At 40.0% G+C, this 72,089-nt stretch overlaps 4 protein-coding genes and 2 pseudogenes across 4 annotated transcripts; all 6 read left to right on the forward strand.

Annotated features, from left to right (window-relative positions):
* Positions 1–10,385: 10,385 nt before the first annotated feature.
* Positions 10,386–11,412, forward strand: LOC134644528 (olfactory receptor 2T2-like; annotated as a pseudogene).
* A 3,918-nt stretch (positions 11,413–15,330) lies between these two features.
* LOC134644529 (olfactory receptor 13C2-like) lies at positions 15,331–16,314 on the forward strand. Its single transcript, XM_063497618.1, has one exon. It carries the CDS (start codon positions 15,331–15,333, stop codon positions 16,312–16,314), a length of 984 nt encoding a protein of 327 aa, XP_063353688.1.
* Positions 16,315–25,739: 9,425 nt separating this feature from the next.
* Positions 25,740–26,663, forward strand: LOC134644530 (olfactory receptor 6N2-like). Its single transcript, XM_063497619.1, has one exon. The coding sequence runs from the start codon at positions 25,743–25,745 to the stop codon at positions 26,661–26,663; it is 921 nt and encodes a 306-aa protein (XP_063353689.1). The 5' UTR covers positions 25,740–25,742.
* Positions 26,664–34,232: 7,569 nt separating this feature from the next.
* Positions 34,233–35,159, forward strand: LOC134645708 (olfactory receptor 11A1-like). The gene has a single exon (XM_063499249.1). It carries the CDS (start codon positions 34,233–34,235, stop codon positions 35,157–35,159), a length of 927 nt encoding a protein of 308 aa, XP_063355319.1.
* A 10,682-nt stretch (positions 35,160–45,841) lies between these two features.
* On the forward strand, positions 45,842–46,768 carry LOC134644532 (olfactory receptor 6N2-like). The gene has a single exon (XM_063497620.1). It carries the CDS (start codon positions 45,842–45,844, stop codon positions 46,766–46,768), a length of 927 nt encoding a protein of 308 aa, XP_063353690.1.
* Positions 46,769–62,602: 15,834 nt separating this feature from the next.
* On the forward strand, positions 62,603–68,920 carry LOC134644533 (olfactory receptor 6N2-like; annotated as a pseudogene).
* Positions 68,921–72,089: the final 3,169 nt, after the last annotated feature.

A 72,089-nucleotide genomic window follows, 5' to 3' on the forward strand; every position in this document is an offset into this window, starting at 1 on the left:
CCTCCATATGATCTAACTCAAAACAGTGTCAAAACTTACTAATACACATTAAATGTATAGGAACTTACGGATGAAGTCGATATTGTGGACTTTAACACCAGGATTGCAGAGATTGCCATCAGATTACAAATGTTGTCACTGCAGCAGCTAAAGAGAACACTACTTCCTGTAGACCACTTCCTCTACAAAACAGACATTCTGCTTAGTTACCACTAGGTGGTAGTAACACTTCTTAAACAACTATAATATGTCCGTTCCATGACAACAGGCCTTTACATTTACACAAGAAAGATATGTACAAGTTATACATACACTACATACACATGCGTACATACACACACACCCATACATACACCACGTTCCAAATTATTATGCAAATTATATTTTTCTCTGATTTTCCTAAATAGTCGATTCAAATGACTAATAATAATTTTCGAGTTATCAACCATTAGAGTATAATTCAAATGTTACTCAACAAAACTGCCAATAAAAACAGTATGTTTTTCAGAAATAAAAAACTTTAAATGCACTGTTCCAAATTATTATGCACACAGAGTTTAAAACATTTTATAGGTTGTAGAGAATTGAAAATGGTCATTTTTTGAATTTGCAGCATTAGCAGATCAATTTTACTGATATCAAAAGCTATTTCAATCAAAAACATCTTAACAGGTCAAGTTAACACAGGATCCCTTATTTGATAGCAGTTTTACAATTCTTGCATCCATGGAAATTGTGAGTTTTTGGAAAGTTTCTACTTGAATGTCTTTGCAGGATGTCAGAATAGCCTCCCAGAGCTGCTGTTTGGATGTGAACTGCCTCCCACTCTCATATTTTTTTTGTTTGAGGATGCTCCAAAGGTTCTCAATAGGATTGAGGTCAGGGAAGAATGGGGGCCACACCATGAGTTTCTCTCCTTTTATGCCAATAGCAGCCAATGATGCAGAGGTATTCCTTGTAGCATGAGATGGTACATTGTCTTGCATGAAGATGGTTTTCTTGCAGAAGGCACAGTTCTTCTCTCTCTACCATGGAAGAGAGTGGTCAGTCAGAAACTCCACATACTTTGCAGAGGTCATTTTCACACCTTCAGGGACCCTAAAGAGGCCAGCTAGCTCTCTCCCCGTGATTCCAGTTCAAAACATGACTCCACCACGTCCTTGCTGACATTGCAGCCTTGTTGAGACATGGTGGCTGTCCACCAACCATCCACCACTGCATCAATCTGGACCATCCAGGGTTGCAATGCACTCATCAGTGAACAGGACTGTTTGAAAATTAGTCTTTGTGTAGTTCTGGGCAGCCGTTTCTGCTTGTGGACATTGGTTAGGGGTGGCCAAATATAAGATTTATGCACAACTGCAAGTCTCTGGAGGGTCCTACACCTTGATGTTCGCAGGGCTCCAGAGGCACCAGCAGCTTCAAATATCTGTTTGCTGCTTTGCAATGGCCTTTTAGCAGCTGCTCTCTTAATCTGATATATTTGTCTGGCAGAAACCTTCCTCATTGTGCCTTTATCTGCACAAACCCATGTGTGCTCTGACTCAGCCACAAATCTCTTACATTATGGTGATCATGCTTAAGTTTTGAGGAGCAGGTGCAATGTAAGTAGCAGTGAGTGATCAGTGGTACTGCACATTCAGTAAGGGGCGGGGGGGGGGGGGGGGGGGTGCAGGTGCAGTTGCTACTATAATAAATACATTTTATAGCTAGAGGTAGGAATGTTGGTTCCATTATAGTTTAACCTTCAATCAGGGCAGAGGTACGGCATGTTTGACAGCCTGTGGGTAGAAGCTTCTGTGAAGAGCTGTTATTATAGCATCTTCTGTCAACCTGTTCGCCCTGTATGCAAACTGGTATGGATCGAGGTCTGCAGGGATTACAGCTTTAGTGTGCAACATGAGTTTCTCAAAGCATTTGACAATTATAGGTGTTAAAGCAACTGGACGGTAGTCATTCAAGCAGCTCATTGTGTTCTTCTTGGGCACCGAAACGATGGTGGTTGATATAAAGCAGGATGGTACTACAGACTGTAGAAGTGAGAGGTTGAAGATGGTGGTGAAAACCTCTGCTAGTTGGTCTGCACATGTTTTGAGCACTCTTCCAGCTACACCGTCAGGACCAGCTGCTTTCCTCACTTTGACTCTACACAATGTGGCTCTCACCTGATGCTGCTTAAGCTGGATGGGAGGGGGGTGTCGTCCCCCTCTGAAACAGCAGGATGGGTGATGGTGTCCCTGTTTTATTGGTCAAAGCGGGCCAAGAACTGGTTTAGGGTGTCAGATAAGGTGATGTCCAGGGAGTTTGTTTGTGTGTGATTGTCTTTGTAGCCAGTAAGTGTCATCCCCTGCCACATGTTTCTGGAGTTGTGTTAAAGTGTTCCTCTATGCACTTTTCGTATTTGCGCTTGGCTTCTTTTATGCCTTTAAGCAGAGATTGGCGTGCCTCTTTGAAGACTTGTAGGTCTCCTAATTTGAAGGTATTGTCACGTGGTCTTAGTAGAGCTTTGCATCTGGAGTGTTGGTGTAGACCTGGTCCAATGTGTTGTTTTTTTTCTCATCGGTGTGGGTTAGCTCTTAGTTTAGCCCTCAGCCCCACTGTCTTCCCCCTGTTCTGTTTCCTGTGCCTCCGTCGCCTACGCCACTTCAGCGGTGGTATGGTGAAGTTAGAGTCCGTGTTCCCCTGGATTTTAGGGGGGATAGAGTCCCAGTCATTGTCAGCAAAAGTAAACAGGTTTTTGTTGTTTAGAACCGCAAGCAGTTCAGCTTTACTGTACTGCGTATGTGCTCCTGCATGTCAGAGGAAAAGTGAAATAAAAATACACAAAATGTACAAAGAGCCGCTAAGTTGTGGAGAGTGCCGGGCCGCTGCGACTGGTCACGCCACTGTGATGTTTACGGATATTTTAGTTTGAAAAGGTCGAATGTAAGGCGGAAGGAGGTTAGTAAGAAAAATAACGAAAAACGTTAGAGGAACAAGTTAGCGCTGCAGACTGTGTTGCCGCTGCGAGCCTGAGAATTAAAGAATGGAACTGAGAAATACTGAAGGTGTTATCATTAATGTTTGAGGCATGCAAACATTACATTGGAGACTAGAGTAAAGGCTACAACCAAAGCAAGACGAAGGAAGTTGCCCTACTGGAGCTTAGGAGACACAAGCATGGCTGCGCACGCTTCTCCACTTACACCCTTCGACACAGAGACCAACCTCGGTTCCGTCGGACCTCGCTGGACGAAATGGCTTCAGAGGTTTGAAAACTGCACCACAGCAATGAATATTACTGGAGATGCGAGATTAAGAGCATTATTGCTGCATGTGGCTGGTGAAAAAGTGCATGACGTTTAGGACAATTTGGCAACAGATGGCGACAAGTACGCAGATACAAAACAGAAACTATAAGCATACTTTGCACCTAAGAAAAAGATGCAGTATCAGATTTATCTGTTCAGGAAAGCGGTGCAAGAATCAGGTGAAACGCTTTAGCAAAAAACTGTGAGTTTCCAGGCATGACTGCTGAGATTAAAACACAAATTATCCAAAGCTGTACATCATCACAGCTGCGTAGAAAAGCACTCAGAGAACCTGATTTAACGCGGGTTGATCTATTAAATCATAGCCGTGCATGTGAGTTGTCTGAATTGCAAGCAACAGGGATGGAAGCTGACAAGACGGCTGCAGTTAATAAAGTGCAGCACAAAACAGGACGTGACACCACAGCTAGAAACAAATGGACACCCTCATGGCAGCCGAATAACCGCTGTCGAAACTGTGGAGGCAGGTATCCTCATGAGCAAGGCTGCCCAGCTAAAGACAAAATCTGTAATGCTTGTGGCAAATTCAATCATTTGCAAAGCAATGTCACTCAAAGAGAAAAGAGACACACTGTGGAAAGAAGTATAAGAAAAACCTGCCACAGCAAACTGTTCATTAAGTAACAGATAGCGCTGCACATGTGGAGACAGGGCACACATCCAGCAGTCATGACGCTTATGTATATGTAGTGAACACAGCTCAACATCCTATACCGGTGCTAATCAACTCTGGGGTCACTGCTAACTGCTTAACTGAAGCCACCTACAACCAACTGACACCACGTCCTACGTTAACTTCTACAGACATCAAGATTTACCCATACCACACATCTACGTCTCTTCCTGTGTGGGGTGCGTTCAGGTGCAGTGTGGAAAAACAAGACAAAACAGTTAGGTGTTCCTTCTTTGTCATTTAAAGGAGACGGTTTCAGTATTTTGAGTTTTGAAACCTCAAAAGACTTGGGACTCCTTCATATTGTCACTGTGGTCTCTTCTCAGTCTCAACGTTCTGTTGCAGACAAGCTAGTAGAACAACACCCAGAACTTTACCAGGGAATTGGGAAACTCAAAGATTTTCAAGTGAAACTGCACATAAACACAGACGTAAAGTCAACCTGTCAACCACACAGACGTGTTCCCTTTCATTTACGTCAGAAAGTGAAGGACGAACTTCAGAAATTGGAAGCTGATGACATTATTGAAAAGGTTACGGGACCAACACCATGGGTTTCACCCACTGTAACACTGCCAAAACCAAAGAATCCAGACGAAGTATGGATATGTGTGGACATGAGACAAGCAAACACTGCAATCCAACGAGAACGACATGTCACGCCCACGATTGATGATGTAATCCACGAGCTGAATGGATCTACAGTGTTTTCGAAACTTGATCTCAGGGCGGGATACCACCAACTTGAACTACACCCTGACAGCCGCTACATTACAACGTTCACAACTCATCTCGGACTTCGGAGATATAAAAGACTGAGCTACGGAGTCTCTTCTGCAGCTGAAGTGTTCCAAAATGCTATTCATCAGACGCTGATGAATAGCATTTTTAGCATTTTCAGGAGAGAAAATCTAAAGTAAGAAAAGACAGACTGAGTCAGCTGGTGTTTTACTGCAGTACTCCTGTAGTATCTGAAGTGCTCTCAGATGATTCATTCATTCCTTCTCAGATGACATTATAGTCTTTGGCAGGGACCAGGCTGACCATGACGACAATCTTACAGCTCTCTTTAAGCGACTATCAGAGTCGGGTCTTACTGTGAATCGAGAGAAGTGTGAATTTAATAAAACAAAACTTGAGTTTTTTTGGTTTCATCTTCTCCGCAGGTGGCGTTTCAGCAGATCCTAAAAAGGTTGCAGCAGTTCAACACGCTCCCAACCCAAAAACACCTGCTGACATTAAAAGTCTCCTTGGCATGGCCAATTACTGCTCAAGGTTCATCAAAGACTTCTCATCGATCTCTGAGCCACTGCGCAGGCTCACACATAAAGATACCCCTTGGACATGGGGTCAGGACCAAGAAGCTGCGTTGCAGGCACTCAAGGTCAGTCTCACAAGCGACATGACGATGTCCTACTTCTATCCCAGCAGACAGACTGAACTGATTGTTGATGCTAGTCCAGTAGGACTGGGTGCAATTCTCTGTCAAAAAGATGAAAAGGGTATGAAGCACATTATTGCATATGCAAGCAGAGCACTGAGTGATGTGGAAAGGAGATACTCGCAAACTGAGAAAGAAGCACTCGCCATTGTGTGGAGTTGCGAACATTTCCATTTGTACGTTTATGGACATCCATTCACACTGGTGACTGATCACAAGGCACTCGAAATCATCTGGAATAACCCACGATCAAAACGACCTGCCAGAATGGAAAGATGGAGACTGAGACTTCAGCCATATAACTTTAGAGTGGAATACAGAAAAGGTGCTGATAATCCAACTGACTTTATGTCACGTCATCCAGTGCCAACAAAGGAGAATGAAAGTGCTTGTGCATGTAAGGTTGCAGAAGAGTATGTCAATTTCTTCTCTTATCACTCCACCCCAAAAGCCATGACACTTCAGGAGATAAAAACAGAGACTCTGAAAGACCAGGTTCTGCAGAAGTCATCAGTCACATCAGGAACAACACGTGGCATCTAACAGATAAATCCCAGCATGCTGACATTTTGAAATCATTCAAACATGTTCAAAGTGAACTAACAGTAGCTGACTCATCTGACTCAACTGTCCTACAAGAAAGAGCAGTACAACTGGCACACAAAGAGCACCAGGGTGTCGTCAAGACCAAAGCGCTGCTACGTACCAAAGTATGGTTCCCAGAGATCGATTGGAAAGCAGAATCTGCATTTCAAAACTGGCATGCCAACCTAGCACACCTGTCACACACACCGACATCTGCGGATGTCACCATTACCCGAAACAACCTGGCACAGTGTCAGTGCAGACTTTTATGGACCGCTTTCTACAGGGGAATATCTGCTCGTCATCACAGACGAGTATTCTCGCTATCGAGTCGTTGAAAGCGTACGCTCAACATCAGCATCTTCTGTTATCCCAGTCATTGACAAAGTGTTCTCCATGTTTGGAATCCCAAGGACAGTAAAAACTGATAATGGTCTTCCTTTTAACAGTGAGGCTTTCTCACAGTTTGCAGACTACCTAGGATTTCATCATCGCAAAATCACACCTTGTTGGTCTCAGGCAAATGCCATTGCTGAGATCTCTCATCCAGTCAGTGGCCGTATTGCGCCCACAGAGGCCATTACATTGTTGTCTGCCCAGCTTGCTGGCTAAAATCACTAATCAGGCTATGACTCGCTCACTCTCAGCTCTCATTGATTCCGGCACAGAGCAGAGCTTTTAGAGCAGAGCTTCTCTTGCCTGTGGACTACACATTTCCATTAACACCCTGCCTCACATGCTCTGTGTCTCCCTGATATAACTCATATTACAGAACCAGTCTCCCTCACCCTGTCTGTGAACCATACTGAAGTTATTAGTTTATTTGTTTTCAAAGCGCACCTCACTCCTCTCGTTTTGGATTACAACAGCATAATATCTGTACTGTGAGAATATTATATTATCTTATGCCACGTTATACCCCTAATTAAAGATTGTGGAACTATTATGTAGTTTCATTCACACCAGTGTGTGAATGTAAGAGTGAATGAATAGTGGTATTGTAAAGCGCTTTGAGGGGTCCCGGAAAGCGCTATATAAATACAATCCATTATTATTATTATTATGTAGTTTTAGTTTGCATTATTCTCCTGAAGAGGTGATAACTATTAGATTTATTAAACTGATTTGTATTACATTAGACTGTTGATTTATTGTGAATGAATGATATTGTTTTATGATGCATTATACTGCTGAGTTATAAGAAATACTGTTTTCAGAGAGTCATGGCCTTATTTGTCTGATTAGAAGAGAACAGGGCATACCGTAGAGGTTTTCTGCCCCATCTCATCAGGAGGAGATAAAACAGGGAGCCAAGGCCGTCACTTAGGCGCCGTAAGAGAGAAAGAATGTGAATGTTTAGGTTTTTACGACTAGGTGGGGGCCACCAGAGGCTATAAAAGTTTGAGTAATCCTCCACCATTTTGAGATTTGCTGTGACCCTCTTCATGCATGTCTCCCCATCCGGATGGTTTGTGCGCAAAAGTGTTGTTTGGATAATAAGGATTGTATGGAATAAAGAGATTGATTGAGCATTTATACACCGAGTGTTGTCCTTCCTTCAGCCCAAAGATCAAAAGAATTGGGAGAATACAGCACTACTCACCACATGCAGTTTTCATCCATAGAGCAATGGACAAACTGAGCACGCCAACCAAGAACTAGAGGCCACTCTCCACCTCCAATCAGGTAATCTGGAGTGAGCAACTACCTTGGATAGAATACCCTCATAACATTCTTACCTCCTCTCACGCAGGTGTCGTCAAATATAGAGGTCAACACGAGCAGCGCTCCTGCATACTTAGGAACAGAATAAATGCCTAGCTGATCAACACAGAATCCCTACTCCGGGCTACTTGGAGGGATAAAAGATATGCCTGTCCACACAATTTGTTTCCCTTCGGGCTGAATGCAAAAAACTCACTGAGAGCTTCATCAGGGTTACATGGTGAGTGAAGAAGGCGCAGGGTTGCAGCTTATCTTGAGGACCAGAGCATTGCGGGAGGACTGCCCCCAGCCCCGGATAACATGCAACCACCTCCAAAATGAACTGCAACTTGGTATTTGGATAGACAAGGATTGTCGCTGAAGTAAACACTTCTTTAAGCTTGGAAAATGTGGCTTCAGGTTCTGAAGATCAGAGCAAGGGAGTTTTTGTGGAGATGACTCGTTTAAGGGGTGCTGTTACCTGGCTGCAGTTTCAGATGAACCCGAGAAGGTGGTGGAAGGTGGGGGTTGGCCAGTACACCACTATCTTAATCTTCACCTCGTCAGTCTCCACTTGCCCCTCTGTGAGAATGTAACCTAGGAAGGTAACAGATGATGAGCGAAATTCACATTTTTCTGCTTTGACATAAAGGCAGTGTATCCAGTGTTCCTTGGAAAAGATAAAAATGTCATCTAGATAAACAAAAACAAAAAGATTTTTAAAAATCTTAGAACGTCATTTACTAAAGCCTGAAATACAGCAGGTGCATTTTTGAGTCCAAAATGCATGACCAAGTATTGGAAATGACCTGACAGAGTATTGGAGGCTGTTTCCCACCTATCTCCCTCCATAATGTGGACCGAATGATAAGCATTGTGGAAGTCAAGTTTGGTGAAGATAGTGGCCCGCTGGCATGGTTCAAAGGCCAAATTAATGAGTGGCAAAGGATATTTATTTTTTATTGTAATTTCATTCAGCCATAAAGAAAAAACCTTGCATGTACCGACAAAGATGATGGGCAAATGATGCCTACCAACAGCGACAAACAGATGTCTTTTTCCATAGCCTGCTTCTCGGGCAGCGAATGCTTGTACAGCAGCTGGACCCCGGGAAGGCACAGTCATATGGTCTATGCAGCAGTAATGACATGGCCTTATCCTTGCTAAAGACTTCATGGAGATCATGGTATTTTAGGGGTACAGTGGTGAGATCTGTAGGTGGAGTGGCCTCTGGGTGTGAGTTGGTTAAACCTATGGGTAATGCAGACTGAAGGCAGATAGCCCAACCCCCCCCCAAAAAAAAAAACCGCAGGTCTTGACTTTATTGTGGGTACAGTCAATATGGGAGTTATGGATTCCAGTTAAGTGATGAGATGTCCAGATAGAGGAGGATCCAAGGGAGGAATTCCTTTGACAAGTGTTTCAAGAAGAAGCGGGGCAGCCAGGTGAGTGATCCAGGAAATCCCGAGCTCTGAGAGGGAGCAAGCAGGTGAGTTGTTTAGCTGCTGCAGACGTTGCAGGGATGGTTGGTTGGATAATGATCCAAGAAGTTGACCTGGCCTAAAGTGCAGGGCCACTGATTGCTGCTGATGCCTGCAGGTGTGACTGGGCAGGCCCTGGCAACAGATGCTGAACAACGAGGCCAAGGTGCAGGAGCTGAAAAAAAAAAACACCAAACAAAGAGACACTACCCCAGACCATGACACCAAATCTGGAAGCCACATATTCCCAGAAAACCGCCTCACCTCCTTTTTCATCTAGTGGCACACACAGGATATGATAGCATTTTTTTTCTCCATTGGAGAGAGCACCCACCAGCCCCCCATTCACCATGACTAACTACACATAAAATTTACAGTTCTAGCAATATATATGGAATGCTGGCAAGACGGTTAATGTTAGAATAAATACGTTTAGTTCGATTCAAAAGAACGGGAAAGTTGTAATTCTGTAGCTGTAATGTATGGGCATAATGCATAATCATGGTGTTATATTGCAAAGGTGGAATTTTTAAGTAACACTTGTATAGCTTATTCACAAAGCATCTTTCCGAAGAGAGAAGCTTAGTGAATAATGAGAGGAGAGGACTTGCAATATAAAATGATTAAATATTATGACTAAAGTAATTAACCACATTCAATATTACTGCCTTGCTCATGACTGAAATTTTTTAAAAGGATAAGTACTTATATGCATTATATAAATTGCACCATATCAAAACTTTAATGCGAGGAAACAAAATGTTGAGAGAACATTTGCTCAAGCACTAACAAGGCATACAAGTCATGAACTCTAGAGCTGGATGGCAGTGGTCACATGTCTCAGTTGCTATAATGAGATCCACAGGGGAAAAAAAAGATACATAAGCTCCTTTCACTGCTGAGATAATATCAGTCTGGTATCTTGCATTTCTATGAAATCCTGATCTCATCTCTGTTTTTCTCCCCGTTGTACATTCTGTTGTAGTCAATGGTGCTGGATTTGTATTTCTATTGTTGAATGATGAGTTAAAATGTGAAGCTTGATGGTTATGTAGAAGATCAGAAAAATTTGCAGAGGGTAACCAAGTGTCATAAAAGTCCCTGGCCAGATTTTGGTATAAAGTAAAGTTTGGTGCAAAGCTCACATTTAGACATCTTTAATTAGTGTCATTAATTTACTTTTTAGTTTCATGGAGCGAATGAATGAGGAATTTAATGAGACATATATAACTTTTGGTGGGCACATTGAATTGGAAAAATACAAATTTCTGTATTTTGCTATCATGTTTACTGCTTATATTCTAATACTCTGCAGTAATTCAACCATAGTTTGCCTCATCTGGATTAAGAAAAGCCTCCATGAGCCTATGTATATTTTCATTGCAGCTTTGTTGCTCAACTCTGTTGTTTTCAGTACAAATAATTACCCCAAACTTTTGATGGACTTTTTATCTGAGAAGCAGATTACAACTCATTTACTTTGTAGCTTTCAGGGAATTATTTATTACTCTTTAACTGGTTCAGAGTTCTTTCTCTTGGCATCCATGGCTTATGACAGGTATGTGTCCATATCTAAACCTTTGCAATATCATACCATTATGAGAAAAGCAACTGTCAAAATTTTGTTGGTTTTAGCTTGGCTTCTGCCTGCTTTTCAGCTTGTGCCATCAGCTGTAATTAGCAACACTTCACAAATCTGCAATTTCACTTTGAATGGAATTTTTTTGTAATAATGCGATTTCCAAGCTTTACTGCGTAACTCTGCGAAAACCATATTTAATATATGGTGTATTAATTCTACTTAACACCATATTTCTTCCTTTATTTTTCATACTTTTTACTTACACAAAGATATTTATAATATGCTATCGAAGCTGCAGAGAGGTCAGGAAAAAAGCTGCACAGACCTGTTTACCTCACCTGCTCGTTTTGATCAGCTTCACATGTTTGTGTTCATATGATATAATTATAGCTCGAGTGGAAATTAATTTATCCCAAACTGCACGTTTCATAATGACTTTACAAGTGGTTTTGTATCATCCTCTCTTTAATCCAATTGTATATGGATTGAAAATGAAAGAAATCTCTCAACACCTCAGGAGGTTGTTTTGTCATTGCATCTTATGTGTTAAAACTGATGTTGGAAGTGCGGTCATTTCCTTTGCGATTCATGTTCAAAGGCCTGACTTCTTTGTACAGCAGATACTGTACATATAAAAGATTACCATTAGCACATTTTTCAGTTAATTAATCTATTAAATAATGACACGTGTGTGTGTGTGTATGTGTAGAACTAAGGTACTTTTCAGGTACTTTTGTGTAATTATGTTAAATTCATATAAATTTCTGTTATTTCTGTATATTGTGCACTGCAGAAATAGAGTATCTTATATGTAGCACTTATAGCGCTTGTAGCGCTTATGTTGTTCATATTCCTTTAATCATTTTCAAATGTAATTACCCACCTATATATATATTTGTTTTGTTTTGTTTTTTTGTTTTGTTTTGTTCTTTTTTTACTTGCAAAAATATATGAGCATTCATAACATCTTTTCACGTCTATCACTATACCAGGTCAATAAAGATTAAAAAGGATAATAAAGAGGTGTTTATAATTTTCAATACTGTTAAAACAAAAGCACATATCATGCCCTATTATTAACTATTAATTGATAAATCTGTGACCTCAGAAATATAGAATTACAATGTACACACAGATATCATCCCTTCATTGTAAATAGGATCAAGACTATGGGAAAAAAGTTTCCTCAGTAGAGTGGATTAAGTCAGACTTCTTGAATTAAGCAAAGCTTTTGTACCATATTGCTTTTGTTTTCTTGCATTTGTTTGGGTTTGAATGTGGAATTTGATCAAGAGGATCCCAAAAGATTGATTCTGTTCATCTGGATGTAGCATTTTCAATGGGAGAAACATTTTGTTACTCATCCAAGTGACTTCTTCAGTCAAAAATAGGTCACTAAACCCATCAACAGATCTTTTTTTCTGGGACCTTGTCAAAGCTATCACACCCCCACTGCTGTACAGATACAATATTATCTGAATGGCTGTCTTACAGGCCTCATCAGTGAATATTGAGGCTTGTTTGTAACATATAGAATCTTTTCTGTACCATGTTTGAACAGGACACTTTTTACCCCAAAAGTCCAGTGTGATTACTGCATTCCATGCTCACATTTAAACTACTTTATTTACCTCACCTGCATGACTACCTTAGAATCACCATGCATGACTTTAGGACTGTGGACGAAAGAGTACCCCAAGAAGACACATACAGGCACAGAAAGAACATTCGTGCACTCTACACAAAACAAAGAACTATCTCGCTGTGAGGCAAAAGTGCTAACCACTGCACCACCAAGCAGCCCATTAAGAATACAGTGCCCTGCATATTTGAAAAGCTGAGCTTTACAGCAATTCCACTGAACTCAGAACAGTATACTTCTGATGTGACTATGCCGACTATCAAAATCAGAATCAGAATACTTTGTTGATCCCTAGGGGAAATTATGTTGGTTACAGTGCTCCCAGTACAAACAGTAACAAAAACAGGCAATACAAGAAGTAAGAAACAGCACAATATATACAATATATACATACATATAAGTCACTTACTAATAAATATCTAAATAAGAAAGAAGAGCATGTGCAAAAAGGGTGTAGAGTACAGCGTGTTAGGATGAATTGTACAGGGAGATGGCAACAGGTAGGAATGATTTCCTGTGTCGTTCAGAGGTGCTTTATGGTAATCTCAGACTATGATCAAGCTTAACTTTAATAGCATCCTCAATGACAGCTTCCTTTCTGCAGCACAACTGAAAGTCACTGCCTTAAGTAATCAACCTATAAAATAGACAGTTAACTTATTCATTACTAAAGCCACTCCTACAAAACTGCTCAAAGAAGTCCTGCCATTAATTAATGCTTCAATCTTAAATATGATCACCCTATCTCTAATAATCGGCTATGTACCACAGGCCTTCAAGCTGGCTGTAGTTAAACCTTTACTTAAAAAGCCATTCCTAGACCCAACTGTCTTAGCTAATTATAGGCCAATCTCCAACCTTCCTTTCATATCAAAAATCCTTGAAAGAGTAGTTGTCAAACAGCTAACAGATCATCTGCAGAGGGATGGCTTATTTGAAGAGTTTCAGTCAGGTTTCAGAGCTCATCACAGCACAGAAACAGCTTTAGTGAAGGTTACAAATGATCTTCTTATGGCCTCTGACAGTGGACTCATCTCTGTGCTTGTCCTGCTAGACCTTAGTGCTACGTTTGATACTGTGGATCATAATATCCTATTAGAGCGATTAGAACTGCTGTAGGTATTACAGGTACTGTGCTGCAGTGGTTTGTATCATATCTATCTAATAGACTCCAATTTGTACATGTAAATGGAGAGTCCTCTTCACACACTAAGGTCAATTATGGTGTCCCACAGGGTTCAGTGCTAGGACCAATTCTGTTTACATTATACATGCTTCGCCTAGGCAGTATCATTAGAAGACATAGTATACATTTCCACTGCTATGCAGATGACACCCAACTCATTTGTCCATGAAGCCAGATAACACACACCAATTAGTTAAACTGCAGGAATGTCTTAAAGACATAAAGACCTGGATGGCCGCTAACTTTCTGCTTCTTGATTCAGATAAAACTGAGGTTATTGTACTCGGCCCTGAAAATCTTAGAAATATGGTATCTAACCAGATTCTTACTCTGGATGGCATTACCTTGGCCTCCAGTAACACTGTGAGGAACCTTGGAGTCATTTTTGACCACATGTAAATGTGTTAGTGATGTCTGTTTAAACATGTTCCTTTGATTATTTTCATGTTGGCTTGAAATAAAAAATCTTGCCCTGCTGTTACTGCAGCTTACTGCAACTTAATGCAACTTGTGTGTCCATGTCATGCTTTGGAGAGGCAAAGCGTAAAAAATTGGAAGCCATGGGCGGTAGTTGGAGTGAGTAGGTGGAAGTAAAGGGTGAAGAATATACAGTTATGTGGAAAAGCAAGTTTTCACATTTCTCTGCAGAAAAACCGAGTAGACCATTATTGCTTTCATAGGAATTAGGAGGACAACTAGTATCAGAAAGTAGTATTTTTTTTATCCCTAGTGGGAATATAAAACACCTTCCATCCTGTTACCCCTACCATCTGATTTTTAGCTGCATATGGAAACAATCTAAAAACAAAAGTAAATCAAAAACTGACTTTCATTTTCAGCTCTCAAAATCACTGATGATGAAACTACTGGTAACGGCAAATCTTGTTCATTAAGTTTCATTAAGCCACTAAATACCACTGTTATAGAGTGAAAGCTACAGTTATCTAAATAAAAAAGAAATGAACCAGATTTGGAGCATCGGTAGACTCACTGAAAAACTGAGTACACTGAGTGTGTCAGCTACTTGGCTGATTGTTAACTTCAGCCTTTCCAGCAAAGCTGAGATATGCACCCCCTTTTTTCAACTTATTAAATTACAGCTACACACCAAGACTGCTGTCTGCCACATCTTGCAGTCACAAAGGATCGCCATGAAGTCATTATGCACAGTTCGTTGCAGGTGATGGTACTATTTCAGTCATAATCAAAATATTCATGGAATGGTTATTTAAATGTAACATATATGGCAACATATCAAAAATTGAATTGGAGGAAGAAAAATTTCAAGACAACATTTGCACAAACACTAATAAGGCCTACAGGTCAGGGCCTCTAGGGCTCGGAGAAGGTGCTCACATGGCAGTCACTCTCTTGACGTAATGAGATCCACAGAGAGAGAAAAAATGATTCATAAGGTCCTTCCACTAATTTTAAAATTTCACTGTCATGTTTTCACACGTCAAGATTACTGTGGATCATTCTGGCCTGGTGTCTTGTGTTTCTATGAAATTCTGATCTCATCTTGTTCTTTCTGCCTGTAATATAGTCTGACTGATGTACTAATGTTGGACATTTGGTTTTATTAGTGAATGATGAATTAAATTTAACAAATATAACACTTGATGGTTATGCAAAGGGGTAAACAAGTGGTACAAATTTTCTCTCACTGTATTGTGTGTGTTGCTTACATTTAGATTTCAGTCTGCTTACAAATCATTTAACTTCATGGCAATTGATAATGAATTTAATGTGACATATATAACTTTTGGTGGGCATATTGAATTGGAAAAATACAAATTTCTATATTTTGCTATCATGTTTACTGCTTATATTCTAATACTCTGCAGTAATTCAACCATAGTTTGCCTCATCTGGATTAAGAAAAGCCTCCATGAGCCTATGTATATTTTCATTGCAGCTTTGTTGTTCAACTCTGTTATGTTCAGTACAAATATCTACCCCAAACTTTTGATGGACTTTTTATCTGAGAAGCAGATTACAACTCATTCACAGTGCAGTTTTCAAGGATTTATTTATTACTCTTTAACTGGTTCAGAGTTCTTTCTCTTGGCATCCATGGCTTATGACAGGTATGTGTCCATATCTAAACCTTTGCAATATCATACTATTATGAGAAAAACAACAGTCACAGTTTTGCTGGTTTTAACTTGGCTTCTGCCTGCTTGTCAGCTTGTGCCATCAGCTGTAATTATAAACACTTCACAAATCTGCCGCTTTACTTTGAATGGAATTTTTTGTAACAATGCAATTTCCAAGCTTTACTGTGCAACTCCGAAAATATCATATTTAATATATGGTGTGTTTATATTACTTAACACTGTATTTCTTCCTTTGCTTTTCATACTTTTTACTTACACAAAAATATTTATAATATGCTATCGAAGCTGCAGAGAGGTCAGGAAAAAAGCTGCACAGACCTGTTTACCTCACCTGCTCGTTTTGATCAGCTTCACATGTTTGTGTTCATATGATATAATTATAACTCGAGTGGAAATTAATTTATCCCAAACTGCACGTTTCATAATGACTTTACAAGTGGTTTTGTATCATCCTCTCTTTAATCCAATTGTATATGGATTGAAAATGAAAGAAATCTCTCAATACCTCAGGAGGTTGTTTTGTCAGAGCAAATTTAAATTATCTGTCAGAGCTGATGCTGGAAGTGCAATAATTTCCTTTGTAATCTAAGTTTGTTAATCTAAGTTTAAAGATCTGACTTCTCTTTAGTGCAGTTGTTTGTTTTTACAGGTGATATACATTACACCTGTTGTTGTTTTTATTATTATCATTATTGTTTATATAAATATTACACTATAATATTATACTGTAAAGTACTGATGTACCGTTATTAATTTGCATTGCATTTATATACATCTGTATTATTTTATATACTTGTGCGTCTACTGTATACTGTAAAAATAGAGGAGGATAGTTAGTATATCAATAGTACATAATACTTAAACTGATTAACCTACTTATCCTGCTTGCTGAACACATGATGCAAATGATGCAATGGCTTTGCCCTTTTCACTACAACTGCATATTCCCAGCAGCTGTGATCACATTTAGTTTTTGATTTTGTTCTTTTTCAGTAACTTTCTAGATACACAGATGATATCTAAAATATGATATTATATATGATTATAATATACTATAAACAGACACTATCTCTGTTTAATGTCATGATTTTATGGGTTATTGACTTTAATTTTTGATGCACCCTGTGTATTCCTTCGTGCCATCAAATCTTTTGGCACTGACCATTTTTGTCTGTCACCATACAATATCATTAAAGACTGAAAGTGTCATAAAGTAATGTTGTTGCAAAATGAACATATACCATTTCATACACTTAATAAATAATTAATAAATCTGTGACCTCAAAAATAGTTCAGAGGTATTTGAGGTCACCTAATCAATAGAAAAGATTTCTTTCTTTGTATTAAAGTTAAATCAATAAGCCCGACATGGTTTGAGAGTTTTTAGAACTTTATTTTTGCAGTATAATTATAATTTAAACTAACTGATATTTTCAGTATTCATATTTTCAATGTACACAGGAGTTGAATTGAGCATGAGCAATCCAGATCAACATCCTGGTAACGGAATAAGCAATTAAATCTGATAGGCAGGTTCATCCAAAATATTGTTGTGGCCTTGCCTTTAGCCTTAGCCTTGTCTGTTTTAGCCTTGTGTTGTTTCCAGCCAACAGTATGGAGTTTATTATTTGCTCAGTAATAAGAAAATTATAATATTGAACGAACTGCTTACACCTTCAACACATCCTTTGTTCCTTCTCATTTCTCTGATGTGTTCAGAGTGCTAAACACACAAATAGTTCTGCACATAACGGGTCTGATAACTAAATATAGATGCTGTATTTCCCAAAGAGAAAGAAAAAAAAATGTAATTTGCCATAACATCACAAAAAACAAAAGAAAGCTGGGACAAGAGAGGAAGATGATAGATTATTGTCAAAGGAATCAAATATGTGATCTGTTGCTGAAGTTATATTTTCTTCATATTGTGAAAGACCTGATAAATAGGTTAAATAATTAGCCCTAGTAAAAGTTTGCATGAAAATACTAAGCAGTTTAGTTCAGTTTGGTGGAGACTAAAGTGGTTAGTTCGCAATATTATGGTAAAAGTTTATAGTAATGCACTATGTTGGACTGATACAAACTAAACACTAGAAACCTGCAACACTAGGAACATGGTACCACAGAGAGTGACTAAACAGATGTTCTGACAAAGGACCAGGGTAAACGGAGACAATATATAGACTGAGGGGTGTTCAGGGAAGTGGAAACACATGGGAACACAACATAACGCAGGCTAAATGTAACTAAAAAATAAAGACGTTTACTCAGTAGAGTGGATTAATTCAAAGTGCTAGACAAAGTGCATACTTTGTTACATACTGTAGCATATTTTGAATGTAAAATTTTGCCAAGCAGCAGAGACCACACCCTCCAGCAGATTTATTTCTCTGAAACAATGTGACAGTTATCTGATCCTCTTCTGTATACTACACTGTCCTTTTGGCTGCGTTTCTAGATGCAGGCCTCATCAGTAAATGGAGTACACTCTACACAGTTTCTATTTAGAAGCAGTAAATGTGATGTACTTTTGATGGGAAATTTTCTTAACACTTATGCCAGGGGTGTCCAACTCCAGGCCGGTGTCCTGCAGGTTTTAGATATCACCCTGCGTGATACTTCAAGACCTACCCCGTTTCTCAATATGCGTACTTGTGCGTACTTGCGTTCTCGTGTACTCGTGATACGTCATCAGTCGGAGACCAAGTACTGTTCCAATTCGAAGTACGCATCAAGCCGAGAACGCGAAAAAGTCCCGGATGTGTTCTCGCTCCGCCCGTTTTATCGAGCATGCATCGGTGGTGACTTGTGTGGATTTGGTACAGCTAAATATCCCAGAATGCATTTCGTCCAAAACTCAACAGCGGACTCCCGGCACATCGTTTTCAACCCCCCCCTCCGCTTGCGGTCTTCTCACTACTCAGGTTAAAGAAACCCTAGCAGCTGTCTATAGTATTGAGTGTCCACTAAAATAAAAATAGAAGCGTTCCAACATCTCACCTGCTTGTTTTTATTAAGGTATGTACACGTATGTACATGTACACTATTTTTATTAATAGAGGTTTCACTACTGAGGTTAAAAATGATATATAAGTCACTTAGATCACTTCTAAATGTTAATGTTTGGTTTATTTCAGTGTTTTATTTGTCCCTGAGTAAACCGGTTTGGCTGTGATTAAAGTTAAGCTTCATAACATGTTACTCACAGTTAAATTAAGAGGGGACGGCAGTAGAAACTCCGGACCTGTGACATCATCACGTACGCTGGTGTTCCAATTGTACAAATCGCGAGTCCGTGCTCGCGTTCTCGGCGAGTCCGTACTCCCGTGCGTTCTCGGCCAGTACGTACTCGCCGAGAACACGAGTACGTACTCGCCGAGAACACGAGTACGTACTCGCCGAGAACACGAGTACGTACTCGCGTACTTGAGAATTGAGAAACGGCCATGTTGTGGAGGTAATTTAGCCATTTAAATCATCTGTGATGGATCAAGGACGTATCTAAAACCTGCAGGACACCGGCCCTCGAGGCCTGGAGTGGACACCCCTGACTTGTGCCAAACTTGCCCAACTTATGTCTGCCGGAGGGCAGTTAATTATTTACTTGGAAGGGGAATTGTGAATCAGGAAAAGGGCTGTTGGGAAGGAAACATACTAAAAGCAGGAAAGCTGGGGTAATAAAGATAAGACCACCAGTCTCAGTATGTCTGCATGGGCAGTGGAAAGTTCCATACATTAAGTACTTGTAAATCGCAGGCTGGACCCCACTATAAATGAAGCCAAGACATTGTATGTTTTAGTTTAGATTCTGAGACTCTGTGGTCACTAACCTCATTAGTATTTGCTAAGTTTCATCTATGCTATCGCCTGTGCTTATACAGCTCGTGCCATTTAAAACCTTTTAAATTTGTGATTAAATGTTATGTCTTGTGTGCTACAAAGAACCCAATTAGTGCCAATAATGCCTTCTTTTTGGTGAGTGATTTGTGTGTATGTGTGTTGCACTTACTGTGTATGGATGCAGCATGATAAAATTCAGGCCTCTAGAGTTTTGTGATGGTGATGAAATGTTTGTTAAGATGCAAATAAGGTCCATGGAGGGTGACATAGTCTGATTTAAAGTGCTGCACAAACATTGGCATTCGGTTTATTTTCTGAATTCTGACAAAGACACCAGATGTATATGGGTGCCAGGTCATTTTAAATAACTATTGTGTCTGTTCTTGACTATTTCATGAATGCTGATTTCAATACGACATATGTAACACTTGGTGGGCATGTGGAAATTCACAGATACAAATATCTTTATTTTGTGATCATGCTTACAGCTTATATTCTGTTAATTTGCTTTAATGTTTCTATCATATGCCTTATTGTTATGCACAAAAACCTTCATGAGCCAATGTATGTTTTTATTGCAGCTTTATTATTGAACTCTCTTCTTTTCAGCACTAACATCTACCCAAAGCTCTTGGTTGACTTCTTATCTGAGAAACAGATCAAATCATATCATATCAGGCTTGCCTTTTCCAGGCATTTATGTTCTATTTTTTAAGCTCTTCAGAGTTCTTACTATTGTCAGCTATGGCCTATGACAGATACGTGTCTATATGTAAACCCCTGCAATATCAAATCATCATGAGACCAACCACTGTCACACTGTTAAAAAAAAAAAATCCTAAAAAAACAGTAATATTCCGGCAGCTGGGGCGCCAAAATAATACCATCAAATAACAGAAAATAACTTTCTCATAAAAATACGGTTATTTTCAGTAATGACAATACAGTTTGTTGCCCTAATTTTACATGGGATTTTGCCTTTTTCAAGTGCCTTTAAACATTTAATTAGGAACATTTTAATGTGATTAAACAATGAAATTACCTATAAACAAGGTCAATGAATGTGGCAATATGAATAATAATACTTAAATGTACAGAAATATACAGTTAACAGTTGGTTTAAATAATAATGGATTGCATGCCCTGGGACAGACTGAAAGAGGCGAGGCTGCCATATCGCACCATCGGCCCCTCTGGCCATCACCAGTAGGCGGTAGGTGAAGTGTCTTGACGAAGGACACAACGACCGAAAGTGTCCGAGCCAGGGCTCGAACCGGCAACCTTCTGATTACAAGGCGAACTGCCACGATCGCCCTAAATGGCAATAATAGTAATAATTATTTGATGTTAAAAAAGTTTATAAGAATCATTTCATATATTTTTCCATAGCATTACATTTGAATTTAACAGTTCAATCTTTCAAATAACGGACAAATATTTGTGAAATCATGATACATTTGTGAATGTATTTTAACAATCTAAATATGCATATGTACAGACAAATACATTTAAAAAACAAGAAAATTATGTTTTATTACATTACAGTGATTTTACGTTAATTTACATTTGAAATGTGAAATCACAGTCTTTTATGTAAATTTAATGATATTCTAGAAGAACAGAACAAAACTGTAAAATACACAGTAAAATACTTTTATATTAGGACTTTTTCTTACAGTGCAGCTTTCTGTTGTCTTTTGGTTGGCTGGTACCTGCCTGCTATGTTGCAGTGCCAATTGCACTAAATATTAATAGGAAACTGTGTAGTTTTACTTTGAAAGGAATTTTTTGTAATAATTCTGCTGCCAAGCTTCTCTGTGTGAGTTCAAGAGCGCTTTCTACATACGGTGTAATTCTTTTGTTTAATCTTGGACTTTTCCCCATGCTTTTCATAATTTTTACGAACACAAAGATAATCATAATTACTTATCAGAGTTGTGGAGATGTCAGGAGAAAAAGCCTCACAGACCTGTTTACCACATCTACTAGTTTTGATCAACTATTCTATTTTGATTACTTATGATGTTGATCTGATTTTTCCAAAACTGCACGTTTCATAATGACACTGCAAGTAATAACATATAATCCTCTCTGCAATCCAATCATATATGGACTGAAAATGAAAGAAATTTCTAAACACCTTAAAAGGTTGTTTGTTAAGAAATCCTAAACTAATATAGCATTACAAATTTGCACATTTTCAATGATTTTATAATTTTAAAAGTGATGCGAGGATATTTCAAATTAGTGATCAATCTAAAAGTTTTTAATGTTGTGATATAGATGTGAGAAAAGCACACGTACTAGAACACACACTCATCAGTTACACATTTGTCAATTTTACTCCGTTTTTCCTGATTCTGCAGTTTCTGATACTTCACCTTGAAGTGGCTTAAATAGCATTTCATCCTATTTACATGATATTAAAATGTTAAATAGACCTGTGTTTATGTGTATTTGGAAATACGTTATTATAAGAAAACTCATATTATATTATTCTCAGTCACTTTGCTGCTGCATATTGATGAGTGAAATAAAGATGCACATATGCTGACTAAAGAGCAAGAAAGCAAAGGGCTCAGTTTGCACATAATAACTTCAAGACTTTTCATCAAGCATTCGGGCATTTTCGTGCTTTTAGAAACTATACTAAATCATAGTTTTATTAAATTTCAGAACCAAAAACAAAAAACAGGGAGAAGTAGATTTCAGGCAGCAGTGATGACACTGGGGCCAGCCAAGCCATGGGTCAAAGCAGGGGAACAGTTCAGTGGATTAACCTGGAGGAGCAAATACTTAGGAACATTTCTAGGAGGGCAACAGCGGAGACAGATGCTTTCCCTCTGGATGCTTTAAGTCAGCCTTTGAGGAGATGTGACCTGAGATACTTTTTGGCAGTTGCCGATGACTATACTAAATCACAGATTTATTAAATTCTGTGATAAACTGAAGTGATCATCTTTGGACCAAGCTGCAATTCTATTACCCCACATCTTGACCTGTGCAGTTTAGCACCTTTTGTTAAACCGCATGCAAAAAATTTGGGGGTTATACTGGATAGTAAGTTTACCTTTGAGAAACAAACGAACTCTGTTGTACAGCGGTCCTTTTATTGAATTGAGGCTCTTATCCAAGGTGAGATCCCTTTTATCTTTTAAAAACCTAGAACGGGCAATACACGATTTTATCTTACCTCAACTGGACTACTATTAGCCAGTCTTGTCTAGCACGGCTCCAGCTGGTCCAGAATGCTGCAGCTCATTTCCTGACACGTTCAAAGAGACACGAGCATATTTCCCCGATGCTCGCCTCACTTCACTGGCTCCCAGTCCGCTTTAGAATTGAATACAAAATTTTGTTGATGACTTATTAAGTGCTGAACGGTCAGGCTCCAGAATATCTGTCTGACTTACTGCAGCCATATATACCCCCTAGAGCTCTAAGATCAAGTGATCTCTCGCTCTTGGCCACTTCTAAGTCGAGGCTGGTTCACAGAGGTGACCGGGCATTTGTGGTTGTGGCGCTGAAAATGTAGAATGATTTACCTCTCCACATTAGAAAGGCCCCGACCGTCAGTCTTTTCAAAACCCATCCTAAAACACATTTATTCTCATTGGCTTTCAACACTGCATGAGAGTTACCTATCTATACACATAGTCTTCTGTTACTAGGTATTTGTTATTGATGCTATTTGTTACTGTGTTATTTTTTTTATTTATTTTTTTTTGTACAGCACTTTGGCCAACTTGTTGTTGTTATTAAATGTGCCATATAAATAAAGTAAAGTAAAGTAAAAGTAAAATTCCAGGATCAAAAACAAGAACCATCACAGTCCAGGGCCTTCTTGGGCCTTGCTTCTGCTGCACCAGAAGCAGAGACAGAGACCCTGTGGAGGTTATATGGGCAGCGTGTGACAATAGAAAACAGCTTCTTTATATTCTTTGTAAGAGCCAGTCAGCCATTCATTACACTTCAGCATTATGGTGTAAATATTATCCTCTTTGTCCTCATCAGAAGAGTTGGAGTCTGCTGGGTCCAACTCTAGTCTCTAGTTTATTTGCAGGACCCAAACACTATACTAAACTAATCTCAATCAGAATATAAACTGAAATATGCTGAAACTAAGGACTACAGACTTAAGATACATGAAAATCAAATATAGCAATAATCAACTAAGAACCAAACATAAACAAAGAAGTCCCAAATGCCTAAAGCTAGCAGTAGCCTGCATTAGTCTCTTTGGGGTATTACACTTCCCTGTCATAATCCATTACTGCTATCCAGTTACATGGGTCCAGGTCGTGGGGGGGACAGCAGGCAAAGCAGAGACATCCACACCTCACAAGAATTCTCAGCCAGCTGTCAAAACACCTCCCCTTATAGGGTAAAGAGCTGAGCTTGGTGGGGCCTCATCCATGGGTCACAGCTAAGCTCAGCCCTATATGGGCCACCCTCATGTGGGCCCACCATTAGCTTGAACAGGCATAGGACTTTGGTGCTTTGTGAATTGAGTTGCGGTTAGGGGTGGAGACCCTGGCAGTCCAGTTCCTGATTCAGCAAATAGGCATTAAATCGGCTTGTATGAGCTTCTGAATGCCTTCTGAAACCAAAGAGGTTGCAGGCTCCCAACTGCAACATCCTGTAAAAGAAATACATTGATAGCTATTGTCAGACTCAAATTAATCCATACTTTTAAATATAGAAGATTCATTTGTTCATTTTGTTTGAACTCAAAATAAATATCAGCCCAGGCTCAAGAACACTAATTTCTAGTTTAATAAATCAAACTGAGGCTGAGCGATTCAGAACATTAGTCAATTACAACCTTTTTACAGTGGATGGGTTTGTGTATCCCAATAATCCAAAATGGTCCTGGCTGATTGACCAGACAAAGAGGGATTCAAGAAAGCCCTGTGAAGAAAAAAGAAAGGGACAGGTTCACCCTCACTGATGCAGAATTACTGGGAGCTGATCCTTATGCTTGTGGAGGGAAAATGCATCCTCTCTCTGCATGTATGTTGCGATTTTCCCCCACGGCCAAGAGGGTTATTTCCCTGCACTTTTACATTGGCACTGACAGTGACACCTGAAGCTGTGTGATTAGGAGTAACAGCAAACAATGTTGGCATTTTTTTTTGTCCTCCAGTATTTCGCAATTATCACATAACTGAATTATAAGTACAAGTAGAACTATGAACAAAAGGGTTTGACTTAGCAGATAATTGTAAATTTATTTTTTTTTGTATTTTTTTAGTATGGGAACAAAAGTTCTTAAATACAGAGCTTTGTAAGCTTTTGCCCATCAGAACAGTTCTTAAAGCACAATATGACTTGAAAAAGTCTCTGCAATTGAGCACTATAGGCACCTGGAGACATTCAGATCTTCTAAATGCATCTGTTTTGAGGCTGTAGACTGTGGACTGGCAGAACTGTTACTCCTGTACAGGAAGTCTTGATTGACACATTTCAAAAAGGTCCATGAGTATTACCCAGAAGGCAAAGCAGAGCTCGAATTTAAAATTGACCGCAGCAAAAATGTGCAGAGAGGTTGATCCCTCTTCCGTTTCTGCTGAAGTTTCCTACTGTGAACTCTTCAAGCCAATCTTCTGTACTGTTCATCTTGCAATCATTATTATATTTTCTTATTCATCATATTGTTTAAACACCTACCTAATTAGACTCTGACCAGTATTAAGCATAATTAACTACCCAAATCACACAGACAGCCAAGGACACATCATAGTCATAACAATGCCCCTGGAAGGTGAGTGAGACAAAAGGCTGCATGTTAAGTCCTTTTACCCTCTTTCACATGTAATGAGAGATAAACCAGGGGGCACTTAAATCTTTTTTCAACCATCCTACTTCACTTGACAACACCAAATATTTGTTACAATTTTAGCCCGATTACTGTTTTAGACCCACCGAAACATTCATAATTGCTCCTACCTGTCAACAATTATCGTAAAAGTCTTTTAGCCTCCAGAGTTTCACGATATTGATGAAATCTTTTTATGACAAGGTTAATGAGATCCATGGAGGGTGTCTGTGTCAGATAAAACCATGCCATAAACACTAAATGATTTATTTTCTGAATTCTAAGGACAGTTAAACAGTGTGCATTTCCGTGCACAGTGTAGGAAACATAGTAGTTATAGCTATACTTTAACAATTTTAATGAATGCTGATGTAAATATGACATATGTAACACTTGGTGGGCATGTGGAAATTCACAGATACAGATATCTTTATTTTGTGATCATGCTTACAGCTTATATTCTTTTAATTTGCTTTAATGTTTCTATCATATGCCTTATTATTATACACAAAAACCTTCATGAGCCAATGTATATTTTTATTGCAGCTTTGTTATTGAACTCTCTTCTTTTCAGCACTAATATCCACCCAAAGCTCTTGGTTGACTTCTTATCTGAGAAACAGATCGTATCTTACCAAGCTTGTCTTTTTCAGGTTTTTATGTTTTACTTTTTAAGCTCTTCTGAATTCTTACTATTGTCAGCTATGGCCTATGACAGATACGTGTCTATATGTAAACCCCTGCAATATCAAATCATCATGACAACAACTACTGTCAGTTTACTGCTGTGTTTTGCTTGGCTGGTACCTGCTTGTCACATTGTAGTGCCAATTGCACTAAATATTAATAGCAAACTGTGTAGCTTTACTTTGAAAGGAATTTTTTGTAATAATTCACTAAACAATCTTTTCTGTGTGACTTCAAATGAATTATCGATATACGGTGTAATTGTTCTGTTGAATCTCGGACTTTTGCCTATGCTTTTTATACTTTTCACATACACAAAGATAATCATAATTGCTTTTCAGAGTTGTGGAGATGTCAGAAGAAAAGCTGTTCAGACCTGTTTACCTCACCTGCTAGTTTTGATTAACTATTCTGTTTTGATTACTTATGATGTTGTCATTATTAAACTGGAATCTGATTTTCCCAAAACTGCACGTTTCGTAATGACACTCCAAATAATAACTTATAATCCTCTCTGCAATCCAATCATATATGGACTGAAAATGAAAGAAATTTCTAAACACCTTAAAAGGTTGCTTAGACACATGAAATAATGTAGTGTCATTATACATTTATTTACTAATTTATTAGTAATTTATTTATTGTGCAACACACTGGTAAAAGAAGCAGGTTTATGGTGCATTATAAGGCATAATGTTTTCTGCAGTCATTGATCAAGAGAGTAAAAAAGGCAACTGGAACATCCTGTAAAAGGAACCATCATAGTACAAATAATCCAGTAATTTGGAATAAAGATGACAGGTTTGGCAGCCTTTGGCAGTTTCAGTGCAGTTTGTGACATAATGTTTTTATTTTTCATGGACATGAATTGTTGTGGTTACAGTGTGGATATAGAATGAGAATGATTAAACCTCATGTTGTGTTCCAGTCAAATTTGACTGATTTAAAAGTTTTCTCCCTGAAAACGTTAGTGATCAGACTGACCTATGATTCCACGACTTTGTCCACAAAGAGGATTTCAACACACAAAATAAACTCTCTTAGTCTGCATACAATTTTCTGTGGTTTATTCAACATTTGCACACTCTTGGTTTTCTTGGCCAGAAATGACCTGTCATTAGAAATGAATGTGGAATAGACGAGTTAGTATAAATAACTGAGTTCAGGTACATGCCCTTTTGTCAGATGGACACACACACACACGTAAGCATGCATGCACGTATCCACATACATGCACACAACCTTCTTTGTACAAGAGAAGACTATACCATATACTTTCAAACAGTATATGCCAAGCAAGCAGTCTAAATATAGGACTATACTTGGAAGCCTGCAGATGGTAAAGAACCAAACAAAGGTTTTGGTTCTGGAGATGAGGGGCGGTCTCAAGGACATAAGATAGCATAAGCTTTGTCAAAAGCTCGAAAATAAATCACCTCCCTGCCCCACACTCATAAATAAATAAATGCTTAATAGTAACACTGACCATAAATCGTGAATGAGGTCTATTTGAGCTCTGACTTTTCGTCAGCCTGGCTACAGTGCTGAAGAGAAGCCTGGGATTGTTCTTATTTTCTTCAATCAGTGACGAATAGTAAGATGTTCTGGCTTTGCGGAGGGCTTTTTTATAAAGCAGCAAACTATTTCTCCAGGCTAAATGATGATCCTCTAAATTTGTGACACGCCATTTCCTCTCCAGCTTACGAGTTATCTGCTTTAGGCTACGTGTTTGAGAATTATACCACGGAGTCAAGTACTTCTGATTTGAGACCTTAGTTTTCACCGGAGCTACAGTATCCAGAGTCGGACTTAGTGAGGAGGTAAAATTATTAACAAGATAATCGACCTCTGTTGGGGTAGCGTTCAGATAGCTGCTCTGCTCTATGTTGGTACAGGCCATTGAAAATGATAACAGTGGGTGGATTATATTCTTAAACTTAGTTACAGCGCTTTCAGAAAGACATCTACTTTGATAAAGTCTACTCTCCACTGCTGTGTAATCAATTATTGTAAATGTAAATGTTATCAGGAAATGATCAGACAGCAGAGGGTTTTCAGGAAACACTGTTAAATGTTCAGTTTCTATGCCATATGTTAAAACAAGATCTAGAGTGTGATTAAAGTGGTGGGTGGGTTCTTTTACATTTTGAGAGAAGCCAATTGAGTCTAATAACAGATTAAATGCCATGTTGAGGATGTTATTTTTAGCATCTACATGGATGTTAAAATCACCCACAATAATTATTTTATCAGAGCTGAGCACTAAATCAGATAAAAAGTCTGAGAAATCAGAGAGAAACTCTGTGTAAGGCCCAGGTGGACGATAGATGATAACAAGTAAGACTGGTTTCTGAGTTTTACAGCTGGGGTGGACGAGGCTAAGCATCAGGCTTTCAAATGAATTAAAGTCTGTGTTGGTCTTTCGTTGATTAATAGGCTGGTGTGAAAAATTGCTGCCACACCGCCCCCTCGACCTGTGCTTCGAGATTTCTGGTAGTTAGAATGACTCGGGGGTGCTGATTCATTTAAACTAACATAATCATCCTGCTGCAACCAGGTTTCTGTAAGGCAGAGTAAATCGATTTGTTGATCAATTATTAAGTCGTGTACTAACAGAGACTTGGAGGAGAGAGACCTAATATTTAATAATCCACATTTCACTGTTTTACTCTTTGGTTCAGATGTGGATTCTGTATTGTTCTTTCTTTTTGATTTTTTATGTTTAAGTTTTTTATTGCTGGTTTTTAGTTTGTTTTTTGTCTGTTTGGGAGCTGACACAGTCTCAATGGAGATGGGTTTTTGGGGGGGTAGCAGGAGGAGAGAAGCTGCAGAGAGGCGTGTAAGACTGCAACTCTGATTCCTGGTCCCAACTCTGGATAGTCATATTTTGGGGGGTTTAATAAATTTGTCCATATTTCTAGAAATGAGAGCTGCTCCATCCAAAGTGGGATGGATGCCATCTCTCCTAACAAGACCAGGTTTCCTCCAGAAGGTTTGCCAATTATCTATGAAGCCCACATCGTTTCTGTGACACCACTCAGACAGCCAGCAATTTAAGGTGAACATGCGGCTAAACATGTCACTCCTGGTCTGACTGGGGAGGGGACCAGAGAAAACTACAGAGTCCGACATTGTTTTGGCAAAGTTACACACCGAATCCCAAGCAGTACGTTGAGGTGAGGCTGACTATATCTAGATGGGACTTCTCAACCTTATGCACCAGCTCAGGGTCCTTCCCCACCAGCGAGGTGACATTTCATGTCCCAGTCTCCAGCCTTGGTAGCTGGGTATCAGTCCGCCAGGGTCTCCGCCCTTGGTGGCTGCCCAGCAGACACTACATAGGTGGCTGTGGCTCAGGTGGTAGAGCAGATCAGCTACTGATCAGAAGGTTGGTGGTTTGATCCTTGGCTTCCCCAGTCTGCATGCCAAATATCCTTGGGCAAGATACTAACCCCAAGTTGCCCTCCGATGCGTTCATCGGAGTGTGAATGTAGTTTAGTTTGCAATTGAGTTTAGAAGTGCTTGTATGAATGGGTGAATGAGACATGTTGTATACAGCGCTTTGAGTACTCCGGGAGAGTAGAAAAGCGCTATATAAGAATCAGTCCATTTACCATTTACACTGGACCCCTTCCTGCGGGTGTAGGACCTACAGAAGGGTGGGCCCATGCCCCTTCTTTGGGCACCCTCCCCTCCCTCAGGACTGGCTCCTGGACGAGGCAAACAAATGCCTGCAAACTTCAATGAACTGAAGCAACACTGTTAAGAACAGTGAGCCAAAATTCCTCCACAATGATGTGAAAGATTTAAAGAATGACGATAGTCATATAGAAATTGACTAATCCCTATCCTCTCTGTTCAATTAATTAATAGCATTGTGCTAGGCATACAAAATCTGCTGTATCATTCATTTTATTAAATATTCAGTTAGAGTTGACATGTTTCTTTACACTGCCACTGCCATCCTTCTTGGTTAAGTCTGTTTTTTGAAGTATGTGACAGTTATCTCAAAAAGTTGACTCTGTTCATCTAGACATAACGTCTCAGTGGGAGCAACATTTTGTCACCCATCCAAGTGACTTCTTGGATGAAATGTTTGTCCCACTGAAAACGCTACGTCCAGATGAACAGAATCAACTTTTTGGGATTTTCTTACCTGGATGATTGAGCATCCAGGCAAGATGCTCGATCATCTTATATGTAACAGTTTGTGTTGGCTCAAACAATACAATTTTTTTGTATTGTTTGAGCCCGTGTGCCAATTGAAAGACCTTTTGGATTCATATGTCCCAAAATGATGATTGATTGATTTATTTGTTTTATTGTTTCATGCTCTAAAACATCATTACTGTGAAAACCATTTTTTATTTTTTAGAAATATATAACATTTAGACCAAAAATATATGTAATACAGTACTCTGTGAATTTAAACATTGACATTTTAAAATTTTTCATTATCTAAAATCTTTTTCTCCATACATATTAGTTACTTACATCAGGAACACTGAGCACAAAAATCAAGGGAATAAACACCAGACAAGATAAACCCTGGGAGAGGAAATTAACATTTGTTATTGTATTGTTTCCCTAAAGAGTTGTCTTATGGTTCTTGAGAGTTGCCTGGATGTGCATGTGTGAGTGTGAGGGGGAGACAAAACATTATAAGAGAAACATTAATATGAAATTAATATTAAATTTAGACTTATTTTTGTACAATGTTATTAAAATATCCCCCTTTCATACATTTTTAATCACAGTGAAAGGAGAAAGCCATCAATATTTGTTACCAGACTGCATGAGTTAAACAAAACCTCCAGGATAAACAGGTCTATACAGCTTTAAAAAAAATCTCTAAAATTTCAATATCAGAATAAAACAACATAAAAATCATACACAAAGAGTAGTATTCCACCAGTGACTGATGACTAATAATGATGTCAGGAATGTCACACTCAGAAATGCAAGTTTGTAAAGTGCATCAGCACATAAATATTTCCCTTTTAAAGGAAAGTCAAAAAGTTGTTTCTTTTTGTAGCACACAGATAAACTGCTACTACAACATGATGAGCAGAAGCAAAGCTAAACCAAGGGAATTGTGGAGGACTCTGAATATCTTGGAGTATACATAGACAATAAACTCGATGGGTTAAAAACACCACTGCACTTTAAAGGAAAGGCCAGAGTCGTCTATTTCCTGAGGCGGCTGAGGTCCTTCAACATCTGTCGGACAATGCTCAAAATTTTTTACGAGTTGGTTGTGGCCAGTGCTATCCTCTATGCTGTTGCATGCTGGGGCAGCAGGTTGAGGGTCACAGATGGCAACAGATTAAATAAACTGATCTGCAAGGCCAGTAATGTTGTGGGGATGGAACTGGACTCCTTTAGGGTGGTGTCTGAAAGGCGGATGTTGACCAAGATAAAGACAATGCTGGATAATATCTCCCACCCACTCCAGACGTGCTGGCTACTCACAGGAGCACGTTCAGTGAGAGACTGAGAATACCAACAAGCACCACTGAACGACACAGGAAATCATTCCTGCTTGTGGCCATCTCCCTGTACAACTCCTCCATCTAATACACTGTAAACACTTAATGCTGCAGCAAGAGTACTGACAGGGACTAGAAAGAGAGAGCATATTTCTCCTGTTTTGGCTTCCCTTCATTGGCTTCCTGTTAAATCCAGAATTGAATTCAAAATCCTGCTCCTCACATACAAGGTCCTAAATAATCAGGCCCCATCTTATCTTAATGACCTTGTAGTACCATATCACCCTATTAGAACACTTCGCTCTCACACTGCAGGCATACTTGTTGTTCCTAGAGTATTTAAAAGTAGAATGGGAGGGAGAGCCTTCAGTTTTCAGGCCCCTCTTCTGTGGAACCAGCTTCCAGTTTGGATTCAGGAGACAGACATTATCTCTACTTTCAAGATTAGGCTTAAAACTTTCCTTTTTGGTAAAGCATATAGTTAGTGCTGGACCAGGTGACTCTGAATCCTCCCTTAGTTATGCTGCAATAGACGTAGGCTGCCGGGGATTCCCATGATGCATTGAGTTTTTCCTTTCCAGTCACCTTTCTCACTCACTATGTGTTAATAGACCTCTCTGCATTGAATCATATCTGTTATTAATCTCTGTCTCTCTTCCACAGCATGTCTTTCATCCTGTTTTCCTTCTCTCACCCCAACCGGTCGCAGCAGATGGCCGCCCCTCCCTGAGCCTGGTTCTGCCGGAGGTTTCTTCCTGTTAAAAGGGAGATTTTCCTTCCCACTGTTGCCAAAGTGCTTGCTCACAGGGGGTCATATGATTGTTGGGTTTTTCTCTGTATCTATGAAGCGCCTTGAGGCAACTTTTGTTGTGATTTGGCGCTATATAAATAAAATTGAATTGAATTGATGCAGAACCAGTTTCCTGGAGAGGGGCTGGACTCTGTCAAAGTTGACGACTCATCCATCACGGGAGGTGAGGTCACTGAGGAAGTAAAACCACTCCTTGGTGGCAGAGCCCCTGGGGTGAATGAGGTTCACCCTGAGTTCCTGAAGGATGTTGGAGGACTGTCCTGGTTGGTACTCTTCTAAAGTGCTGCATGGAGATCTGGGGTGGTACGTCTGGAATGGAAGGCTGGGATAGTAGATCCCATCCAGGTGGGACCAGAGGGTGTACTCAAACTACAGGGGGATCACACTCCTCAGCCTCTCTGGAATGTCTATGCCAGGGTGCTGCACAGGAGAGTGTGTTAGTTGAACCTCGGATACAGGAGGAACAATGCTGTTTTCATCATGGTTGTGGAGCACTGGACCAGCTCTTTACCCTCTTGAGGATATTTGAGGGTGTGCGGAAGTTTGTCCAACCAGTCTACATGAGTTTTGTGGACTTGAATGAGCCATTTGGCCATGTTCTTCAGAGTATTTTGTGGGAGGAACTTCGGGAGTATGGGCTGTCTCGCCCGTTGCTACGAGCCATTCAGTCTTTATACAGCCCTTGCAAGTCGAACTTGTTGCTGGTGGATGTTAGACTCTACCGGGGCTATTTTTTTGTCACGATTCTGTTCATAATTTTTATGGACAGAATTTCTAACCAAGCGGCGGAAGGCTTCCACTTGGGTGGTCTCAGAATCTTGTCTCTGCACTTTGCAGATGATGAGGTTCTGTTGGCTTCATCAGGTGGTGGCCTCCAGCTCACACTGGAGCACTTAGCAGCCAAGTGTGAAGCGTCAGGAAAGGGAATCAGCACCTCCAAGTTTAAGCCCATTGTCCACAGCTGAGAAAGGATGGAGTCACCACCCCAGATAAGTGGAAGAAAATGGATGGATGGATAGATGGTTTTGTAGCATTGTATATATTTTGGGTAAGCATCCCCCCTTTGGTCTCATCTATACAAAGGACATTCTTTCAGAATTCTTCTGGTTTGTTTAGATGCAACCTCACAAACCTTTCTGCTGGGAGCTCTTCCAAATAAGCCATATCTGTTCAGTCTTTTTGTAATTGTACTGTCATTACATTCAGCAGGTTTTTGCTTATATTTGCTTAGGGTTTTTTTTTCTAATAACCCTTTTCATATACATAATAATTTTTTACATAGAACCTATATGTTCACACTCCCTGATAATCAATTAATGAGGTGCATTTAAATATTAGCACCTTGTTACTACCTATAATTCCTATAGAAGCAACCAGTGTGTACTTAGTTTTTCACACTACTTGTAGTCTTGTGATAAGATTTTTTTTTTTACAGTGAGGACATGTATGCATTTTTGCTATAATACTACAAAGGACAAAAAGTATTTTTTAGATGAATGGAAAAATTCTTACAAAATAAATACAATTTTACTTTGTGGGTGCAAATATTCGCAATAAATGTGGTTGTGATCAGGAATGAAACAAGAAATTCCTTAAATGTTTTAATAGTCTAAAAACAGTGGGGGCAGTACTGAGAAAACAGTTCAACACAGGACTGTACTGGAGAGTTAGGGATGAAGTTAGAGATGAAGTCTATAGAGGGTGAAGCAGTTTTATGAACAGAGTCCAAGTAGAAGTCAAAACATTCACTTTCTTAAGTCCACTCATGTGCTGATCAGGATAAGGTAGGTGTTCACTTTCTGTTTTCTCTCACTTGCTGTCATATCTCTTTTTATTTATTAAAATTTTGGTTCATCATTTTAATGGAGCTGGCGTTAAATGTATCATACATAACTCTGGATGGGTTTTTCCAAGTGAACAAATACAGATATCTTTACTTTATGATCATGTTTACTTTATACATTCTGATACTCTGCTGTAATTTCACCATTGTATTCCTCATTGTGGTTGAGAAAAGTCTCCATGAGCCTATGTACATTTTTATTGCAGCTTTGCTATTGAACTCTGTTATGTTAAGCACTGTTATTTACCCAAAGCTTTTGACTGACTTTTTATCTAAAAGACAGATCATATCTTATTCCATCTGTCTCTTTCAGTTTTTTATGTTTTACTCTTTGGGTGGTTCAGAATTTTTACTCTTGTTTGCCATGGCCTATGACAGATATGTGTCTATATGCAAACCTCTGCAATATCCAATGATCATGACAAAAAACACTATCAGCATTTTTTTAACCTTATCTTGGATTGTGCCCTCTTCTCAGGTTGCAGTGGCAGCTGTATTAATGGCTGATAAAAAAATCTGTAACTTTACTTTCACTGGAATTTTTTGCAACAATACAATTTACAAGCTTCTATGTATGCATTCAAAAGCACAAACTGTATATGATATGGTTGTACTATTTAATGTTGCAATTCTCCCTGCGGTTTTCATATTCTTCACTTACACCAGGATACTTGTGATATCCTATCAAAGCTGTAAAGAAGTCAGGAGAAAAGCTGCACAGACCTGTTTGCCCCACTTGATAGTTTTGATCAGCTATTTGTGTTTGTGTGCATTTGATGTCATTGTATCTGGTCTGGAGTCTAATTTTCCAAAGATTGTACATTCAATATTGACTTTGCAAATCGTAATGTATCCTCCCCTTTTCAATCCAATTATATATGGACTAAAAATGAAGGAAATTTCTAAACACCTCAAAAGGTTGTTCTGCGCTGTCAAAAAAACCTAATGTATCAATATTGTCACTACTCATTTTTTTACTTACAAACTGATACAGTTGAAATCATTTGTACTCATGATTATGACTAATTAAACAGTAACATCAGTATCAATTATGTATTTTTCTTTTCTCTCCTGCTGTCATGCATGCAAGTAACAGCAGTGACTCTAAATGCCTATTGCAGGTAAATATAGCCATTCATACTCGACTACTCAAGCACTCACAGACCATCCTAATCACAGCTAAAACTATCTTGTTATTGTTGTTGTTTGGGATTTAGTTGCTGCTGATGCTGATTTTTTTCACTTTTCTTAAGGAATACTGCCTATTCTTACAAGCCTTTACATCATTTCCTTAGGGGTTATTAATGTATTCTGATTCTGATTAAATATAATATGAACATAATGTTTGCCACCACAAGTTCTACTGCTGCAGCAGCTGGTGCAGGGCCAGAAGAGGAATTAAAAACATGATTAGAGACACATCTTTACTAAATAGTATCTGCTACAAATGCAATGTGCTAATGCTGAACATAGGAAATTATTACAAGACTTATTTTATTCAGTCAGAAATAAAATATATATAACATTAGTCTATAGAGTTACAAGTCATTTGTGCACAAAACTGTGTGTATGAGACAGAGAACTGTCTTTGTAGCCTTCATTTTTAAATATTGCTATGAGTAGATTTGGTGTCCAACTTAGTGGTATTTTAGACTGCCATAAAGTTATAGTTTGCAGGTGTTACAACTTATTACAACTCATGTAATATTAGTAAAACTTAGCCTTGCTTAAATGCATGATTTATCATTGATAGGTAACCAGAGAAATATCACCAGTGAAATTAACATTCCATATATCCTGTGGTATGTCATGTGCTTTCATATATCACACCTAAATTCCAAGCAATGGAAATAGGGCAGTCATGGCAGTATTCATCACAGCCTGAAAAGACTGGGCCAGCATTGGCTCCCTCTTCCTACTATCCTCCTTGCTAGCATCCACTCCATATGCAGCAAATCTGGTGAGCTCCTGCTGAATGTCAGGTTTGTGAAAAATTATAATAGCGCTTGCCTTCTTGCCTTCACTGAAACAGTGTTATCTTCCCTGTGTGTTTCTGGTACTTTTCTTTGTGCTCATGTTTGTGCTGCCATTTGCTCCACCTTAACAAAGGTTTGTCATTTATTTCTTGAAATCCTCTCGGTAATGTCCATCCTCAGTCACACATTAAGTGAATACTTTTAACATATTAACCCATAAAAATCATTAAATACAGGTGTTCCAAATCATTTACATGGCCACAGGTGCATAACATCAAGCACCTAGGCATACAGACTAGTGAAATCTGTGCCAATTTTGGTCAATCACTACAGACCTCCAAACTTAAGATAACCTTTATTAGTCCTACACACATGGGGAATTTGTTATGTCACAGCAGAAAGTGGACAGTGGACAAAAGAAAATCGGTTCCTACTTTACCTCTAGGGGGCAGCAAAACTATTAAAATCAGTTTCTGCTGCTGTTATTCCGGTGATGTCTTATGATTTACTTATTTAACTGGTTTCATTTGAATTTGTCTTATACAGCATGATGTTCACTTGATTTCTGCTTCAGTATAATGAAGAACAATCACAAGCATTTCATTAGATTAAAGAGTTTAATTGGGAAAGAAATCTAATTTATGCAGTGTGTACAGTGATGATTCTTCTTCATAACTTCTGAAATTCTCTGTGGCCAAATGATGATTGATGGCCATCCATTCCTGCCTTATCAGAGCTCCAAGGTGATCACAGTTTGTGGCTCTTTGTTTGTTCACTTGCATTATAAGGATTGACTATCTCAACTGGATTAAGATTTGGGGGATTTCCTGACTGTAAAATGTTATTTTGTGATCATCCGCAAAACCAATCTAAGGAGCTTGTAAAACTGGACTTCTTTAAGTTCCTTGAAGACATTTTACTTCTTCAGTTCAGTGGAGAGTCCCAGATTTTGCTTAAAATCTTAAACTGGCTGTAGATGTGGAAGTTACTGTTTTGTTATAGACTGACCACCTTTCTATCCAGACTATTTCCAAAAACCAACAACAAAACAAAACTAAAACAAAAAGGAAAGGCATTTTTAGAGTAGATTAAATAGTAGGTGAAAGAACATGAAGTTTTTTTCTCATTAAATTGTTTACTTATGGAAGCCGGTTTAGATCACTGGGATGAACAGGCAACCATAGGCTCTCTCTCTCTTCCCCTGCTTTCCTGTCTCTCTTCACTGCACTAATTAAGCCAGTAAAATGCCAAAAATTGAAAAATCGTTTATTTATTACTTCAATACTTTGGGGTAATATGAATGCCTTGCCCCCTTTCACATTTTCTAAAATCATCCAGGGGGCCGGAATGGCGTCTTTGCCAGACTGATTCTGGGCCCCCAGCCTCATGTGTGATACCAATGTTGTATAGGCTTGGATACATGCACACAACAAAAACTTAAACCTAAAAATGAAAACTGAAAAAAGACTTGTGAATATAGTGATAACTAAAGATTGGCAGTAACATGTTAAAGGTAATGCGTTACTGTAATCTGATTAATTTTTTCAAGTTACAAGTTAAGTAAGGGATTACTTTTGCAATAAAAGGAATTAGATTACTGTTACTTGCGTTACTGCGTTACTAAACAGGGATTTTGTTTGTGAGAGTGTCTCATGACAATAACGTACGAGCCTGCAATGTCCAATAGACATGTGTAGATCAACAATGGATAATATGGAGTGTGGGAGAGAGTATGACCATGTAGCATTTAAAACTTGGAATTACTGACATTACTTTGAGTATGATTCCGTAAAAAGTGACAAATACATTTGCGTCACGGGAATGTGAAATTCACAGAGAAACCACCGGGTCCCCCACTGACATGACCGCTGCAGCACTGAGGAAACATCCATCCTGCTAAACAGGTGAAAATAGTTTTAAGAACGACAGGACATAGGCTCCGTTCACACTGCAGGTCTTAATGCTCAATTCCGATTTTTTGATCAAATCCGATTTTTTTGTCTGCTTGTTCACACTACAAATAAAATGCGACAGCAAACACGCTCTAGTGTGAACCCTCAAAGCGACCCGCATGCGCAAAAGAAGACGTCACACACAACGCGCTCTGTTTAGACCCAGAGCAAACAATATTGTTTGACTGATGGCCCTTAATATAAAGACTTCGGACTTTACGTTTCCCAATTTTTGCTTTAAGTTATTTTGTTATTTACATAATAATGTAGATAACCTAATAATTATCCTTATTGCTGTTTTAGAGGAGCGGTGCTTCAAAGGATAGTTGCAGATTTCTGTCAGAATCTGCAGATTATACAGTACAAATAAAATGTTCACGTTTCTCCAACGTTGTCTTCCCAACAGTTTCACTAACATCTACACTGGATGGCCAGGAAGCATTCGCGATGTCTTCTCGGGCGCTTCTCCGGCGCTGATAGTTGGCGTCTGTCTTGTGTCAGTGACGTAAAAGATGGATTTAATGCGACTTGACCATTCAGACAGCAGTCGCTTTCTAAAACATCGGATATGTATCGGATTCAGTACCACATACGAAAGTGACCCAGATCGGATTTGAAAATATCGGATTTGTGCCGTTCACACTGTCATACCATGATTGGATATGGGTCGCATAGGGTCAAAAAAATCGGATTTGATGCGCTTTCGCCTGCAGTGTGAACGTAGCCTTAGTGCCACTGAATCTTTGATTTTTCTTATTTTTTGCTGTATTTTACTTTGAGGGGTGGATCAGGATTTTTGCACAATCCAGAAGATTTTGAGATTGACTACAGCAGAAATGCAGCATTTCTTATGATCATATAGAATCTTTTTTCTATATGAAGGAAGTTTTATTCAACAGTCTTGGCAAAATGTATGTGGAGGGGGGGAAACCCAGGTCACTGTGCCAGCAGTGTTGTATTAAAAACCCTTTTACTGAAAAGTATACATACAATGACCTCTCACATGCTAATATGTATCAAATGCTATCTGGACAATAACTGTATCAGACCTGACTTCTTTATTGTAAAGTGTTTCTGTTATTGAGCCTTCGGAGTTTACAGATAAGCCTGACCTTTATGTTTTGCCTGAAGATACCTGTACCTATAGATTTCTTTCCTGGCACTCCATTGCCCACCAATTGGCTATATAGCCTTTAAAAACCTGATAGGAAGGCAATTGGCATGTCCAAATTCATGGACTGCATCCTCCTGAGGCCGCATGTGTAGGCCGATTACGTCACATCAACGCACTGAAGGCTGTCCAAATTTGTAGACTCCTCCGAATGCAGTCGACAAATGCGTCCTCCTTTTCCCCAAATTTGAAGGATGGGTTGGGTGTGTCCTTCGTGGCCCACCATATCCCAGAATTCATAGCACGGCCCAGCCAGACTCCAGTTTCCGGCAATGGCGGCCACTACTAAGTTTTAAAATTACTCTTATTAATCTTTTTGGGTCACAAAATAAACTTTTAACATATTTTCAGGCGAGAATGTGGGTGTGCAAACTTCAAATATCTGCTTGTTTTATCAAGACATCACATATTTGCAAAAGTGCTTCGATGTTTTCGGAGACATCTGTTACCCACCAGCTCGATAGCTAGCCAGCCCAGAATTCATTGCGGAATTTTTCACGTAACGATGGCGGCACAAGAAGATAAACCGCGAGACGAATACACTTTTAAATGTAAGTATATGAAAATCTGGTGGTACAAAAGTTACATTTTTATAGCGGTTATGTTGTTAGGTTTGTGAATTTGCATAGACTTGTATTATTTATTTAAACAATCTTCGTAAAAAGTGCCTTGAAAACTAGCTTGTACAGTGGGTCCCGCGGTTTTTCATTGTCGCTTACATGCAGCTAATTTTCATTTTTCCCAATTAACTTTTTTGTGATATGTTTATAGCAGTGGTCCCCAAACTACGGCCCGCGGGCCGGATACGGCCCACCTCCACATTTGACCCGGCCCCCTGAACAATATTAGAGATGCATTATTATTTTTTCAGTCTGGCCACGCGATCGACACTAATGCACCTATAGAACACTGGGGTGTAGTGGGCCTGCCCGACTGAATCTCTGGAAATGTTTCCTCATGTCAATAAAGCTCATTTGATTTGAATTGTGAAACACCCTAAAAAAATTTTTTGCTACTACGACCTCACAATGCCGTCACAAAGACAAGTATGATAGCTTGCAAGGCCAAATGCGAACAGACAAAATCTCAAAGCTAAAAAGTGGACTGTTAGCTCAGCAGACTGCATTTGTACGCCAAACTCAGCTGAACCAGTCATAAGTTCGGGCCAGCTTTCGTGTTGCTCAACTGATAGCAAGCTACGGTAAACCTTTCACTGAGGGAGAGTTTGTCAAGAAATGTTTGAATGTTGTCGTGGAGGAGGTGTGTCCCGATAAGAAAGATGTCTTTAATGCTGTGAGTCTATCGGCGAGCACAATCACCAGACGCGTGGAAGAAATAGGGGTTAATGTATATGCCCAGCTGCAGCAAAAGACGAAAGAATTTGACTTTTTTTCATTAGCACTGGATGAGAGCACGGACATACGGGACACAGCGCAGCTTCTTATTTTTATTCGTGGAGTTAGCGCAAACTTTGAGATGTGCGAGGAGCTGGCAGCCCTCCAAAGTCTGAAAGGCACTATGACGGGGGAGGATATTTTCGACAAAGTATGTCAAACAATGGAAGAGTTGGATCTGGACAGGGCAAAGCTTGCTAGCATCACGACTGACGGGCCTCCTTGTATGGTGGGCGCATCTCGGGGCCTAATAGGACGCATGAACCGCGAGATGGAAGAACGGGGTCTCACTGCCCCTCTACAAGTCCACTGCATAATTCACCAGCAAGCGCTTTGCTGCAAGGTGTTGAAGTGGGATTCTGTTATGAAGGCTGTGGTATCATGCATAAACTTCATCAGAGCAAATGGACTTAAACACAGGCAGTTCCAACAATTCCTGTCTGAACTGGAATCTGCGTACGGAGATGTGCTGTACTACACAGAGGTCCGATGGTTGAGCCGCGGCAGAGTTTTGAGGCGTTTTTACGAGTTGCTACCCGAAATTAACACATTTCTTCATTCAAAAGGCAAAACGGTCCCAGAGCTGATCGACCCAGAATGGAAGTGGCACCTCGCATTTTTAACAGACGTGACGGAAATGCTGAACGGCCTTAACTTGCAGCTACAAGGCCAGGGGAAACTCATTTGCAACATGTATTCCCACATAAAAGCATTTGAGTTGAAACTAGCGCTGCTTTTGGAACAAGTGAAAAAGCACAACTTCACCCATCTCCCTGCTACCCAAAACCTTTCTGCAGAGAACCCAGTGGTCCTGTTCCCAGCTGAAAAGTGTGTGGAAGCACTGGAAATGCTGAAGGCGGAATTCAGTGTGCGATTCCGTCAACTACATGTTCACGCAAAAGAAATCCGTCTTTTCCAAAACCCCTTTGTTGCCGACATCGATGAAGCCCAGCCTTTTTATCAGTTTGAGCTGGCCGAGTTACAGAACTGTGATGTTCTGAAAGACGCATTCAAGCCCAACAGTCTCGTTGACTTCTATGCCGCCCTCCCAAATGACACGTACCCTAACATAAAAAAACACGCAATGAAGATGTGCACACTTTTTGGCAGCACGTATATCTGCGAGCAAACCTTTTCACGCATGAAACTCATGAAAACTCCGATGAGATCAAGATTGACAGATGAACATCTGCATCAGTGTTTGAGAGTGGCTGTGACTAGAATGGAACCGGACATTCAACTTCTCACCGGCCAGATGCAGGCCCACAGTTCACACTGATGAACATACAGTACATAGGTAAGCTCACTTTTGTGACTTGAATGAGTTATTCTGAGTATAAACAAATATAATCATAATAAAATCTACTGGGATAAAATCCATCTCCACAACCATTGAAAAAAGCTTGTGAAAATGTTTTGTGCTGTGTAGGTGCTGTATCACTTAGTTCGGTTTCTCAGCCTGCTTGCTTTGTGGTTTTCAGAGGGAAGTTGATGAGAGAGAGCAAACAGTGGTGTCTACTAGGCTACCCTACTGGAACCTACAAAACTGGATTATAAGGAAAGAACACAAGAACTTTGAGAGACTGCTCATATGTGTCATTTAAGAGATTCTGCTCTGACAACTGAAGCGTAAGATTGTGCATGACACAACAGAAACTTTCTTTCTGTGAAGAACCCAGAGAGGGTTATTTGGTTATTATTGATGTCATAAATAGTGTTATTAAGTATTTCCTACGTTAATTTTTTCTGTGAAGAACCCAGAGAGGGTTATTTGGTTATTATTGATTTCAGAAATACTGTTATTATATATTTCCTGACTTTTTTTCTGTGAAGAACCCAAAGAGGGTTATTTGATTATTTATTGATGTCATAAATAGTGTTATTAAGTATTTCCTAAGTTAATTTTTTCTGTGAAGAACCCAAAGAGGGTTATTTGGTTATTATTGATGTCATAAATAGTGTTATTAAGTATTTCCTACGTTAATCTTTTCTGTGAAGAACCCAGAGAGGGTTATTTGATCTCGGAAAGGGTTATTAATATTTGGTTATGTGTAGCTTTCTGGAAAATAATAAATGTTTACATTTCGGCAAACCTGCGATCGTCACACTTTTTCTGTTACAAACTGACCCTGGCCCCCCATCAGAGAAGGAAAAAGTTATGTGGCCCTCACTGGAAAAAGTTTGGGGACCCCTGCTTTATAGGGACCAAAGAGCGAACGGCGGACTTCATAAAAATTAGAGGAGAAAAAGATCACCTCTTCACCGGGGTAAAAAATTCAGCCACTGTGGGATGGAGGTACAAGAATAAATCAATTTACACATCATATTCATCTGAGTATGGTTTCAATAACCCTCATTCTGTACAGAACCTGTGATGTCCAGACGGTATTCCTCTTGTGCTCTTCTGTGAAAACTTTTGGATTTAGGGATTATCATAGTTGTCATGGTTTTCTCTCTTCTCTTATTTTTTTGTGTGCGATCATGACAGGGATTATCCAGAAGCAGCCCACTTCAATTTTGTGGCATGTTCCCACACCATCCAGAGGGTTATGATTTATTATTAAAGAAAAGTGAGGCTTTCTGGATATTTATCTAGCAGACTTTGTCACCTAAAGGACTGAATGATGAACTTGTGCTCAATGTAATGTTATGGTTCCTTCATAATATCAATTTTTAGGGAGCGTTCTGCTTGATATGCTGTGCTATCTGCACATGCTGTGATGAATTTTTGTATTCTTTGAGTATTAATGATAATCAAGTAGTACTAAATAGTCTCTGGACAAAAGGCCCAATAGTATCAAAAGTATTTTTAACCCGACTTGGGGAATGACAATCTGATGGGCGGTGTGATGATCTTAGGCAAGGAACAATATCTGAACTGATATGGAGTAATGTGCAATTATCGACCTACAGAGGGCTGAATTCAAAGACATCCCAAAAATCAAAATGAATAAATTATGCAGCACGCTACTCCATTTGTTAAGATTTTTTGCACTAAGAGTGGTACTCAGTAGCTTGCAGTAGTTTCCATGTGCTTGTATGACGGCAGATGGTGTCCTGGAGCATCTCCTCCCAGATCAGGACCAGGGCAACACTGAGCTCCTGAACAGAGTCTAAAGTGCAAACTGGCAGAAAAATATTTTCCCAGGAATTTTGGTCAGGCCAGTCAGTGCCTATCTTTTGTAACTTCATGGATGAGGTGTCACCATGGTCTTGGAATTTTGATAGCTCAGTCACTCCAGAGAAGTTTCACCACTGTTCCAGGTTTTCTCAATTTATCGGCTCAATTTATCGGTGACCACTACATCGATTACTATGGCCGTCTTCTTCTGTTTGTCTACCACCACTATGTCCAGTTGGTTAGCCACCACCATTTTGTCTATCTGTATTTGGAAGTCCCACAGGATCTTAACTCGGTCATTCTCCACCACTCTTGGGGGCATCTCCCATTTTGACCTCGGGACTTCCAGGTTATACTCAGCACAGATGTTCCTGTACACTATGCCGGCAACTTGGTTATGGCGTGTTGGGTCTGCGCTTCCACAGGCCCCGCTGGTTTAGAAACTTATTCCTCATGAAGAAAGCAAGACAATGACCGAACCGGGTTTTACTTGCTAGCAAGGGAGACTGGTCGGAACCAGGCTCTTGGAGCTGAACGCTCCTCACCTGTCTCCTAGCCAGCATCAAATAAACAGCCTTCCTTGCCGCCTTTTATTGAAAACAGTTACTGTACATTATATATATATCATATATTGTATCTGGGGAAGTACGAAAAATATGAAATGCAACAATAAATGTTTATAAAGTCAACTAAAATTATTCTGCAGTAATTCTACTATTGTACATTTGGATTTACTAAAATCTCCATGTACCTAGGTTTTTTTGTTTGTTTTTGTTGGGTCTGTGTTTCCACAAGCCCCGCTGGTTTAGAGACTTATTCCCGTGAAAGAAAAACAAGGCAACAGCGATCGATCGATTTACTTGCAAGGGAGGCCTCGTCTGTGTCTACCACGAAAATGACCCCAAATCCGGCCTCCTCCCGCTGCCTTTTATTGAGAAACAGTTCACACAAAACACATCACAGCAAAGCAACGCCCACATGGTTCTAAGACAAGGCATTGTATGTATATGTGTGAACTTCTGTATGTATGTAAGAATGTGTGTGCGTGCATGCGTGCGTGCGTGCGTGCGTGCGTGCGTGTCCTCCTGCTGGGCAGGAAGCTTACATCAAAAAGACCTTCAAAGGATGTGTCTGTAATAAAAGACTACAGCCCCCCACCCAGAACCTCGAGAATCTGGGTGGAAGGACAGAAGAATTCCTTTCATCACAGAGTTAAAACAATGTAGAGATGGTAAGCATAAAAATGACAACATTTAACAAATCACTCTAACAGTTTTGTTTTTCGTTTCAGACACAACTCACATCTGATTTAGCCTCTCTTTTTTGTTGTTTTGTTTATTTTTGTTTCTTCTGTACCATGGTCTCTGAGAGACATGTAAACATCTACTATATGTAAATATCCACAATGCTCAACTATGAAGACAAAGGTTATTTAATTCTGGCCTTGCTTGTTCCTTTTCCCTTGCCTTATTTATTATGTAAAGCTACAAAAGATACAAATCTTGTAATGGAAACAAAATATGGAAATAAGTTAATTTGACTCAATTTTGTGAAAAGAAATCTTTTGTTAACCATCTGTGTGACTGCTTGTCTCATATTTTTGTATATATGTATTAAATATTTTATTCATAATTATTTATTTTCTTAAGAATATAAGATTGATGATAAATTAAATATAAGTAATCTCTGTTTTTATAATATCTATTTTTTTTATTATCTTACCAAAACTTGAAACCCTAACAAATCCTAGAGATTTAGGCCTACGGAGTTGATAAACATGTTTGCATGACAAGCAGTTCAGTTTGCTTAATAAGATCCACAGAGATTAAAAACACTCATAAGACCATTCAACTGATCACAACCATTTACATTCACAGATGTGGACTGAGAAACAGGATTTCACTGTCTGGTATCTCATGCTTGTATAAAATCAAGATAGTCTTCTCTTGGTTTCTAAGTCTGTTTATACAGTCTGTCGTATTCATTACTGATTTAAATTTTTTTGAATATAGCAATGGATGATGAATTAAATGTAACATATATAACCCTTGATGGTTATGTCGAACTTAAGCGATGCGGATATCTATATTTTTTAATTATGGTTGCACTTTATGTTTTAATAATTATAAGTAATTCAACCATTGTGTTCCTGATCTGCATTCATCGAAATCTCCATGAGCCTATGTACATTTTCATTGCAGCTTTGTCAGTGAACTCGGTTGTCTTCAGCACTGCGATCTACCCAAAACTCTTTGTTGATGTTTTATCCGAAAAACAGGTGATTTCTTTTTCAGCATGTCGATTTCAGCATTTCATGTGTTACTCAATAGGTGGCTCTGATTTCTTACTGTTATCAGCAATGGCATTTGACAGATATGTGTCTATAAGTAAGCCTTTAAAGTATCCAGTCATCATGAGACAAACAACCATCAATATTTTGCTATTTTTAGCTTGGCTTTTGCCTGGCCTTCAAGTTGCAGTGTCGCATGCATTAGTTCTTAATAATAAACTCTGTAATTTCACTTTGAAAGGGATTTTTTGCAATAATTCATTGTGGAAACTTTACTGTGAGAGCCCACGAGCAATATTAATTTACGGTTTAATTGTGTTGCTAAATGTTGCTATTTTTCCTGTGTTTTTCATACTTTTCACCTATGCAAAGATTTTTCTAATAACCTACAGAAGCAGTAGAGCTATCCAGAAAAAGGCAGCAGAGACCTGCTTACCTCACCTGTTTGTTTTAAGCATTTTTACTACTTTCTCTGCATATGATGTCATTATAGCTCGATTAGAATTTGATTTTCCAAAAACTGCACAGTTAATAATGACTCTACAAGTGGTTTTGTATAACCCTCTCTTTAATCCGTTTATATATGGTCTGAAAATGAAAGAAATCTCTAAACACCTAAAAAGGTTGTTTGGTCATGTCAGGTGTAGTTAAATAAAAATAATTTCTCATGTGAGACAGTAAAAAAGGGACTTTTCCATTTCTCCATTCTGTATTCTATCAACATCTGGTAGTACTCTACTGATAACAATGATTATAATTACAGTAGTTTCCTAATGTAATAGTAGTCAGTGGAGAGATTTAAAAAAAACAAACTGTGTGTGTGTGTGGGGGGGGGGGGGGGGGGGGGGGGGGGGGTTACTGGAGTTTCAATTAAGTTTTGGAGTTTCAACAATATAAATTCTTGAAAGTTATTTCTTCATGGAATATATCATGAAAATCTAAATAAAGATTTGTCTGTTTAATTAATTAGAGTGCACACTGGAGAGTGTAACTATTATGCATGAAGAGATGAATTTTGAACATCTGTAGTACAGGAGCATAGTGAAATGAAATATTGTACTCAGCCATGCAGTCCTTCATAAAACCAGTTTTCTGACCTATTTTTCTGAATCATGATATGGTGTTCGGAACAGAACCAGGAAATAAGAATGTAAATTTTAATCATCTTTTTCTTTTGAAGTTTGAACATAAAAACATAACCCATAATAGCATAGCAATTAATGAGCAAGACACTTGAGCAAGAATAATAAAAATCATAACTGCTCTACCAGAATGGCCATAATGGAATTCAGAACATTCCACAAGTGACGCTACTACTGTTTATGCAGGTTTTTATACACACATTTGTGAAATAGTTTTATGTTTGTTTGTATTTGCATTTGGACCATGTATTTGTCATGATCCAAGCTGAGTGCCAGTTGTGTTGTGGCCCCTGACTGCAACCCCCCCCCACCCCCTTCTGGGCAGAGTTCTGGTTACCCGCTTGTGCCTCACCTCACCTGCAGGTCATAAGCAGCAATCACTAGCCTGTACATAAGGTCAGCTCAGACCTTATGTAACACATTCTTTTTAGTCCTGCCCACTAAGACTTGTGAGTTTAATCAGATCTTTTAATAAAATCTTTGCTTTAAAGAAAAAGGCCTCTCGGGCCCTTGAAAGTATTTGCATTTGCATTTAAGCATTCATTTGTAAGTACTCAAAATTGCATATAAATCACTGTACACATTTGTAAATCTTTGTTTATGCTTGTGGATACACATTTGTAACCCTTTAAAGACTAATTTAACAATGCAGAGAGCTAATGATTAACTAACTACGTTGGTTTGATGGTTCATAGTCTTTTCAAATTTGTACTCCCGCCTGTTTGTTTATCTGAAGATCAATTAAAACAGTGCCGTGTTGTAGAAAATCTGATTCAGGTTGAGAGCTTCTGTTATTATTCAATGTAGCATCATATTGCTCTCAGACGGATAATTGTGCCAGATGGGCTCACATGATTCTGTTGCTAGAGTTTTTAGGGTCTGAAAACCACTGAATCACATTTTATAAACACATTTTTTTTGGCAAAATTTAGGGTGTTGTCCACTTGCATCAATTTGGCCAAAGACACTGATGTAAGTAGAAAGGTTGCAGAAGCCCAGATGGTCACTCTTTGCAGCTGTGGTGAGCTAAAAAATTACAAAAGGAAAATGAAAAAGTTATCAGCAGCAAAAATCTTGAGCTTAACCTGCTTTTCCTCAGTCCAGGCTTCGGTCTCCTTAAAGCCAATCAATCAAGGTTTCTAAAAGGCTGGAGAAAGGCACCACAGCACATAGCACATCATTTTTTTAAATTATTTTTTAAATCCAGATAATATTTACATTACACAGAAGGAAAACCAGATATTGTCATTCAAAACATCCTGTCTCCGGTGTTTTTGAAGTTGTTTGTTCACATGGAGGGTTTAATGAGATCCACTGAGGGTAACGAAGTGTCCAGCTCAAATAAATTACAGTCTCGGAGTGGCTGTATTTTTGAGGAGACCCTCACAGTGTGACTTCTGTATCCAGCCTGCTTTAGTTACCATTCATTTTTATGGACCAAATGAATGATAAATTTAATGTGACATATATAACTTTTGGTGGGCATGTTGAATTACACAAATACAAATTTTTGTATTTTGCCATCATGTTTACAGCATATATTCTAATACTTTGCAGCAATTCAACTATATTGTGTCTCATATGGATTAAGAAAAGCCTGCATGAGCCTGCAAAGTTATAAAATTTGCAATTTCACTTTGAATGGAATCTTTTGTAATAATGCAATTTCTAAACTTTACTGTGACACGTCAAGAACAACATATATATGGTGTGTTAATTCTACTTAACACCATATTTCTTCCTTTGCTTTTCATACTTTTTACTTACACAAAGATATTTATAATATGCTATCGAAGCTGCAGGGAGGTCAGGAAAAAAGCTGCACAGACCTGTTTACCTCACTTGCTCGTTTTAGTCAGCTTCACATGTTTGTGTTCATATGATATAATTATAGCTTGAGTGGAAATTAATTTACCCCAAACTGCACGCTTCATAATGACTTCACAAGTGGTTTTGTATCATCCCCTCTTTAATCCAATTGTCATGGTCCCCGTGCCTTGCTGGCTGACTCTGTGTTTGGCAACATGTTTTGTTTGGTTTTTTCCTTTGCGCTCTCTCTCCTCTGCCGGGGCCGTGCTCAATACGGGCTCCCGCCCCTGGCCCACGCACCTGTGCTCACCGTCACACCTGCAGCTGATCCCAGCTGATTTGGAGCATTATTTATGACGGCGGACCTGTGTCATCCTTCGCTGGATTGTTGAGCCATCAGCGTCAGTTCCCCTGAACCTGAACCTGAACCTGAGAGTTTGAGACTATCCCTAACCTGGACTTCTTTCTCTGTGTGTATATAGATCTGCCCTGGACCCGAGCGAGCGTGTGTGTGTGTTTGGAACCCACTGAGAGCGTGTATTGGATTAATCCCTGTCTCCCCCTGGACCCTGGAGCCCCGGACCCTTTCCCCTGCCACACTGTATATATATTCTCACCTGTTGTCTCACTGTAAATAAACACACTTTCTCTTTTGCCAAGGATACCTGGTCTGCGCGTGAGTCCGTTTCAAACATTGTGACACCAATTGTATATGGACTGAAAATGAAAGAAATCTCTCAACACCTCAGGAGGTTGTTTTGTCATTGCATCTTATGTGTCAAAACTGATGTTGGAAGTGCGGTCATTTCCTTTGCAATTCAAGTTCAAAAGCCAGAACCGTGACATTTCTATCCCGTGACATTTCTGTCACGGTTCTGGGTCAGTTTTGACCCAGTATTTTGGGTTTCTCGTGTCTTGGTTTAATTTTGTATTTTGGATTATATTTTGATTCTTTTACATTGTTGACCATTATGAGAATTATAGGTTTCTGTTTATTCATGTTAGAGGATTTGCTCTTTGGTTGTGTCTCATGTTTTGCATAGTTCAAGTTCCATGTGTTATATTCTGTCTGCGTCTTTGTTTAGTGGTTTCCTGTTTCCTGTTTTATTGTGAAGGTCTGTGTCTCATGTGAGTGTGTTCAGTTCTACTGCTCCCCTGTCTCGTTAGTTTTTGGTCTCTGCATTCAGTGTTCACTTCATGTTTTGTTTTCATGCCAGCAATAAAGCTGTGGTTTTGAGTTGCATTCTGTCTTCGAGTCCTGCATTTGGATCCTCATCTCCGCCTGCCCACACAGAGCCCTGACAGAACTACACGACCAGTATGGATCCAGCGGACTCACGTTTCGCCTCTGAGGGGGAGTATCTCGTGCACCTATGGGATTACTGTTGGAGAGTAATCCACGCTGCGAACCCCTACAAGAGGGAGCTGGAGGTAGTGTTTTTTGATAATTTCTTGTCGTCCACTGCCTCCACTGTCAGTTTCCTAAATACAGTGTTGGGGAGTAACGGAATACATGTACCGCCGTTACGTATTTAAAATACAAAATATGAGTAACTGTATTCCGTTACAGTTACCGTTTAAAAAGGTGATATTTAGTATACAGTTACTTTGTTGAAATAAATGGATTACACGGCGGTACTTTCCTGTTTCATATTGTCGCGGGTCAGGACTGTTTGGGTTTTGTTTGACAGCTACGCTCTGTTGTTCCAGGCGGCAGCGTTACGGTTGCCATGGTTACAGGGTGACGCTCTCTCTGCGACTGTGTGTTTCCTGGGTGAGAGAGCGCCTTTTTGTTGTTATTGTTGTGCTAAGCTAATAGGCAGAATGCTACAGGCATAGCCCTAAAGAATGTAGCCTCATGGGCAGTGTAGTCCGTGCTGCAGGGAGAATGGACTGCCATACCCGTTATGTGTCTGTGAGCGCGAGGAGGGAGAAAAAGGAGAGTGGAAAAGTACGAGTTATCATCGAGCAGAAACGGGAGCTGGAAGCATGTAAATATAATAATAACCACTGCAGCCAAGAAGAGTGCCTGACGAGCCCAGTTGTAAGTAAGCTATTAACCTCCTAAGACCCGAACTCTTCCAGAGCATGCATTTTTAATTTCTCTTTGATATTTGGGCATATTGAGGCCCGATGAATGTAAAAACAAAGAATTACCAGATTTTTTTTTTTTTACCTTATTTTTGTTTTTAAGAAAAATAAGAGCCACATAGGAGGATAATTGTTTAACATTTTGATAGAACAGAGGCAGTATAATGTCCTTGTAAGTGGATATCTAGCCCTTGTAGAGCAAAATTGAGTATTTTGGTCTAAATAACCCAAAATGTGATGTCCACATATGTGGACGCCAGGTCCTAGGAGGTTAAGACTCGACTGTACACTGTGTTCGTGTTTTCCTCCGAAACAATAAGTTCCGTTGGAGCAGCCTTTCAACGCCTCTCTGTCTCAAACTTGACCCAGTCAACAAAGTAAAGCTATTTTTCGGCTACGAGCCGGACATGAACCCGACGTATTAGCCAGAGGTCCCTTTACTACGGTTCGGAGCTGCGGAACTTCAGTAATAGTAATAAATCACACAGCAATAGTACATTCATGTAGTTGTAAAAAGCATGATAATATATTAAGTAATCCAAAGTATTCAGAATACGTTACTCTCATTGAGTAACGTAACGGAATACATTACAAAATACATTTTGGGGCATGTATTCTGTAATCTGTAGTGGAATACATTTTAAAAGTAACCTTCCCAACACTGCCTAAATATCAAAGGACTAAAACAAATAATAATAGATCTGAGAGCTAGGCTCAGTTTTGAACTGTTTAGCATGGGCGGTCCAGGGAAGGAAAATTCAACTGTCCTCCTGGAGGCACTCGCTACTTGGTGTTCTCGGCGTCAGCAGCATTTTTTGTCAAGGTTTATCGCCAAATCACTCGATCCACCCTTAAAGAGGAAATGCAACCCTCGCCATCATCACCCAACCACACTTCCATTCTCTCCTGTGGTACGGATTGGAGCAGTTGTCATTTCCACACCACAGCAGGAGCAGCCGCAGCAGAGTTTCTCCACGTCACCTTTTGCCAGCCCTGATCCCATTTCAACAGGGAAGCGGCGGATGCGCCACCAGCATTCACAGTCCCAGCAGGAGTCTGGGATTTTCTCTGAACAGCCAGCTAGGTCAGCTACACTACACACCTTTGGAGCAGAGGATCGCAAGTTCGATTCCTGCCTGGGGCGTCTGTATCCAGTAAGGGTCCTAAGGCTAGACCCCCTATGCTAAGCGAGCCTACCGCAGACATGAGCGAGACAGATAAATATGAAGGCATGCCGGCTCGGACGTCGCCTGGATCAACATGGTCCGCGTCAGGTGTTGAGGAACCAGGGCACCCTGACGACAAGTGGGCTACTGGAACAAGAAGGCATCGGTGGGCAAGAGACGAAAACAGGGAGTTGTTGGAATGCTACTACGCAAGTAACCCTGGCGGAAGGGGCTACATGAATAGGATGAGGGACCTATGGATTCTTCGATACCCAACATCCACAATGACGGCGAAACAACTAGTAGCTCAGTGTTCCAACATTCGAAAGAAGGGACTGCTCTCACAGCTAGAGATTGACAAGGTACAACATAAATGCTACGGCAAGGAGGAGTCAGGACGCCGGGTCAGGGGGGAGATATCATCACCCCCAAGTGCGATAGGAGAAGGATCGTTGAGTGCGAGAGGAACTGACCTGAAAGATAGGATCATGGCCAAGCTTGAAACCTGGATCCCCCGTAGCCAGTTACCAAGATTACGTGAAGTACCCTCAGAAGGTCTGCTAGATGATGTTAATGCAGCACTACGGACGATACCTACAACTACGATTACCGACACTAACAAGCTGATCTACATCAGTGAGATGCTTGCCACAAGGGGCAGTACCCTCCATGGAGAAGGAGGCTAGAGGGCAAGATCAAAGTAGCACGGAGGGAGGTTAGCCAACTAACGGAGTTGCAGAAAGGTGCGACAAAGAAGGTGCATAAGAAATACAGCAAGCTGTCCATACCTGAGGCCTTGGAAACTGCCAAGCAAAGACTCACAGCCTTGGCCAGCCGCTTGAGGAGGTACACCAGAGAGATAGAAGGCAGGAGAATTAACCAGCTGTTCTATACAAAACCAGCAAAGGTGTACTCTCAGTGGCAAGGGAACAATAAGAGAACAGCACCACCAAGGCTGGAGACGGAGCAATACTGGAAGAGCATATGGGAGAAGGACGCAACCCATAACGGCAATGCTCAGTGGCTAGTAGATCTGAGGGCAGACCATAGCGACCTCCCTGAACAGGGTCCAGTAACCATCACAGTGGCAGATATCCAAGAAAGGGTCTCCAGTATAAAGAGTTGGACAGCACCAGGGCCCGACATGGTTCATACCTACTGGCTGAAGAAGCTGACTGCACTCCACGAGCGTCTGGCAGCACAAATGAACCAGCTGCTAGTTAACGAGAGACACCCGGAATGGCTAACCGAAGGTCGGACGGTCCCATCCAACTACCAACCAATAACCTGCCTCAGTACTACATGGAAGCTCCTGTCAGGCATCATATCGGCTAAGATGAACAGGCACATGGGTCAATACATGAGCGGGGGATTGGCAAGAATACCAGAGGCGCAAAACACCAGCTACTGGTAGACAGAACAGTCAGCCGAGACTGCAAGACCAGACTGACCAACCTGTGCACAGCCTGGATTGATTACAAGAAGGCCTATGACTCAATGCCCCACAGCTGGATACTGGAATGCCTAGAATTGTACAAGATCAACAGGACCCTAAGAGCCTTCATCAGGAACTCCATGGGGATGTGGCGTACAACACTAGAGGCCAACTCCAAGCCCATAGCACAAGTCACCATCAAGTGCGGGATCTACCAAGGAGATGCTCTGTCCCCACTGCTGTTCTGCATAGGCCTGAACCCCCTCAGTGAGATCATTAACAAGACTGGCTACGGATACCGACTACGGAACGGAGCAGTTGTCAGCCACCTCCTGTACATGGATGACATCAAGTTGTATGCCAAGAGTGAACGAGACATCGATTCACTGATCCACACCACCAGGCTATACAGCTATGACATTGGAATGTCGTTCGGACTGGAGAAGTGTAGTCGGATGGTAACAAAGAGAGGGAAGGTAGTCAGAACGGAGGGGATTGAACTACCAGAAGGCAACATTGCAGACATAGAGGACAGTTACAAGTACCTGGGGATCCCGCAGGCGAATGGGAACCATGAAGAGGCCGCTAGAAAAGCTGCAACCACCAAGTACCTGTAGAGGGTCAGGCAAGTCCTGAGGAGTCAGCTGAACGGTAAGAACAAGATCCGGGTCATCAACACCTACGCCCTGCCCGTGATCAGGTACCCTGCTGGGGTAATAGGCTGGCCAAAGGAGGAGATAGAAGCCACTGACATAAAGACAAGAAAGCTCCTTACCATGCATGGAGGGTTTCACCCCAAGTCCAGCACCCTGAGGCTGTACGCTAAGCGGAAGGAAGGGGGCCGGGGACTGGTCAGTGTCAGCACCACAGTCCAGGATGAGACAACGAACATCCAAGAATACATTGGGAAGATGGCCCCAACTGACCGAGTGCTCAGTGAATACCTCAGGCAGCAGAAACCCAAGAAAGAGGAGGGAGACGAGGAACCATCATGGAAGGACAGGCCCCTGCACGGTATATACCACCGGCAGATAGAGGAGGTGGCTGATATCCAGAAATCCTACCAGTGGCTGGACAAAGCTGGACTGAAAGACAGCACAGAGGCACTAATCATGGCAGCACAAGAACAAGCTCTGAGTACAAGATCCATAGAGGCTGGGGTCTATCACACCCGGCAAGACCCCAGGTGCAGGCTGTGTAAAGATGCCCCAGAGACAATCCAGCACATAACAGCAGGGTGCAAGATGCTAGCAGGCAAGGTATACATGGAACGCCATAACCAAGTGGCCGGCATAGTGTACAGGAACATCTGTGCCGAGTATAACCTGGAAGTCCCGAGGTCAAAATGGGAGATGCCCCCAAGGGTGGTGGAGAATGACCGAGCTAAGATCCTGTGGGACTTCCAGATACAGACGGACAAAATGGTGGTGGCTAACCAGTGGTGGTAGACAAACAGAAGAAGACGGCCGTAGTGATCGATGTAGCGGTTCCGAATGACAGCAATATCAGGAAGAAGGAACACAAGAAGCTGGAGAAATACCAAGGGCTCAGAGAAGAGCTCGAGAGGATGTGGAGGGTGAAGGTAACGGTGGTCCCCGTGGTAATCGGAGCACTAGGTGCGGTGACTCCCAAGCTAGGCGAATGGCTCCAGCAGATCCCGGGAATAACATCGGAGATCTCTGTCCAGAAGAGCGCAGTCCTGGGAACAGCTAAGATACTGCGCAGGACCCTCAAGCTCCCAGGCCTCTGGTAGAGGACCCGAGCTTGAAGGATAAACCGCCCGCAGGGGTGTGCTGGGTGTTATGTGTATGTGTGTGTGTGTGTGTGTGTGTGTGTGTGTGTGTGTGTGTGTGTGTGTGTGTGTGTGTGTGTGTGTGTGTATGTATGTATGTATGTATGTATGTATATATATATATATATATATATATATATATTAGGGGTGCAACGATACACAAAATTCACGGTTCGGTTCGGTTCGATACTTTGGTGTCACGGTTCGATATTTTTTCGATACAAAAAAATGTTCATGCCTTTTTAATTTGTCATTTATTAAAATTATAAATATATATTTTAACTCAAAAGTACAGTTTTTAAATTTAATGTTGCTGAAACGACAAAGTAATAAAAAAATAAATATCTGATGGAGAAATCCCTCATCTTTGGAAAAGAGAGTTTATTACAGAGAAATGGCTCTTTACAAAATAAAAGCTATACTATACGCTTCTTCTGGGGTACACTCTCAGCAGCATATTAAACATATCAGGTCCCCATAAGGAGAATCATGTGCTAACGGCTGTCTAAATGACTCGGGTAAAGTCTGTAGCATGCGTGCTTGTTGTTTTTGTCTGCTTCCACTTGTCTTTGCACTAGGATGATGTCGGAGTAAATGTGCAGTCATATTCATTGTGTTCCCACTAGTGCTGTCAGCGTTAATCTGAAATGACGTTAACGCCACAACACGGCAAATCTCCGTTAACGAGCTACCGCGGATCGCCCCGTGCGTGGGGCTGGACAGCGTCAACACGTTAACGAGCAAACTGCACTAACACAGTAGTTCCCACCCATGTAATTGAACACTGCGTGGCACATCCGACATACTGTTTTACTTTTGTCCATGATGCGCTTACCTTCAGGGTCATACTTCACATGAAGACCAAAATAGTTCCAAAGGCCAGATCTGAATTAGGGCGGGGGAGGTTCAATTTACCATGTTGCAACGAGCTAAGCTTCTGTCTTGCTAGCTTGCGCTGCGCTCAGTGGATCTGCGCTCGACAGTGCAGCCTAGGCGGAGTAGTCGAACGCAGATCCACTGAGCTCTCAACACAGACAGCATCGTCAGAAGAAAAGTTGATAAAATAAATTAAAAATCTTGTATTGATCGATACACATGCGTACCGAACCGAAAGCACTGTATCGAACGGTTCAATATCGATACGAGTATCGTTGCACCCCTAATATATATATATATATATATATATATATATATATATATATATATATATATATATATATATATATATATATATATATATATATATATATATATATATATATATATATATATATATATATATATAAATAAATAAATAAAATTAGAATAAAATTTCTTTTCACATTAATTGCATATGCCTATGTAAATTATTCTTCAAGCACCAAAGAAATATCTTGCTGTGAGGCAAAAGTGCTAACCAACCAGTGCAGCACCAACCAGCCCATTAAAAATACAGTGCCCTACATATTTGAAAAGCTGAGCTTTAGAGCAATTCCACTGAACTCAGAACAGTATACTTCTGATGTGACTATGCCGACAATCAGAATACTTTATTGATCCCTAGAGGAAATTATGTTGGTTACAGTGCTCCCAGTACAAACAGTAACAAAAACAGACAATACAAGAAGTAAGAAACAGCACAATATATACATACATATAAGTCACTTACTAATAAATATCTGAATAAGAAAGAAGAGCATGTGCAAAAAGCGTGTAGCTATTTGAGTATACAGTGTGTTAGGATGAGTTGTACAGGGAGATGGCCACAGGCAGGAATGATTTCCTGTGTCGTTCAGAGGTGCTTTTTGGTAATCTCAGACTATGATCAAGCTTAAATTTAATAGCATCCTCAATGACAGCTGCCTTTGTGCAGCACAACTGAAAGTCACTGCCTTAAGTAATCAACCTATAAAACAGGCAATTCACTTATTCATTACTAAAGCCAATGAAAATAATCTCCAGAGTTCATAAGATAAGACTTTTTTCTGCTTTTCAACAGTGCACTCTTGAAAAACTAAGTGTTAGATTGTAATGAGGTACGAAAGATTGAAAGCAAGGCAGCCAACTGTGATAACAAAACTTACAGCAGTTCTATGTTGCTGGTAATCTTTCTTGAAGCAAAGTGGCCTATATCTTTAAATTTGTGAATTATATCAGTTTTATTTATGAGATCTGAAAATAGATGAATAGAGATTCGATGTTCTCCTGGTTTATTAAATAACTCTTTCCACAACATTAGCGTGTGATTGAGACTCCATCCACCGTGTCCATTTCCCGCTTTGGATATACAAAGCATGAAATGGGCACCACCAGGGTGAGATAATATATACATAATTAAAGCCATAAAGTCACTACTCAAAAATGAAGGTATAAAATAGATTCCAGGGTCCTTCTATGGCAGGAAGAATTAAGCAAGTTGGCTCATATATATTTACATATAAATGTGTTAGTGATGTCTGTTTAAACATGTTCCTGTGATTATTTTTATGTTGGCTTGAAATAAAAAATCTCGCCCTGCTGTTACTGCAGCATACGGCAACTTAATGCAACTTGTGTGTCCATGTCATGCTTTGGAGAGGCAAAGCGTAAAAGATTGGAAGCCATGGGCCGGTAGCTGGAGTGAGTGGGTGGTGGTAAAGTGTGAAGAATATACAGTTATGTGGAAAAGCAAGTTTTCACATTTCTCTGCAGAAAAACCTAGTAGACCATTATTGCTTTCATAGGAATTAGGAGGACAACTAGTATCAGTAAGTAGTATTTTTTATCCCTAGTGGGAATATAAAACTTCACATCCACCTTCCATCCTGTTACCCCACTATCTGATTTTTAGCTGCATATGGAAACAATCTATAAACAACAGTAAATCAAAAACTCATTTTCAGCTCTCAAAATCACTGACAAACGAAACTACTTGTTCATTAAGTTTTCATTAAGCCATTAAATACCAGTGTTATAGAGTGAAAACTACAAATGAACCAGATTTGAAACATCAGTAGACTCACTGAAAAACTGAGTACACTGAGTATATTCAGCCTTTCCAGCAAAGCTGAGTTATGCACCACCTTTTTTTCAACTTATTAAATTACAGCTACACACCAAGACTGCTGTCTGCCACATCCTGCAGTCACAAAGGATCTCCATGAAGTCATTATGCACAGTTTGTTGGCTGTGCACAGTAGCGGTTTTTGATAGAACTGCTACTGAACAACATAGAACTGCTAATTTCCTTTGTAATCTAAGTTTGTTAATCTAAGTTTAAAGATCTGACTTCTCTTTAGTGTAGTTGTTTGTTTTTACAGGTGATATACATTACACGTTGTTGTTTTTATTATTATCATTATTGTTTATATAAATATTACACTATAATATTATACTGTAAAGTACTGATGTACCTTTATTAATTTGCATTGCATTTATATACGTCTGTATTATTTTATATACTTGTGTGTCTACTGTATACTGTACAAATAGAGGATGATAGTTAGTATATCAATAATACATAATACTTAAACTGATTAACCTACTTATCCTGCTTGCTGAACACATGATGCAAATGATGCAATGGCTTTGCCCTTTTCACCACAACTGCATATTCCCAGCAGCTGTGATCATATTTAGTTTCTGATTTTGTTCTGTTTCAGTAACTTTCTAGATACACTGATGGTATCTAAAATATGATATGATATATGATTATAATATACTATAAACAGACACTATCTCTGTTTAATGTAATGATTTTATATGTTATTGACTTAAATTTTTGATGCGCCCTGTGTATTCCTTCACGGCATCAATTTTTTTGGCACTGACCATTTTAATGTCTGTCACTACACCATATCATTAAAGACATAAAGTAATGTTGTTGCAGAATGAACATATGCCTAATAAATAATTAATAAATCTGTGACCTCAAAAAAAGTTCAGAGGTATTTGAGGTCACCTAATCAATAGAAAATATTTTTTTTCTTTGTGTTAAAGTTAAATCAATAAGCCCGGCATGGTTTGAAAGTTTTTAGAACTTTATTTTTGCAGTATAATTATAATTTAAACTAACTGATATTTTCAGTATTCATATTTCAATGTACACAGGAGTTGAAGTGAGCATGAGCAATCCAGATCAACATCCTGGTAACGGAATAAGCAATTAAATCTGATAGGCAGGTTCATCCAAAATATTGTTGTGGCCTTGCCTTTAGCCTTAGCCTTGTCTGTTTTAGCCTTGCATTGTTTCCAGCTAACAGTATGGAGTTTATTATTTGCTCAGTAATAAGAAAATTATGATACTGAAAGAACTGCTTACACCTTCAACACATCCTTTGTTCATTTTCATTCCTCTGATGTGTTCAGAGTGCTAAACACACAAATAGTTCTGTACATAACGGGTCTGATAACTAAATATAGATGCTGTATTTCCCAAAGAGAAAAAAAAATGTAATTTGCCATAACATCACAAAAAACAAAAGAAAGCTGGGACAAGAGAGGAAGATGATAGATTATTGTCAAAGGAATCAAATATGTGATCTGTTGCTGAAGTTATATTTTCTTCATATTATGAAAGACCTGATAAATAGGTTAAATAATTAGCCCTAGTAAAAGTTTCCATGAAAATACTAAGCAGTTTAGTTCAGTTTGGTGGAGACTAAAATGGTTAGTTCATAATATTATGGTAAAATTTATAGTAATGCACTATGTTGGACTGATACAAACTAAACACAAGAAACCTGCAACACTAGGAACATGGTACCACAGAGAGTGACTAAACAGATGTTCTGACAAAGGACCAGGGTAAACGGAGACAATATATAGACTGAGAGATGATCAGGGAAGTGGAAACACATGGGAGCACAACATAACCCAGGCTAAACTAAACTAAAAAATAAAGACGTTTACTCAGTAGAGTGGATTAATTCAAAGTGCTAGACAAAGTGCATACTTTGTTACATACTGTAGCATATTGTGAATGTAAAATTTTGCCAAGCAGCAGAGACCACACCCTTCAGCAGATTTACTTCTCTGAAACAATGTGACAGGGATCTGATCCTCTTCTGTATACTACACTGTCCTTTTGGCTGCGTTTCTAGATGCAGGCCTCATCAGTAAATGGAGTACACTCTACACAGTTTCTATTTAGAAGCAGTAAGTGTGATGTTCTTTTGATTGGAAATTTTCTTAACACAACTTATGCCAGGGGTGTCCAACTCCAGGCCTCGAGGGCCGGTATCCTGCAGGTTTTAGATATCACCCTGGGTGATACTTCAAGACATGTTGAGGAGGTCATTTAACCATTTAAATCAGCTGTGATGGATCAAGGACACATCTAAAACCTGCAGGATTTTAGATGTGTCCAAGTTGGGCAAGTTGGACTCATGCCCAACTTGCCCAACTTATGTCTGCTGGAGGGCAGTTAATTATTTACTTGGAAGGGGAATTGTGAAACAGCAAAAAGGTTGTTGGAAAGGAAACAAACTAAAAGCAGGAAAGCTGGGGTAATAAAGATAAGACCACCAGTCTCAGTATGTCTGCATGGGCAGTGGAAAGTTCCATACATTAAGTACCTGTAAATCGCAGGATGGACCCCACTATAAATGAAGCCAAGACATTGTATGTTTTAGTTTAGATTCTGAGACTCTGTGGTCATTGCCTGAGTGGTTTGGTAAACAAATTCTTCTGACAACTCACAATTATATAGTGCCTTTTCATTTGTGGGTGGCTGTAGCTCAGGAGGGAGAGCAGGGCATCTGCTAATTGGAAGGTTGGTGGTTTAACCCCTGGCTGCTCCAGTGTGCATACCAAATATTCTTGGGCAAGATACTAACACCAAGTTGTTCTCTGATTCATCCATCTGATTATGAATGGGGAATAGGTGTTTGCCATGGTGATGGGTGAAGCCTTGTCTCCAAATAAGGAGATGTGCAGAAAGTTGCAGAAGAAGAAACGTGAGCCAACATCAGACCTAAACTGTTTCGATCAATCATGTTAACATTAGCCTGGGTGCAGCAGCCTTTTGTCTCTGAGCTAGAGAGACAAGTCCACAGCACCATGTAAAACTAATTTGAAATTCTAACCATTTTGATAATAAATTATGAAAACTTATGATTGGAGCATATTTGTTTTCTCGCTCATAAAAAAACACTACAGTAACAATTAAACAAACAATTGAAGTTACTGTGCTAAACAATTAACTATATGATGATAATAATAATATAATAATAAGAGATTAAGAAAAAAATAAGAAATAAGATATGCTTTTAGTTGTGACATGTTTTAAAATATCTCTGATAATGATAAGATATACTGGAGCTGTTGACCTATGGCTCCTGGTACTAGCAAGTGTTAGCTAATTAGCATTCACTGGTAGTAAAGGTTTCCTTATCTCTCAGCTTCCAGACAAGCTGTCTGTACACACTCTTCTCCCAGTGGCAGTAAAATGTCAAGAATACATCATTGGATGGTATATATGGATTACAAACCGTCAAATTTACTTACTACTTATTTTACTTACTTACTTATTTACTTAAATACTAAATATTTGTGGCTCAAGAACAAAGCGCCACCTCTGTGGCATAAGACTCAAGTTACAGTTCAGCTAGTGACCACTTGAGCCTGGTTCCAAAAATGAGCCTAAAGGTACAGTATAGAAAAACATATTTACAACCTGGTTAGAAACCTCATTAGTATTTGTTAGGTTTCACCTATGCTATCTCCTGTGCTTATACAGCTCGTGCCATTTCAAACCTTTCAAATTTGTGATTAAATGTTATATCTTGTGTACTATAAAGAACCCAATTAGTGCCAATAATGCCTTCTTTTTGGTGAGTGATTTGTGTGTATGTGTGTTGCACTTACTGTGTATGGATGCAGCATGATCAAATTCAGGCCTCTAGAGTTTTGTGATGGTGATGAAATGTTTGTTAAGATGCAAATAAGGTCCATGGAGGGTGACATAGTCTGATTTAAAGTGCTGCACAAACATTGGCATTCGGTTTATTTTCTGAATTCTGACAAAGACACCAGATGTATATGGGTGCCAGGTCATTTTAAATAACTATTGTGTCTGTTTTTGACTATTTCATGAATGCTGATTTCAATACGACATATGTAACACTTGGTGGGCATGTGGAAATTCACAGATACAGATATCTTTATTTTGTGATCATGCTTACAGCTTATATTCTGTTAATTTGCTTTAATGTTTCTATCATATGCCTTATTGTTATGCACAAAAACCTTCATGAGCCAATGTATATTTTTATTGCAGCTTTATTATTGAGCTCTCTTCTTGTCAGCACTAACATCTACCCAAAGCTCTTGGTTGACTTCTTATCTGAGAAACAAATCATATCATATCAAGTTTGCCTTTTTCAGGCATTTATGTTCTATTTTTTAAGCTCTTCAGAGTTCTTACTATTGTCAGCTATGGCCTATGACAGATATGTGTCTATATGTAAACCCCTACAATATCAAATCATCATGAGAACAACCACTGTCAGCTTTCTGCTGGTTTTTGCTTGGCTGGTGCCTGCCTGCTATGTTGCAGTGCCAATTGCACTAAATATTAATAGCAAACTGTGTAGCTTTACTTTGAAAGGAATTTTTTGTAATAATTCTGCCTCCAAGCTTCTCTGTGTGAGTTCAAGAGCGCTTTTTATATATGGTGTAATTCTTTTGTTTAATCTTGGACTTTTCCCCATGCTTTTCATAATTTTTACATACACAAAGATAATCATAATTGCTTATCAGAGTTGTGGAGATGTCATACATACGTGAAAGACAGTCTGCAACACAGTTAGATCTCCCTGGACAATACTGCACTGTGAAATCATAGGGTTGCAATGACAAATACCATCTCGCAACACGCATGTTGGTCTCCTTCATCTTGTGCAGCCACTGAAGGGCACGGTGGTCTGTCTCCAGGGTGAAATGTCTGCCTAGAAGATAGTACCTCAGTGACTCCAGTGCCCACTTCATAGCAAGACACTCCTTTTCCACGGTGGAGTATCTAGACTCTCTGTCCTGAAGCTTTCTGCTGAGGAAAACCACTGGGCGCCTCACTCCCTCCACCTCCTGCAGCAGCACAGCTCCTATGCCTACTCCAGAAGCATCTGTCTGCAGTGTGAAAGGCTGAGTGAAATCCGGGCTGTGTAGAACAGAATCACTTGTGATGGCTGACTTAAGGTCAATGAAAGCTCTGTCACAGACTTTTGTCCACTTGACCTTATTCGATGCCGACGCTTTTGTCAAATCCGTGAGAGGTGCTGCCCTCTCTGCAAAGTGGGGGATGAATTTACTGTACCAGCCCACTAAGCCTATAAATGCCCGCACCTTCTTCTTTGTTGTAGGGACTGGATATGCATGGATTGCCTCCATTTTCCCCACCTGAGGCTTCACCTGTCCATGTCCAACCACATATCCAAGGTACTCCACCTGCGTCTGTGCGATCTTACACTTGTGAGGATTGATAGTAAGACCAGCAGATTTGATTAGCTTTAGAACGCGTCGCAGGTGAGCCACATGCTGCTCCCAGGTCTGACTAAATATCACAACATCATCTAGGTATGCTGCAGCAAAGTCTGACACATCCCTCAAGACCTGGTCCATTAGCCGCTGAAACATTGCTGGCGCCCCTTGGAGACCAAACGGCATCACCCTGAACTGAAACAGCCCAAACAGGGTTTTGAAGGCCGTCAGTTCCTTTGCCTCTGGAGCTAGGGCCACCTGCCAGTAGCCCTTGCTTAGGTCAAGAGTGGTAATGAACTTACTTCTCCCCACCCTTTCCAAGAGCTCATCAATGCGAGGCATTGGATAGGGGTCAAACTTTGAGACAGAGTTGAGATATCTCAAGTCAATGCAAAACCTCAATGTTCCATCCTTTTTCGGGACCAGAACAATTGGGCTGCACCATTCACTCGCTGATGTTTCAATTATCCCAAGTGAAAACATTAGGTCGATTTCCTTCTTCAGCTGTGGGACCAGGCGTTCAGGAATCCTATAGAATTTTCTACGGGGTGGAGCATTATCCCTCAGATGGACTTTATGTTGTACCAGTTTTTCTTGGAACAAATTTGGATCAAGAAGAGGCCTTAGATCTCCTTGGTGGCAGGGCTTAAGATGGGTCAGTGACACTAAACTTGGCCCTGATTTGCCTGTGGGAAAAAACTGTTCTCCCTCTTCTTTGTCCTTGACTACCCGAACAAGACAATGCTGTTTTACCTGCTGCATGGACTGCATTGGCAGTTGCTGCTGCTGCTGCTGCTGCTGCTGTTGCGTGGTGGGCTGCTGCTGCGTGAATTCTTTTAACAGGTTAATATGGAAGACCTGATGTTTCTTCCTCCTGTCAGGCATGTACAGCTCATAGTTAACATTGCTGAGACGTTTTGTAATTTTGTAGGGGCCTTGCCACCTGGCTAGCAGTTTGCTGTCTGTCGTAGGAAGCAACAGCAACACCTGCTGTCCTGGTTGGAACGTCCTTTCCCTGGCCTTCTTATCATACCAGGTTTTCTGCTTGTTTTGAGCCACTTTCATGTTTTGCTGTGCCAGAGTTGTCATTTGTTCTAGTCTCTCTCTCATTTTCAGCACATAAGCTATTACATTATCTCCATCAGGCTCTGGATTCTCCCATTGTTCTTTCAGCAGGTCAAGTGGACCTCTCACCTGACGTCCAAAAAGCAGTTCAAATGGTGAAAATCCTGTAGAGGCCTGTGGCACTTCGCGATAGGCAAACAACAAGTAAGGAAGCCACTGATCCCAGTCTGAGCCAGTCTCTGTTACAAATTTGCGCAGCATGTTCTTTAGTGTCTGGTTAAAACGCTCCACCAGTCCATCTGACTGGGGGTGGTAAGGGGTGGTTTTAATACCTTTTATGCCAAGTAATCTATATACCTGCTGTAGAAATTTAGACTGGAAATTTGTGCCACAGTCTGTCAGAACCTCTTTAGCTATACCAACTCTAGAAAACAACTGCAGGAGACAATTGGCAACCTGTCTCGCTTTCACTGATCTTAGGGGGAAAGCTTCAGGATAACGAGTGGCATAATCACAAATGACCAAGATGTAACGATTACCTGATGAGCTTCTCTCAAGGGGCCCCACTACATCCATTCCTATTCTTTCGAAAGGTGTATCTATGACAGGCAATGGCTGAAGATGGGCACGGGCCACTCCTTTATTTAGGGTGAGCTGACATATCTGACACGACTTACAAAACTGCTGTAGTTCAGTGTACATGCCAGGCCACACAAAACGGCTTGCAATCCTATGTAGAGATTTCTGAAAACCAAGATGGCCTGCCCATGGTACAGAATGACCAAGTTCCATGACTTTGTGTCTTAGTGCCTGTGGTAATGCTATGGCTTCAGTCTTGCCTTTACACTCATAAAGGACACCATTTCTCAGCACATAGGTTGCATCTGCCAACACATCTACTTTCCCTTGCACCTGTCCATCAACCTCAGACACCTTATCAAACCAGGATTTTAATGATGGATCTGCCTGCTGAAGTGAAGAGATATCTGGTGGGATATCAAGTTCCAGAGGAAGGTTGGGGCCCTGGTCTACACCCTCTAACCTGGATGAACCCCTAAATTTGTCTCTTCGTCTTTGCGCTCGAGATTTAGCTGGTTTTGCTGGGCTTACTTCTAATTCTTCATCATAGAAAGGTAGCTCTTTCAACAGGTCATTTGCACTCTGAGCTCTTGTGGTGACCAAACTGGGGATTGCACTTTCTGGCTGTGCCTGCAGAATAATGTCTTGCTTCTGTAAGTTGTGGTTCTGATCTACATGAACTGTATGCAAATGTCCCGGAACTTCATTAGACACCAAATCTAGCAGTGTAGGTATATCTAAGCCCAATATCACCTCATATGGTAGTCTGGGTGCTAAAGCCACTGGCAGGAGAAATGTCTGGCCACCTACAGTCAAATACACCTCAGCCATGGGATAATCCTTCTCATCACCATGTACACAGCTTATTTTAGTCCTTGTGTCACTCCATAGCTCTCTTGGTACTAGACTAGCCAAAACCACTGACTGAAAGCTCCCTGTATCTAAGAGTGCGTCTTCACGCTGACCATTAACAAGTACAGGTGCTGTTCTTACTGCTTCATGATCAGGACCTGGCAATGTGGGTCTGGGGGCTGAGCACAAAAGGGATGGTCTACTTTGTGTTGTTGCTGGGCAGGTATACTGAGTGTGGCCTATCTGGTTACAGTGATAACATCTAACATCTGATTTTGAACCTGAATGTGACTTTTTAGTGTTGTTACTTTTACCAGAAACAAAATGTCTGCTTGCAGGATAACTTCTACTCTGGCCTATACCACCACTCCTTACACCCCCATCAGACTTACTTTGTCCAGTCACGAAGCTGTCCCGGCCAAAGGTGATTCCTCTCGATCCTGTTCTGGCAGAGATGAAGATTTCCGCTAGCTGTGAAGCCTCCTCTGCAGATTTGGGGGCACGTTCCCTGAGCCACACCTCCAGATCTGGGTGGACCATCCTCAGAAACTGCTCCAAGATCATCAGTTCAGAAATGTCTTTCACTGTAGATTTTTCAGGTTTCGCCCATTTGTAAAACATATCTTTTAATCGCACATAAAGTTCTCTTGGAGTTTCACCTGGGTGAATATCCAGGGCTCGAAACCTTCTTCTGTATGTGTCAGCAGTTATTTCGTATTTAGCAAGAATGGCATCTTTTACTTTATCATAGACTTCCGAATCCGCAATGTCCATATGCACATTAGCACTACGTGCTTTACCTGTGAGCAGAGGTACGAGTCGAACAGCCCATTCTTCTCTAGGCCAACGGCAGACTTGAGCCATTCTCTCAAAAGTAGTGAGAAAATGCTCAATATCATCATCTGGAGTGAGTGGCAACAACTTGGGATCTCTCTGGTGAAATGGTTCCTGTCTTGGCAGAGACCACATCTGCTGACCAGTCAGACTAGGCCCCTCGTCAGGTTCACCTCCCTCCTCGATTTGGTTGTCCTCTTGTTCCTGCTGCTGTTCTGTCATTTCTTTCACTTGAACTTGAATTTGCTGAAACTGATGTTGCATACTTTTCCATCTTTGTTCTTGTCGGGCTGATTCTTTGTCCATTCTCTGGTCTCTTGTTGCTTGAGACTGCATCAATGATTTCACCAGAGCTGTCAGTTCATCCAGTCTATCGCCAGGTTTAGCTCCTGCTTTAGCCACTGGTTCAGCTGTAGCACCTTCACCATCCTTTGCCACTTCATTACAGTCATTCTTCTTCCCACTTCTCGTCATCATATTTACCTCATTCATTAGAGGCAGCACTTCTGACACCACTTGTCAGTTTTGGCCGGCGGTCATAGGTTCTGTCCAATAATATGATGCGAGACTGGAGTAAAAGACATCCATGGATTGGCATTTTATTAAAGAAGGAACATGATAAGAGCACAAGAACACTAACTACAACCAAAGAAAATGGCTTCCTTTTATACTCTACCTTTTCAGGTGAGCATCCGGAATAGCCCAAGTATGGGGGTTAACTAATCAGCATGAAAACATAACCCTCCACACAAACAAACATACAATAACATTAAAGCACATCACCAACATATACATATTTCCAACACGTACTATAAACAAACCAATAACATAAGCTTCACTCATTACTATATAAATTCAAACCCTCTTTAACCATACTCCCTAACCCGGCACACTGGTCTGCTCCAGGAGCTCTTAAGCAGGTGATTGAGCTGCTTTCACCCTTTTGCTCCACATCCTGCAAGAAGCAACCAGGACAGGTGAGTACCTTTATAAGTTCTCATTTCACATATATTTAGGTTATTGACAAATGATTAACTGTAAACAGCTCTAACTTTGGCTCTTCTCTGACACAGGTAGGATGGCCAGTCCCCCTGTCTCTTCACCTTCACAAGCTGTCAATTTAATCGTATGTCAAATAAACCTAATAAAAGACTCCATAAGAACTAATGTGTTTTTCTTTATTACCCTATTTTAAATTCCCAATCCAACAATTAATCACTAACAATATCAACCAGGTAATGGAACCCCTGGTCTCCATTACAGGTGTAATTCTTTTGTTTAATCTTGGACTTTTCCCCATGCTTTTCATAATTTTTACGTACACAAAGATAATCATAATTACTTATCAGAGTTGTGGAGATGTCAGGAGAAAAGCCGCACAGACCTGTTTACCTCATCTGCTAGTTTTGATCAACTATTCTGTTTTGATTACTTATGATGTTGTCTTTGTTAAACTGGAATCTGATTTTTTCCAAAACTGCACGTTTCATAATGACACTGCAAGTAATAACATATAATCCTCTCTGCAATCCAATCATATATGGACTGAAAATGAAAGAAATTTCTAAACACCTTAAAAGGCTGTTTGTTAAGAAATCCTAAACTAATATAGCATTACAAATTTGCACATTTTCAATGTTTTTATCATTTTAAAATTGATGTGAGGATATTTCGAATTAGCGATCAATCTAAAAGTTTTTAATGTTGTGATATAGATGTGAGAAAAGCACACGTACTAGTGCACACACTCATCAGTTACACATTTGTCAATTTTACTCTGTTTTTCCTGTTTCTGCAGTTTCTGATGCTTCACCTTGAAGTGGCTTAAATAACATCCTATTTACACATTTCATCTTATTTACATGATATTAAAATGTTAAATAGATCCGTGTTTATGTATAAGAAAGACTCAGTCACTTTGCTGCTGCTTATTGATGAGTGAAATAAAGATGCACATTTACTGACTGAAGAGCAACAAGGCAAAGAGCTCAGTTTGTACACACTAACTTCAAGACTTTTTAACTTTTCGTCAAGCATTTGGGCATCTTTGTGCTTTTAGAAACTATGCTAAATCATAGTTTTATTAAATTTCAGAACCAAAAACACGGAGCAGGAGATTTCAGGCAGCAGTGATGACAGTTCCTGGGGCCAGCCAAGCCATGGGTTAAAGCAGGGGAACAGTTCAGTGGAACAACCTGGAAGAGGAGCAAGGTCTTAGGAACATTTCTAGAAGGGCAACAGTGGAGACAGTTGCTTTCCCTCTGGGTGCTTTGAGTCAGCCTTTGAGGAGATGTGGCCTGAGATGCTTTTTGGCAGTTGGCGATGACTATACTAAATCACAGATTTATTAAATTCCAGGATCAAAAACAAGAACCATCACAGTCCAGGGCCTTCTTGGGCCTTGCTTCTGCTGTGCCAGAAGCAGAGACAGAGACCCTCTGGAGGTTATATGGGCAGCTTGTGACAATGGAAAACAATTTCTTTATATTCTTTGTAAGAGCCAGTCAGCCATTCATTACATTTCAGCATTATGGTGTAAATAATATCCTCTTTGTCCTCATCAGAAGAGTTTGAGTTGAGTTGAGTTCTAGTCTCTAGTTTATTTGCAGGACCCAAATGCTGACTCAAGAGACAGGCAGGATTAACAAAAACAAGCAATTTAATAAGAGTGTTTTATATCAATCCAAAACATAATGTTTGTGACAAAACAAAATAAACCTCTAATGAATCTGTCAGACCTGAAAGCAAAACTCAGGGGGAGGCAACACTATACTAAATTAATCTCAATCAGAATACAAACTGAAATATGCTGTAACTAAGGACTACAGACTTAAGATGAAAACATGAAAATCAAATATAGCAATGAAAAACTAAGAGCCAAACATAAACAAAGAAGTCCCAAAAGCTTAAAGCTAGAAGTAGCCTGCATTAGTCTCTGGGGTATTACACTTCCCTGTCATAATCCATTACTGCTATCCAGTTACATGGGTCAAGGGGGACAGCAGGCAAAGCAGAGACATCCACGCCTCACAAGAATTCTCAACTCAGCCGTGTATTCCTGATAGAACATTGTCAAAACACCTCCCCTTATAGCACAGGTGTCAAACTCCAGGCCTTGAGGGCTGGTGTCCTGCAGGTTTTAGATGTGTCCTTGATCCAACACAGCTGATTTAAATGGCTAAATGACCTCCTCAACATGTCTTGAAGTTCTCCAGAAGCCTGGTAATGAACTAAATATTTGATTCAGGTGTGTTGACCCAGGGTGTTATCTAAAACCTGCAGGACACTGGCCCTTGAGGCCTGGAGTTCGACACCCCTGCCCTATAGGATAAAGAGCTCGGCTTGGTGGGGCCTCATCTGTGGGTCACAGCTAAGCTCAGCCCTATATGGGCCACCGTCATGTGGGCCCACCATTAGCTTGAACAGGCATAGGACTTTGGTGCTTTGTGAATTGAGTGCGGATGGAGACCCTGGCAGTCCAGTTCCTGATTCAGCAAATAGGCATTAAATTGGCTTGTATGAGCTTCTGAATGCCTTCTGAAACCAAAGAGGTTGCAGGCTCCCAACTGGAACACACTGTAAAAGAAATAAATTTATGATAGCTATTGTCATAGTCAAATTAATCCATACTTTTAAATATAGATGATAAATATAGAAGATTCATTTGTTCATTTTGTTTGAACTCAAAATAAATATCAGCCCAGGCTCAAGAACACTAGTTTCTAGCTTATTAAACCTGGTGTATCTCCGTATCTCTCTGCTCTACATTCTCCGTGTCATCTCTCCTCATCATCCTGTGTTTTTATGGTTTTAGGTTAGTTCATTAGTTAGGCCAAAAAAAAAAAAAAGGTTAGTTCATTAGTTTTCCCCACTCTAGGTTTTGGTAGCTCCCCGTACCGCATTTCCTGTTCTTGCCACTTTGTCAATCCTGTAAATAAACGCACACGCACATCACAGCCTTTGCCTGCATTTTGGGTAATTTATTCACAAACACCACACAGCTTGCCCCACAAACCATGACACTGTGAAAAAAAGGAAGGGACAGGTTCACCCTCCCTGATGCAGAATTACTGGGAGCTGACCCTTAAGCTTGTGGAGGGAACATGCAATCCAATGGCTATCTGCATGTATGTCACGATTTTCCCCCATGGCCAAGAGGGTTATTTCCCTGCACTGTCAGTGCCAATGTAAAAATTGGCACTGACAGTGACACCTGAAGCACTGTGATTAGGAGTAACATCAAGTTATGTTGGCATTTTTTCGTTCTCCTCCAGCCTTTTGCAATCATCACATAACTAAAAACTATAAGTAGAAGTAAAACTATGTGCAAAAGGGTTTAATTTAGCAGATAATTGTAAATTTATTTCAATTTTTTTTTCCATTGTTTTAGTGTGATAACAAAAGTTCTTAAGTACAGAGCTTTGTAAGCTTTTGTCCATCAGAAAAGTTCTTAAAGCACAATATGAATAAAAAAAAGTCTCTCCAATTGAGCACTATAGGCACCTGGAGACATTCAGATCTTCTAAATCATCTGTTTTGAGGTTGTAGACTGTGGCCTGGCAGAACTGTTACTCCTGTACAGGAAGTCTTGATTGACACATTTCAAAAAGGTCCATGAGTATTACCCAGAAGGCAAAGCAGAGCTCGAATTTAAAATTGACCGCAGCAAAAATGTGCAGAGAGGTTGATCCCGATTCTGTTTCTGCTGAAGTTTCCTACTGTGAACTCTTCAAGCCAATCTTCTATACTGCTTATCTTGCAGGATACAAAG

Source organism: Pelmatolapia mariae, linkage group LG16_19 (genome assembly GCF_036321145.2).
Source record: "Pelmatolapia mariae isolate MD_Pm_ZW linkage group LG16_19, Pm_UMD_F_2, whole genome shotgun sequence".
Classification (NCBI taxonomy): domain Eukaryota; kingdom Metazoa; phylum Chordata; class Actinopteri; order Cichliformes; family Cichlidae; genus Pelmatolapia; species Pelmatolapia mariae.

Excerpts from the sequence above, each read along its gene's own strand:
- LOC134644529 (XM_063497618.1), top strand. The coding sequence starts at position 15,331 with ATGGCAATTGATAATGAATTTAATGTGACATATATAACTTTTGGTGGG.
- LOC134644530 (XM_063497619.1), top strand. The coding sequence starts at position 25,743 with ATGAATGCTGATGTAAATATGACATATGTAACACTTGGTGGGCATGTG.
- LOC134645708 (XM_063499249.1), top strand. The coding sequence starts at position 34,233 with ATGGAGCTGGCGTTAAATGTATCATACATAACTCTGGATGGGTTTTTC.
- LOC134644532 (XM_063497620.1), top strand. The coding sequence starts at position 45,842 with ATGGATGATGAATTAAATGTAACATATATAACCCTTGATGGTTATGTC.